The 57,370-nt window shown below is 39.6% G+C and overlaps 1 protein-coding gene and 3 long non-coding RNA genes across 5 annotated transcripts; 1 reads left to right on the top strand and 3 right to left on the bottom strand.

The window, feature by feature from the left end:
- The first annotated feature begins 4,985 nt into the window (after positions 1 to 4,985).
- On the top strand, positions 4,986 to 5,989 carry LOC121602032. 2 transcript variants are annotated; one of them, XR_006006255.1, is made up of 3 exons: positions 5,091 to 5,273; positions 5,338 to 5,744; positions 5,810 to 5,989. It is a non-coding gene; the product is annotated as an uncharacterized LOC121602032 (long non-coding RNA). The 2 variants fall into 2 exon arrangements; XR_006006254.1 differs by having other exon boundaries at positions 4,986 to 5,744.
- Positions 5,990 to 6,088: 99 nt separating this feature from the next.
- Positions 6,089 to 7,579, bottom strand: LOC121602033. The gene is made up of 2 exons (XR_006006256.1): positions 6,609 to 7,579; positions 6,089 to 6,545 (listed from the first exon to the last, which is right to left on the bottom strand). It is a non-coding gene; the product is annotated as an uncharacterized LOC121602033 (long non-coding RNA).
- A 5,472-nt stretch (positions 7,580 to 13,051) lies between these two features.
- On the bottom strand, positions 13,052 to 26,218 carry LOC121602035. Its single transcript, XM_041930808.1, has 3 exons — positions 25,726 to 26,218; positions 25,466 to 25,653; positions 13,052 to 13,134 (listed from the first exon to the last, which is right to left on the bottom strand). Exons 1-3 carry the CDS (start codon positions 25,992 to 25,994, stop codon positions 13,052 to 13,054), a joined length of 540 nt encoding a protein of 179 aa, XP_041786742.1. The 5' UTR covers positions 25,995 to 26,218.
- A 22,374-nt stretch (positions 26,219 to 48,592) lies between these two features.
- On the bottom strand, positions 48,593 to 49,849 carry LOC121602034. Its single transcript, XR_006006257.1, has 2 exons — positions 49,236 to 49,849; positions 48,593 to 49,157 (listed from the first exon to the last, which is right to left on the bottom strand). It is a non-coding gene; the product is annotated as an uncharacterized LOC121602034 (long non-coding RNA).
- Positions 49,850 to 57,370: the final 7,521 nt, after the last annotated feature.

Genomic DNA, 57,370 nt, shown 5'->3' with positions numbered 1-57,370 from the left:
TAAATCCGCCCAGCATGACCGACACAAACATCGAAACCTATTTTCATGTCGCTGGAATTTTGGTTTGCGGCATCGGGGATCAGCTCAGCATACGATGTGCGCCGATATAATATCGTGATGGCTCAGGTGCCCACCCCAATAAGCTGACGGAACTACGCTCGATCTATCGATGGCACTCGGCATACGATAAGTACAAATACATCAGAAGAGAGTTGATAGCGCAATTTTGCCGATAGCCAGCAGCCCCGTCTTCAACGTGTCCTCTCGGACATGCCGCTAGGAGACATGAACCTAGTCGTTTTTATTTAACGAGATGAAGCGCAGTAGCGGGCGGATGCATTGAGTGAGGAAGTGCTGCTTGATTTGTGGGCGCTCGATTGCCGCCACATGCTCAAGTAGCGGTGATCGCTTCTCGAGGAGAATGCTGCGGATAAAACGACCATCGCCGACGCCATCGTTGATTCGATGGGACTACGAAAAATCGACGCCATTGACCACATGCAAAATTTCGCGATGGCGCCTTCCCACATTAGGAACAGGAAAAAGTGTTGACCCTATACAGGAACTGCATCGTGAAATCGCCGAATTATCTAAACGGCTCGAAGAGTTTTGCCCAACCGAAGAAATGAACGAGGACGATCGCTTTTCCCGTTCTCGTCGTAGCGATGGGAACGATAACCGTAGCTTAAGGGAGCCTTCTACCGGACCGTGTTGGTATCATCGCACGTTCGGCAACGACGCCCGGAGATGTCGAAAACCGTGTACGACCGGTGCACGATTGCATCTAACCAGCAATGAAGACACTCTGCTGATGCTATGGGGAAACCCGGCGAACATTCCTCCACAGTCACAATCTTTCGCTAAAAATTACGGACTCTCCACCAGCTGCATGCAGTTTTTTAATCGACACGGGTGCCGATGTGTCCGTAGTGCCGCGAGGATGCATTCAGCAAAAGTGAAGCCAACCTCTCTACAAACTGTTCGCCGCAAATGGGACACCAATTAAAGTTTATGGAGAAGTTCTACTAAAGGTCAATCTTGGCCTCCGACGAGATTTTTTGTGGAGTTTCCTGATCGCCGACGTCACATCAGGAATAATTGGTGCCGATTTTTTACGAAATTTCGATTTATTAATCGATTTAAAGAGAAATCGCCTCATCGACAACACCACCCATCTCGAGTCTAACGGATCGCTTGCCAAATCCAGTAAGTACTCCATTAAAACGTTTAATTCAGTGTCACCATACGCAGATTTACTGGCTCAGTTCCCGACGATCACCCGTCTCACCCCCGGGGACGATCAGCCAATCGACGATCTGTCATCGAATCGAAACTACAGGACAACCGGTATACGCTCGACCAAGACGCCTGCCTCCCGACAAACTAGAAGCAGCTCGAACTGAATTCGAACACCTGATGAAACTCGGCATATGCCGACCCTCAAGCAGTAACTGGGCCAGCCCTCTTCATATGGTAAAAAAGGCGGATGGGTCCTGGCGACCATGCGGGGACTACCGTGCCCTAAACGCCCAGACGGTTCCAGATCGATACCCTCTGCCCTACCTTCAGGACTTCACGACCATTTTGCAAGGTAAAACTATATTTTCCAAAGTTGACTTGCAGAAGGCGTTTCACCAGGTTCCCATCCATCCTGACGACGTACCTAAAACGGCCATCACGACACCTTTTGGCCTCTTTGAGTTCTCCTTTATGACGTTTGGATTAAGGAACGCAGCTCAAACCTTCCAACGCCTGATTCACGAGGTCGTTCGGGACTTGATTTCATCTTTCCGTATATCGACGATCTGTTCATCGCTTCGTCTTCGCCTGATGAGCATCGGGAGCATTTACGCATGCTGTTTGAGAGGCTGAAGCAACACAACTTGGCAATAAATGTAGCCAAATGCGAATTCGGGCGTGACACACTCGATTTTTTGGGACATTCTGTCTCCGCTGAGGGGATCCGTCCGCTTTTGGAGCGCGTTGAGGCCGTCAAGAATTTCAAAAGCCCAGTACAGTTAAAGATTTGAAAAGTTTCTTGGCCATGATCATTTTTATCGGCGGTTCGTCCCAAACGCGATCCAGGTGCAGATTCCTCTGCTGACGATGATTCCCGGCAATAAGCGAAACGATCGTACGCCGCTGACTTGGACCGATGAGACGATGGCCGCATTTAACCGTTGCAAGCAACAGCTAGCCGAAGCAGTTTTGCTAGCTCACCCCGCCAAATCAGCCGAACTATCTCTCTGGGTCGACGCTTCAGATATCGCTGCAGGCGCGGTATTGCACCAAATTGTAGATGGAAACGCACAACCGCTAGGATTTTTTTCGAAAAAATTCGACAAGGCTCAGCTTCGCTACAGCACGTATGATCGCGAGCTTACAGCGATTTTCCTGGCTGTGCGGCATTTCAAGTTCATGCTAGAAGGACGAAATTGCCACATCTACACGGATCACAAGCCGATCATCTTCGCCTTTCATCAAAAGCTCGACAAAGCTTCCGATCGCCAAGCTCGTCAATTGGACTTCATCGGACAGATAACGACGGACATAAGGCATATAGTGGGCAAGGAGAACATCGTTGCTGATTTGCTCTCCCGCATCGCTGCCATACAAACTGTGCCTACACTCGATTACGATGCCCTTGCTGATGACCAAAAAATCGACGAGGAAATCCAGGACATTCAGCAAGGTAAATTAAAATTGTCATTGAATCTAAAGTCTTTTTCGATTCCAGGCAGTAAGAAACAACTGCTATGTGATTGTTCAGGCGATCGCATTCGACCCTTCGTTACGAGACGTTTTCGTAACACAGCGCTGCAGGCAACACATCATCTTTCTCACCCTGGCACTCGTGCAACGGCCACAATGATGACGGAGAGATTTGTATGGCCCAACATTCGCAAGGAAAGCATCGCTTTTGCTAGAAGCTGCCTACAGTGCCAACGATCGAAAGTCACTCGCCACACGCAATCGCCTGTGTCTCGGTACTCCGCACCCGACAGTCGATTTGCGCACATCAATATAGACATCGTGGGGCCTTTTCCTCCGAGTAGAGGAAACCGTTATTGCCTGACAATCATCGACAGATTCACTCGGTGGCCGGAAGCATTCCCCATTCCAGACATGACCGCGACAACAATCGCCGACGCTCTTGTTTCCGGGTGGATATCCAGATTTGGCGTTCCTGCATGCATAACGTCCGATCAAGGGCGCCAGTTCGAATCATCGCTGTTTTCCGAACTAGCTCGGTTGCTCGGATCCAGCCATTTCCGGACTACTGCGTACCATCCCCAATCGAATGGTATCATCGAACGATGGCATAGGACACTTAAATCAGCAATCCTCTGTCACGATGCCGACCACTGGAGCGAGCATTTACCGATCATATTGCTCGGTTTGCGGACAGTGTACAAGGAGGACATTAAAGCTTCACCTGCTGAGTTGGTATACGGAACGACCCTCCGAATTCCATCGGAGTTTTTTGTTGACGTATCGCAAAGCACGAATGAAGCTGAATTTGTCACAAAACTACGAAGGGCTATGCGTGATCTTCGCCCCCAGGAAACCGCGCGACACGGAAATCGAAGTGTATTCATGCATCAAGACCTGCAAACGTGCAGGAACGTATTTGTGCGTAACGATTCAATTCGACCATCGTTATCACTTCCGTACGAAGGACCGTTCGAGGTGATGAACCGAACCGACAAGTTTTTTAAACTGAACATCCGTGGGCGCACAACTAACGTTTCGATAGATCGTCTTAAACCCGCTTACGCGCTGGAAGAACAGCAAACGCCAATTATTACGAAACACGCTGCCACAACTCCTACTATTACTCCTTCGGCTAAAGTCACGCGCTCGGGTCGACAAGTTATAACCCCTTCTCGTTACCGTTAACTTGTCTAGGAGGGGAGTACTGTGGCAACCTTGCGTATTACTGCAACGCACTGTAAAGTGCCGAAAGTTTTTAACCTTTGTAAGGTTCCGTACACACCTTTACGCTCCCGTGTCTATTGCGAAACTAATACGCGTTCCTCTATTAACACTAACACTACAAACTTATACTACCTACGCTATGTAAGGATCATTACACTACTACCACGAAATCTTCCAGTTGAATTTGTAGAGAATAAAATTAAGTTAGTCTTATCTCGCAACCTATGTCGATCACATCTCTTTCCCCGTTAATATTCAACAAATCGAAAGAACGCGCTAAATCACACACGATTTCTGGAGCAAACCAACACATCCTCCCCCTCCAATTGTTTGCCACAGACTGACGTGTGTGTGAGCAGCAATGTTCTTGAAGCAGTGAGCAACGGTAAAGCACACACAACCCAAGCTCCCGACCACGCTGGTTTTCGCTGGTCTTTTCGGGGATAATTCGTTAACGAATTATCCCCGAAAAGACCAACGAAATACAGATCATTTTCGGGGATAGTGAACACACGTGAAAGATGAACCCATGCAAAAAAGAGCTAAAAATAGAAATGAACATTCGGATTCACTCCCTCCACTCATGATCATGCTTCATCCTTGATGCTACCAACCACATCGCTAGTTCTACTTCGAATCACTTTGCCAGTTGCGCCACCATATTATTATTCATTATCGTGCTATTTACTGGTTTGTTTGTATGAAGGGGTACTGATACTAAAAGAATTAAAAGAAATAAATAAAACAATAAAAATAACAGATTAACTATTAAACACGCATTTCTAGCAATGAGTAAATGAGTTTGAAGTTATTGGAGCTGGATGTTTTAAAAATTAAATAAAACTTTAAATCATAAAAAAAAACAATAAAAATGGAATTGAACTCAGGTCGACCATGGTACTAACATTACACCATTAACATTTGACCATAACTAGTTCATGAACATGAATTGTTATCTATCACTTTTAAACCCTTCAAATATAGTACAATGAACAAAGAGATGTGTAAAAGTTCATCGATGCGTGTGAGAGAGTAGGGCTGATGAATAGAAAGAGATGGCATGAGTTTGTGTTCATTATCCCCGAAAAATTTCGCTTGGGAAGAACAAGGTTATTAGACTCTATACAGGTTACGACAGAGCGTTTGAGAGGGTCACCATTATGGATACCTTGTTTACAACTTTTCTGTCAAAATAGATGCCGACCAGCTGTTGCTTGGCACGAGCAACATAAATAAGTTTACAGAAGACGAAATTACTGCTACAATTATTCTTCATGCTAACTAGTTATATCATTTATAGAATATGACTTCTATGTTGGATTGGTTAATGCTAAGTCAATTTTGCTTACATGCCCTGAATATCGTCGGATTGTTTCATCAGTTTCAATTGTTCTACAGGTTTGGTATTGCTGTCCTAGCTTCAGTGGACGAGAGTTCATGCCGTCCAGCAGCAACAGTGTCCAAACTGGGTTATTGTGCTGTCCCAGATGCTGCCCCTCGTATGAGAAGTGGCCAGATCCCATGTCGCTTCGCGCATAACAGCTCGTCCTTTATTCGGATTGGAACGGACACGGAACAATTCAGTGAAAGAGTATCGATGTGATGACACCCTTTTGACGATGTTGGTCAGGGAACCAGTGATGATGTGGTGCAAAAAATGCTACCGGCATCACTTTCGTTCCGCTATTGCACTTGACCCGAACTAGGACCGCGACGGCGCAGACGAACTTGCGGCAGCGGTGATGATGCGTATCCCTCCTTCGAAATTGCGGTGCTGAGATGATGATAAGGTAGAAGCTTGTGTGGTATGTCCTTACTAAAACACTGCTTAAGCTACACCCAAGGTGACATGCATTATCGTCCCCCACAGGAATAAGGCTGCAGCCAAAACGGAATGAATATTTGTTTTCTTTGAACTGGAACGGCAACAGTGGCAGCATAGACGATCGTCTCGAACATGACGACTGCAACGAACCGACATGGAACCGCGGACAATAACTTAAATAACAACTATGCATAAGCACAAATATACTTATAGTTTATTTCCTAATTATAATTGTTACAACAGGACCGTTCAACATTTACTCCCCGGCTCAGCCACTACTCTTCCTTCACAAGTGCTCTTCTCGGTGACCCTCATATTCATCTCTTTCTCCTTCTCTTTATCATATAATTTGTATGAAAAGTGAAATAATGTGGATAGGGTTTATCTGCCTCTATCAAACATGAAAAATATTATGACGTCATAAATGTCAATACTGCAATCACATCGTGTGTTAGCTTCCACGAGAAGATATATTCGTTTTTTGATTAGGCTAGCATGCAATGCTGTCTCTATTGAACCGTTAGTTCGGAGCCGTTGATTCGTCGACGGCTCTGGAACAGTGGACTCGCAGCCGGCTCCGCAGTTGTTGGAATGGAGCCGTGAGTGCAGAGCTGTTAGTCCGGAACCGGTTGCGGAGCCCTTGGAGCGGAGCCGGCTACGGAGCCGTCGGAGCGTAGCTGGCTCCGGACCCGTTAGTCCGGAGCCGTTGGTGCGCTCCGAAACGCCCATCACTAGATCACAGGACTGTTCTTGGACGGAAAGAATCTCGTGTGATGAAATTCTACGAGAAATTAAAAAATAAAATTATTTCTTTTTCATTTCACTAAAACATGAATCAAATTACCACGTGCTGTTAGAGACTGGTTTGATGTTAATCTACGGTTAGAAACGTGTCGTTCGATATGATTTTTTTTTATGTCCAGCCGCTGCATACATTTTCCGTCCAGCATATGCTCACTATCTGGCTACTTCATCCGCTTCTTTATCGGCTCTCCCTTATTGCTTATACACACATGATTTTGCAGCAAACTTAAGTTAATGTCCTGAGATCGTTTTCCGACGTAACGATTTTTCAACTCGTACATGTTGGGTCTTAATACGATAACACACGAATATTCATAGCGGAATCCCTTCTCCACTTTCTACATAAGTCCAGTAGAAAGTACATAATTAAAATTAGATTTACAATAATTGAACAATTCAACCTAAAACATCGTACTATTGCACGATTGCAATCCAGTTGCAATCAGTCGAATTGTAAACAAACCAGTCCAATTGTAAACAAACCATTCCAATTTGTCTGTCAAAATTTTTTCATTCATTTTTTTATTAGAAATCGGCCAAAACAGGCTTTTGTCATAACCTGTATAGAGTCTAATAACCTTGGGTTTGCGTATGTTTTTTTTCTTTGCCGTTTCGCACTTTCAAGCGGGATCACCATGTGTGCGTGTTTTTTTGGTTTTTCAAAGAGAAAAAACCACTTTGACAAATACCAAGGGGAGAGGGGAGGGTGTGTATGTACAAGAGAATGTGCTTATGAAAATAAATGTGAGAAATAAAAGAAAATATGTTAAACGCATTTCTAACTGTGTCTGGACTCATTGCAATCCGAAAGAAAGCGAGGGAGGTTCATAAAATGTAGTACACATGCATGCAACATTTATCGCGCAGCCGCGACGTTTCTTGCATTCAGCCCGATCGGAGCTTCTAAGAGATTCTTTTAACCTTCATTTCTATAACCACCTACCCGGGTATGTTTAGCTTATTCTTTTTTATGATAATTTTTTATTGGATTATCGAATCGATCCAAAAAAATTAGAATACCTAGAGAAACATGTTTTAAAAAAGTGGTAAAAAATTCAGATTTTTTTAATTTTTTTAAATGTGCTTTAATATTCTTCTAAAGCCACATAGATTGAAATGATTGCCCCGACAGTCGGGAAGACATGGCGGTGTATTAGTGTCAGTTCATCTAATTGCTATGCAATCAATTTATGTAACTAAAAGCCATACTTCATAAATTTATAACATAAAAAGAAGTATTGTTATTATAGCTGCATAGAATAAGTTAAATACGACATTTTTTTTACCAATAAAAATACGAATTCCCTTCTAAAATGTATTACCTACCCGGGTAGGTGGTCATAAAGATGAGGGTGTATTTTTGGTCAGAGAAACGAAGGTTAATCGGCGCCCAGATAGAGCCCGATGAGACCGACATCGTATGGATTTTCGTACCAGGGTTGGTACCGGGGAAAACTCTACTTCACTGACCGATTGAAATTTCATTTTGTTGGATTAATTAAAGTAGAACACGCATCGTTATTAGTACAGAAAAGACATATGTATTCGGTTTAATTGAAATGATTTCTAGCTGTTGTTTGTTATGTGTATCCAGACCAACCAATGTACATTTGTGCTAGATTGTCTATGTCTGTTGCCTCCTTAATCAAGTGGTTTACTTGCCCTTCAATGGATAGTGGATTATGTGACAATTTACCATTAACTTTTACATAGCCTTTTAGTCTTTCTTCAATGTTTAACACATTGTGCATGGCTTGGGGATCGGTTCGTTCTAAATAGCTATCCCTTTCGCTTGATTCCCCTTGAGCAAACGTCATCTTGCTCCACGACACCATGGGATCGTAAACAAAAGGCTTCAATACAGACATGAATGTTGATGCATGGGTTTGAAGAATTCGTAAAACAATTTCACAGCATCGCCGATAAAGCCCTTCCACTCCGAGAGGTCCCATTGCATCTACCATATTATGAGTCAAGCGAAATGGCACTAACTCTGGAACTGTGAATGTTTCTCCTCGATTAAACAAGCAATTAAAATCTACGTGCACAGTATCTCCGTTAGTAGAATCAAACAGAATATTTTCGCCATGGCGATCTCCAAGCCCTAATATGTAACCAACCATCGAAATAACTGCAGTAGTTTTTATGTACGACGAACGAGCTTGAAACCAATTATGGGGATTTGGAAAACAATCTCGAAACCATTCACTAAATAACGGTGGATGCCGCGGAACAAGAATAGTTTCAAAGGCGTGCCGTTTCTTTGCAAGCGGTTCTGTGCGCTCATAATTAAAGTTTCTCAATTCTTTCGCCGTCATTCCCAGTCCACGCTGTTTGTAATACGTGCATACGATACCGCGAAATGTGTTCAGATTTGATATCCACTCAATAATACCACACTCTTCATTTAAAGGTAGAACAGCATATGTGCGTATGTGTAACCTTCGGAATTTTGCATCTGGATCTTGTGATAAATATTGCTTAACAACTGCATTAAACTCCATCAAACGGAAATCTTTTCGCAGATCATCTTTAGGTTTCATCATCATTGTATAAAGCTTGCCGTTATGGCCTCGGAGTGAAATTTTCCTAGGTTTTTGCAAAGAATGCAACACTGTCACTTCTTCGGAAATTCCAGCAATATATATAGCATTTGTAGGGTATGGTTGAAAATTCATCCCTGTATTTTTATTCAGCACTAGTTGTATGCATCTTTCAATGGGAATCAAAATATTTGAAAAGTTTTTATCAGCCAGCAGTTTTGGTAAAGCTTTCACTAAGATAGAAACTGTAACATTTGCCTGTTTTGAATGTCTGATGCCTCCTGGATTTCCCGGAATTTCTTTGTTGGTAAGCTCGATAAGACGTTCAGCCAATCCATTAAAGTCTTTTATCAACTTTTGCATGTTCTCTACTTGCAGCAACTGACGATCGTTAAATATTTCTACACATCGCCGTACCCGGATGGTATAAGATGATTTATATACGCTCAGAATCATCCATAGAGTTTGCTGAGGATAATAGAGGAGCAATTTGACAATTATGGCTTTCAATATTATGAACGTTTCTTGGGAAGGATGAGCAACTCTACTTATTAATTGGGAAAAAGCAGTAAAGAAAAAATACGGCGATAATGTATCTTTGAACTTGCTTGCCAATTTATTCATTGACTGTGCGATTTTTCGCGCCATATTCAAGGAAGTACTAATGCCTTCACTTGATTTTGGTATCGTCTTTGCAGTAGAGTCAAGCCAGATACTTAATACGCGTGGCATCGATTGATAAATATAGTTTGATCCATACATCATTGATTTGCCATAACACTTCATTACTTCAAATAGCATTTCCCAGCAATTTGCTGAATTTTGCTCGACTGCTGGACACGAGCTATACAATTTGTCGACGTATTGTGCAAGTTGTACTAATGCTACTTCACTTTCCGGGTTCATATCTACTGCCTCTTTGAAATAACGTCGATTGAGTGTTGCTGATATATTAGACGCCTCAGCATTGTATGTAGCAATAAGACGCTTACCTTCTGCTTGTATGAAACGAATCTCTTTGGGTGTTGTTTTTATATGATTATTACCAACCGAAGAAACAGGGACATCGCCCAATATTTCATTCACTCCTCTTTCAAGAACCTTTAATGCCCCTGTTATATCTCGTCGATCCCAAAGCAATTTGGCATTTTTTATGAAAAGATCAGGAGGACGATAGCTTTCTGCATGTAAAATATACAATAATGCCTGCTGGTACATATTTGCTCGCGATGCTAACTCTGTACTTTTCATCCAAAGTTGTCCGATCGTTTGATCAACCAAATGACGCAGACGATTAACATTTTGGTCGTCGTCGATTTTTTCCCAATTTATTTCGTCTATCGTGCGCCTCATTTCCTTCAGAAGTATGCGCCTCAAGCTAAGGATTGGTTCTATTGTGGCAGCATTCGGTTGTAATACTTCTAGCCTAGCTTTCATATTTGCAACAAGCTTCTGAAGGTCAACAATTACAGTGGATGCTGTAATAAGTTCGTCGTTACGTTGACCTTTTTGTAGAGTGCGCAGAGTGTGCATTATATGTCCACATTTAGCAAACTCTTGGATGATGTGTAATTTTAACACCTGATCATAACGGTTTTCGTATGTACCCAGCTGTTCATCTAACGAACGAGAACTAGAACGTTCACTACAGCTACCCTGAAACACATACCTTCGGGCTCGTTGTATTTCTGAACAAAATCGTGCATAATCCGGTTGTCGAAACTCAATAATAAGTGAACCACAAATAACTCCCCAGTGACGTGATTCACCATCGATGGCTCCACTCAATTGATCAGCTCGCCTTTGAAGTAGCAATTCTTCGAGTTCTTCGAATCTTCCTAGTCGGTACAGCGGTTCTGCCTGTATATCCAGTAGAGGTTTATGTAGGGCCGTATCATGAAATCGAACCAGTAAACTTTCTGCAAGTAGTAATGCTGTTTCCGGTTGATCAAGCCGTAGATAACACTCGATCATACTGTTTAAAAAATTAAGACTTGGATATTGTTCTTGGATATTAGTAAGTTGTAATAACCTCTCGTAACACGCCACAGCTTCTTGCAATCGACCTGTAGCATTATGATATAGAATTAACTCGTGTAAGGTTGATTCTGTTGCTTTCAAAGCCATAACACCTTCCACCGAGTCTGTATCTCCGAGGTATGAATAAAGTTCACACAAGAATGATAACTTTTTTTGTAGTTTTATACTTTTATCTTCGCCATTCAAACTGTGTTCTACGTATTGTAATGCTCTAGCATATTCATGACATTTAAAATTTACTTGCGCCAATAGATTGCTATCAAAGTTGTTTAGGAATGTACTAACCACAGCAAAATTATGCTGATAATTATGAAGATCTTTATCTTTTGATGTAACATCCTTGAGGTACTGTCTTTTCCATCGTTCGAGGAAATCAAATAACCCAAACGCATATTTAGCGCATTGCAAAGCCAGCTCTTTGCCACATGTATCATGCCGCTCCTGAGTCATGCATACAATCAATCTATTTGCAGATGTATATTCTATATCTACTTTGTCATTTGCTCGGTTCGCAGCAGGAATCGTGGTAAAACTTTCGCAATATGCAATGGCTCCGTTGAAAACGGCATGAAGTTCTTCTACAATAAATTGTATTTTATCATTCCCTTCGCAAAGTAGTAATGAATGTAATAGTATGTAAGGTAACATCAACATAAGAGTTCCTCTATCACATCGCAAGCTTGGCTTAAAAGCTCGTAGAAGGTTACGAGTTGAATTAACAGTTATATATTCAATCATTTGGCACGCCCATTGGTAACACCATTCGTGACTTGATCCAACATTGTTAAATACCGGATGTGCAACTGCTGTCTGCGATGCTCTTGAAACTGTAGTATAACATGATGTTAGTAACGGTTCCATTATTGGTCGCAAGCGTTCTGGGATGGTTTCCCATATTTCTCGTTTTTTATCTGCTTTTGGAGAGACACCTCGTTCGTTTAATATTTCCTGTATGGCAAGTGAAAAACTATCGACAAACTTTGAATCTTTTTGCCTTTGGTATGCTCGGCATAGTTCTCGCAAGGCGATAATGGCAAAACAGTCGGAATGAATGCTCAATGCGAAACCTACACCGGTCGGAGCATAATTAGGTGGCAAATGACTGGGTGCCAAAGCTCCTAGCTCTCCAAGACACTCTGCTGCTCGTTGTTGAAGTATTACATCTTGTTCACTAAGTCCACGTGTCAGCGTTTCTACCATTGTAGCTATTATGGTAAGGCTTATGCTTTGGTGTTGCCCCAAAATAGCTTCATTTAGCTCTGCCCGGCCATGTTCACAAAGTCTACATAAGTAGGAGAATGCGTATGCTCGTACTTTTAAATTTTCATGATTGCTATGTCGAATAAGTTCTTCAAGGCGGGTAACAAATTGGTCGCTTCCTATTTCATCGTGGTGTTTTGGAATACGCGATGCCACTATTTTTTTAATATTTTCTGCTACATTAGTATCTTCTATAAAAAACAGATCACAGAGACTATTCCCAAGTAGACTATTGTTCTCTATGACCAGGTATCGAAATATGTATCCAATATCTTCGTTGTATGTATCAATTAATGGCTCCAACGTAACGAATATTGTACTTAAAAGTGAACCTAATTGTCGCACATCTACCGTGCATACAAAAATACGCCACGTATTAACGCAATGTTTTGCTAAAGCCGATCCTTCTGGAAGAGCTAATGCTGTTCGGAGCACAGCAATGACTTTGAACCGAAATGGTGTTATGTGTTCCCCACCAAGCAACCGAATAATGTCACCCAGACTAAGCAGCGCTAATCGCTTGAGAAACTTCTCTCCGTCTGGATTAACAAGTGTTGCTTCTAAATTTGCTAGTACTCCTAAAAACCTTTCAGCAATATATTCCGCGATTCGAGTTGTTGATACCTCGTCATTATCACTATCATTGGAAAGTAAACTGCGAAATGCGTGCATTACACACTCTGGGTTGATGTGGTAGTAAATTAAAACTTCCGATACTGTTCTCTGCAATGAAAAGCGATAATGGAAGAAAAAACATTAGCATTTTAGTTAACTTCTGCTCAAGATTTTGGTAAGAAAAAAGGCCAAGGCTATGTTAAATGTCCTAGATACTCATTGAAACAATAGGGTGAAGAATAATGCCAAAAAATGCATCTAATTTTTACATCTATTCAAAAATCCAATTGTTGCACAGTTACACAAATTCAAAATTCTATTATTGCACTCTTTATTATCCATTATTGAACACTTTCCAACACACTGAAATAAACAAACAAAAAAAAAATAACAGTCTAGAAATAGATATTTTTTTATGAAACAGTATTTTGGAAAATGCATAACGCTGTTTCATTACATGCTTGTCCTTGATTAAAGCTGGAATTTGCAAAATTAGTAGTAAACTGCACCTGTTGCCGAATGCTAATTGTAAACAAAACGGTGTAAACGTTCAAAAATAGGAGGCTTTGGGCTGTGCAATACAGGGTTTCGAATAATATCATGGACTACTCAGCGGTCGACAAACTTGTTAGGGAAAGGGCCAAATTTACTAAATGATTGAGAGTCGCGGGCCAGGAGAATTAATCACTTTTTTTATTATTTTTGCACATACATTGTTACGCTATAAAATGTTATAAGAATAACTTACTTATCCGACACTACACCCGCTTTGCGGTCTTGGCTTGTCTCAGAAGTATGGGTGGTGGGAGCTCGGAATTAGACCCTACCCTGTGCAGATTCCGTGTTCGGAATCAATTCCGAAGCCGATTCCGATGCTGGAATGGATTCTGATTTTGAAACCGATTCCGGAATCGGAATCAGCTCCGGAATCGAAAACGGCTCCGAGATAGGAATCGCAATTTGCTACGGCAACGGAATCAGAATTGACTCCAGAATTGGAATTAGCTCCGGAATGAGAATCAGTTCTTGGATTGAAATAAGAAGTTCCAGAAGCGAAATCACTCCGAGAATCACCATGAGAATGGATTATTTGCGGCTGTCAATACGTAGAATCATTGGATCCAAACGACTATTCTTATTGAGATACCGGAACAGACTCCAATTTCGAAGCCAATTCCGGTTCGGGTGTCGATTCCGATTCCGGAACTGATTCCGGAAGCGATTATGATTACGGAGCCGATTCCAAAAACTGATGCGGGACCTACTATCTGGAATCGAATCCAGAAAACTTCATTTTTCCCATCACAAGACTTAACTGGGGCTATATCGTCCGTTTCCATGCGTAGAACATGGAACAGATTTGGACAGTGTCCATGTTTCAGAGGCGTATGTGAGTACCAATACTATATTGGTTCTATGTAATCCCAGCTTTATCTGTCGCGACAGGTTCTTTAAAGTGAACTGATTTCTCAGGCTGTAGAATGACCGGTTGGCAGCCAGCATCCTTGCGCGAAACTCGACCTCCATGTTATAATCGTTAATGACCCGAGATATCTTTTCTAAGACGACTTAGAAAATGCGTTCACCTAGCTTTACGTCACGTCTACGTTATTGGTTAATGATATTAATGATATCATTATGAGCTTATAGTACAGTTTTTCTGTGAGTATATCATCCAAGCAAGGTTCAAATTTCTATTATTTAAAAACTGTTATTAAATCGTACAGATTTTCAGTTACGGATCGACAACATAGTGCGCAAAATTGTTTAAAAGGGCAAAACAACAGAGCAAGAGCAATATCGTTTCTTGAAGAACCTCTCCTCCAATGCTGCAAAAAATATTGAGGATATCTAGGGAAGATATAAAAGCCTTAACGACTGAACAAATATTAAAACAAACGTACATTCAGTAACTACTACAAGCTTTACGAACAAGCAATGCAATGTCAGACAAATTGATAACTGATTCCTTTTTCAAAAGCTCCTTGACAATCTTTGTCCTCTTGAAAAGCAAGAGTGGGTAATAGTCGTACTTGTAAATATAACAATCCGTTTTTTAAATATTCGTTCCTATTTTCATATGGAAGCAATGTTAGTGTTACTGTTGCGGGCGCCAGCAACGCCGCACGACATTTGTTCTCTGGGTTGTCGTGACCGTGCGATCAAACCATACTGGTCCTGGAACCAATCATGAACCCATACTGGATCTCGAAGCAATTATGAACCCATACTGGTCCTAAAACCACTCATGAACCCATACTGGTCCTGAAACCGCTCATGAACCCATACGGGCACTGCGAACGATCATGAACCCATATGGGCCATGCAACCGATCATGAACCCATACGGGCCCTGGAACCAATCATGAATCCGGAGCTTAGCATGAAGCTTTACGGACCGTGGAACCGATCATGAACCAAAACTGGTCCTGTTACCGATCATTCATCCTAAACGGCCCTGACACCAATCATTAACCCATACGGGTCTTGGAACCGATAATCAACCCATACGAGTCCTGGGACCGATAATGAACCCATACGGGTCCTGGATCCGATCATGAACCCTTACCTGCCCTGTAACCTATCATGGACCCGTACTGGTCCTGGAACCGGTCATGAGCCCATATTGGTCTCGGAACCGATCATAAACCCATACGGGTCCTGAAACCTATAATGAGCCCATACGGGCCCTGTAACCTTTCATCAACCCATACAGGTCCTGAAACCAACTATGAACCCATACTGGTCCTCGAACCGATCATGAACCCATACTGATTCTGGAACCGACAATGAACCCATACCGGCCTTGGAACCAATCATGTACCCATACGGGCCCTGGAGCCAATCATGAATCTATACCGGTACTGGAGCTTAGCATGAAGCTTTACGGGCCGTGGAACCGATCATGAACCAATATCTGCCGTGGAACCAATAATGAACCCATACCGGTCCTAACCGTTCCTAATCGGTCGGAACCTATCACGAACCTAAACCGGTCATTGAACTGAAAGATAGCCCATAAAGAACCTGGAACTGATACCGCGACCCGCTAAACACATACTGGTTCTGGAACCTTTCACGAACCTAAACCGGTCATGGAACTGAAAGTAAACCCATAATGAACCTGGAACTGATATTGAACACATACCAGACCTGAAATCGATCATGATTTCATGCTGATCCAGAAATAGCTTCCGATTTCTTTCATTTAGGGGAATATTTCCAGGAACAGTTCCGGATATGGATTCGGAACAATACTTGGACCTGGTTCAGGTATGGAACGGATAAAATTCCAGTTCCAGCCAACAAAGCACCGTAAATGTACACCGTAGGAATTAGCGTAGAAATTTAGTAGAATTTGTATTCGACCATGTTGATTAGTCCATCAATCCATGTTACTTACAGGGTTTACCAGCATAATAAACAACTGTCCACTTGTTTATAACAATAGTCGTTTTAAATAGACACCGCTGTCTACCACTTGCTCACACGTCAGATGGTGTAAGCTACTCTGTTTAAAAGGGCAGGTATGGAATAAATTCAATAACACAATTTTCGCCTTCGATTAGCAACTGTCAGATTTGGCACAGTTTGTTTTGTTGGGAATTTTTTTTGCAAAAACCAAACATTTTCAAACACGTTTCTTTTATTCAAGCAATATGCAGTATAAACCATACATTTCAATAAATCAAAACATTAATTTTGTTAATTATACAACAACCACAAAACAATACGGCCTTTTTGGACCGTTACTCCTGAATAAAAAAAAAAAACAACCACAAGAAACCGTGCCGAATCCGACCGTTGTGCAATCGAAGGCGAAAATTGTGTAATTAAATTGGACAGAGTAGCTTACACCATCTGACGTGTGAGCAAGTGGTGGACAGTGGTGTCTATTCAAAACGACTATTGTTATAAACAAGTGGACAGTTGTTTATTATGCTGGTAAACCCTGTAAATCGAATTTGGTAGCGTATGAAATGTCATTCTAAGATGTTCAGTAATTTGTATTCGAATTAAAGTTATACGAATTTGAAAAAGAAGATATGTCTGATTTTGAAATCTTTTAGGTTATCTTTTCGCGGGCCGGATTAATGATGCGGCGGCCGCATTTGACCCGTGGGCCGTTTTTGTCGACCGCTGAAAAACTTCATCCGCTCGATGGAATGTTTCAAAAGGTTATGGGAGCCGGCTCCGGAGCCGTCGGAGCGCAGCCTGCTCCGAAGCTGTCGGAGCAGAGCCGGCTCCCCTCCTCCCCTAGTGTAATAAACTTTAATGTTGGAAGAACCCCCCCCCTCCCCCAAAATACATAACAGATGAACCCCACCCCCCTTCAAAAGCTTAGTTTATTGAAAAAAAATAGATTTTCTTTTTTTTATTCATTTTTAATTTTTAAATGAAACAAAAAAAAGAATAGTTGTTGCATGCAGCAATCAAATTCAAAAAGATTCTGATAATCGGATCCTCGGCACGGTTTCCAATGTTCTTGCATCACCATCATCATAAGCGTTTTTCGTCCAGCCATCTTCCTGATCCTCCATAAATATGTCTTTCTTTTCGGAAATGTTTCTTTGGCTGTAGATGTTGTATCATCATCAAATTGATCATTATATTCCACATATTATGTGATGTTTAAATTATTACGCATGTCCTACAAATTAGGAACAAAAATTATTACCAGTGGTCAATTCTGACAAAAAAATGGCTGAATGTATCAACTACATCTACCATTTATTTGAAATGGATTGGGATTGAAAGGAATTGGATTGGTATAACACCCGTTTACAGCGTTACAGTTATTTCTCGGGCCATTTGCTTGCAATAGCGTGTCGTCTCTTGCGAATCGCTTGCTACTATCATCAAATCAATCGAATGGCACGCACACTATTGTCGTCACAGTAATGGGATACAACGTTATTGCGACGATCCCGAGTTAAGTTTTTACGTCTGTCCTTCTGGGGTAGCAAAATGACGGTCTATTCGGGTGAGTAGTACATAAAAAGTAGCGAGATCTTTTTTTAGGCCGGCATAACCGCGAAGGTTGTTAAGTCACGAAGAAGAATCCTCGTTTCAATTGTCAATTCCAATCATTCTCTCAATCAAATTCTTTCATTCTCTCGTTTCTCCCAAAACAAACTCAGCTCTCTCTTTTTTCCATTCCACACATTCGATCTTTATTTTTACCTCTTTACTCGCACATACATGTTTACATACTCACACAAATCACACTGCCCGCGCAAAACCCGTGCGGGATACACACGTACCCGTCATCTGCGTGGTCTTCAACGACTGGTGTGCACGCTTTAAAAATTATTCCTGTCTGCCTCCCTTCGTTGCTCCTACGTCAGTACTAACACACTTAAAAATATATCACGACCTCGGTTAAAAAAACTGCCGAAATCCTTAAATCCGTTAAATAAATATTTGAACCGAAACTCGGCAACACAACATGCCGAGAACATACGTTAACACAGCTGTACCGAGCTCATCCGTCAAAATAACCGAGATTTCAGCTTTACTATTTGGATTGAGAAAACACGCAGCCTCGGCTCAACACGGACTCTCTAAGGGACATTACTGTCCAACAGGAATTCAAAGCCGCTTTAGACGAGTCTCTACTACCAGAAAACAGATATGAAACTACGAGCGAGAGGTGGAACGCTCTAAAAACAAAAATAATAAACTGTGCAAGAAATATACTCCCACCACGTCGTGGCAACACCAAATCTGGCTGGTTCGACGATGAATGCGGACAAGTGACCGAACGTAAGAATACTGCATACCGAGCAATGCAGCAACGGCATAGAACGCGGGCATGCGCAGAGGAATATTCACGGCTCAGACGCGAAGAGAAACGAGTTCACCGCTCTAAGAAGCATGCTTTGGAAGAGCAAAACATGCGGGAACTCGAGCAAACCAGAGAGGCGTACGGACCGACACGAAAGTTTTACCAAGCGATAGCAGGTCACCGAAACAACGTGGTACCTAAGGTAACCTGCTGTCGCAACAAGGATGGAGATCTGGTTAGTAACCAGCCAGAGGTCCTCTCGCGGTGGGCTCAGTACTTTGATGAATTACTCAACGACCAGTTAAACGAACAGCTAGAAGCGCCACTAGCAGATAGTGTCATGCTACTGCCACCTAGCATAGAAGAAACACGAAAGCCTATCCGTCGGCTGAAAAATAACAAGGCACCCGGAACCGACGGAATTGCAGCTGAACTGGTCAAGAATGGAGGTGCACGACTAGAAAACGAGATTCATCAAATTGTTACTGAGGTGTGGGATAGCGAATCGATGCCTTGTGATTGGAATCTCGGCATCATCTACCCCGTATACAAGAAGGGAGACAGGTTGGACTGCAACAACTACAGGGGTATTACGGTGTTGAATACCGCCTATAAAATATTCTCCCTGATCCTTCAGGATCGCCTTGTCCCGCACGTCGAAGAGATAGTAGGAAACTATCAAAGAGGATTCCGAAACGGAAAATCAACCACTGATCAGATCTTCACCATGCGGCAGATCTTGGAGAAGATGGCTGAATACAAAAACGACACATACCATCTCTTCATAGACTTCAAAGCCGCATACGATAGCATAGCCAGGGTAAAACTGTACGACGCTATGAGCTCATTTGGAATCCCGGCCAAACTGATAAGGCTAGTTAGAATGACTATGACCAACGTCACATGCCAGGTGAGGGTGGATGGAAAACTCTCAGGACCTTTTGCTACCACCAAGGGTCTGCGCCAGGGGGACGGGCTTGCCTGTCTCCTATTCAACTTGGCGCTAGAGAGGGCCATCCGCGACTCGAGGGTGGAGACTACGGGAACCATCTTCTATAAGTCAACCCAGATCCTGGCATACGCTGACGATATAGACATCATTGGTCTGCGGCTCTCCTATGTAGCAGAAGCCTACCAAGGGATTGAGCAGGCGGCAGAGAGCCTCGGATTGCAGATAAACGAGGCAAAGACCAAACTGATGGTGGCAACATCAGCGGACCTACCAATAAATAATCCGAATCTACGTAGGCGTGACGTACAGATAGGTGAACGCACTTTTGAAGTCGTCCCACAATTCACCTATCTTGGGTCAAAGGTCAGCAACGACAACAGCATGGAAGCTGAGTTGCGCGCAAGGATGCTGGCTGCCAACCGGTCATTCTACAGCCTGAAAAAGCAGTTTACCTCAAAGAACCTGTCGCGACGGACGAAGCTGGGACTATATAGTACCTATATAGTACCAGTACTCACATACGCCTCTGAGACATGGACACTGTCCAAATCTGACGAAACCCTCTTAGCCGCGTTCGAGAGGAAGATGCTCAGAAGGATACTTGGCCCCGTATGTGTGGAAGGACAATGGAGGAGCCGCTATAATGACGAGCTATACGAGATGTACGGCGACCTCACTGTCGTACAGCGTATAAAGCTCGCCAGGCTCCGGTGGGCTGGCCATGTTATACGCATGGAAACGGACGACCCAGCCCGTAAAGTCTTTTTAGGCCGTCCACAAGGACAGAGGAGGCGTGGTAGGCCCAAATTGAGGTGGCAAGATGGCGTGGAGGCGTCCGCCATTAAGGCCGGGATAACGGACTGGCAGACGAAGGCGCGAGACCGTGAGCGGTTTCGGACACTCCTGAGGCAGGCCAAGACCGCAAAGCGGTTGTAGTGCCGGATAAGTAAGTAAGTATTTGGATTAGCCAAGGCTCGGTATTCTATCTGTTATTTTCCATTCTGTTAATCTCGTGCTATTGAAACGAAAACCTTTCGGAGTGATGTTGTGTTGTAAAATTAAAAGTGTAAAAAAATAAGTGAAAATGAGTCTCTCAGCGTGAAAAAACCCGAGCATCAGTAGCGTGCGATCTAGCACGGGTATGGAGCGGGGTTGGGGCTAGGAAACTCCATCAGCTCACGCAGCCGGTGCTCTTCAGAGCGTCGCTCGGAGCAGTCCCCCTATTCAAGGATCAGATGTGGAAGCTAATCTGATTGGTTCAACCTTTGCCAGACCGTTCAGACTTCCAGGATTCATTTCCGGTCACCTACATGAGGTTAGCATCAACACTCGATCACTTGAAACCCAAACAGGATTCACTCAGACTTGTTTCACTCTGTCCGCTTTACAGAACCGTGCCTGTACCAGTACCCGCTCCCTGCCCGGCTCATTTTTCTGTACCTGTGCCACATCCAAACGCTGTGCCAAATCCGGCGGTTGAACCGGCGCCTGTCCCTACGCTTCCCATCACACCAGAACTCTCATAAGAATAGGGTGACTTCCTGCCGTCCTGCTACAGTAAGGGGCACGATCGTGGCAACATGCTGCAGAAGTATCCCACTTGATACGCAAAAAAAACCACTAAAATAAAAATAAAATGTTTATATATTTAGCCGAAATCTCGATTTGCTCTAACCGAAAATCTCGGTTAAACGTAAACATCAAAACAAAATGTCATTAACCGAGATATCGGCAACAGAAATTTAACCGAGATCTTTGTTGAGATCTCAGTTGTCCAGATCTCGGCAAAAATTAAAAAAGAAGAAAATTTAAGAGTGTATATCATAATTAGTACAGGTTCCCGAGACACGCGGACCTTCACAGGGTTTCCCACGATTTATTGGTCAGTTCCCATAATTTTTTGGGCTCGTCTCACGATTTATTCATCGTATCGTAAGATTTTTGGTTCGTTCCCCTAATTTATTGGTATCGCCCGATTGGATATCAATACAATTGTACCACAAAACTCTGAGAACCAACCACAAATTGAGGGAAACCAGCCAATAAATAGTGGGAAATCCTGTATTTGATATCAAATAAAATAATTTATTTAGTGATTATAACTTCTCATTAAATGCCTCATTCATTACACGAACACTTGCTGTATTTTGACTGAAAACCGCGTGATTCGACTTTCGAAATTAGATACGTGGTTTCTCTCAACCCCCATTAATAGCGTTTCTCGAGTTAACCATCCTATGTGTATGTGACACACCACTATATTCACTAATAGCTATAGCCATGCACCATATTCATATAAGATAAGCCGTACACTCATACATACAAGGTAAGGTTAGTCGAATAGTTAGTCCCTAGAATCGAATCGCTATCAAATCGCAATCGCAAAGGAATCTTTTTGGGATTCAAATCCTATAAACGGGATCGAATCTATCTAGGGATTGAATTTTCAAATCTTCCGAATCCTGAATCTCTCAACACTATGTGACACAGCCAAGTCGTAAGAAAAAAAATGACCAATACAGAAGAGCGAGGCAGAGCGAAAATTTTTCTTAATGTTAGAATGAGAAAAATGATTAATACACATAATAATTGCGCGATAATGCCGATTGGGTTCGTCCAATCGATGTTTCCGCAACATTTTCATAGACCCAGACCTTATGTGACAAAAGTTTGACCTCCCCCCCCCCCTCTCCCATGTAACAATCGTAATGTCTGACGATTTTTTTACTTTTAACTTAAATCAACTTTTTGTTTGTTTGATTTCAATCAAAATATACGGCCCTAAAAGAGGTTCATAAGACGAAATAAATGTTATTTTGTGATGCACAATTCTTAGATACGAAATCTTAGTTTTGATCGAAAAAAGTCGAAAATTTTTAATTTGTGTTTGAAAAAACAAAAAAATGCTCTTAAAATAAATGAAATATTGGAATATGCGGCACAATTGCTCAATATTTAAGGAAAATGCTGACTTAAACATCAATCTTGATATTTAATAAATATTTGGAAAAACAACAATTTATACGCAGTGTGCAAAACTCTGCAAAAATAGGCATATTACTCTACTTAGAATATGATAATAGTAAATAATGCCACCAATAGTTCAAAATGTATTTAAACTTTACATTAATATAAATTAGATATAAAAGAAATCATACATATCTCACCTTGATGTCAGAATGAAGCAAATGAAAAAAACTATTACCAGTAATTCTCATGATGTACTCGATACATTTGTTGGTTACTTCAACAGATTCGCTGATAAACAAGTATGTATAGATTGTCAGGAAAGACGTGGATAATAGTGCCACCAAATCTTTTCGCACGATAACAGCTATTTCTCGTAGAAGATACTCGCATTTTGAAGATCGAAGACACCAAGGCAACAGCATTGCCATCATTGTTTTATAATGCTTTCCAACGAAATCCACTGGATCTCTACTTTCAAATGTGTAACTCACTATGCTTATCGACTGGTGCAGTGTAATTCCTGCCAATATATAATTGCTAACGGCAATGCTCATCATTAGCTTAATAATGTCGTGACGATACCAGGAAAGAACTTTGTTAGGACTAATGTCTTGTCGTGCACACATTTCTGTGATGACAATCGATGCTTCATGAGTGACGTGAGATTCGGGATGCATCAGTAAATAAATCATAATACGCACACAATGAAATAGTGTTTCCTTGACGTCTATAAATTTCCAACGCAATGCTATACGGGAATTGGCATTTCCAAATTCTGCAACCATTCGTACTACGATTATTTGTTCGGCATATGTTGTTTTCGTCATGATGGACACCCTTGATGCCGACAATAACTGTTCCATCATACTGGTTATCAAATTTTCATATCGTCCCGGTTCATTGACTAAGCATGCTGATAGAATTTGCAAAATAGCATAAACGTGTTCAGTAAGTTGTTGACCAACCTTAGCTGTATTATTTCCAAATAATCGTATCCAGCAGGATTCTATTTCTCCATCGATCATAAACAGGGCAAGTGTTTCAAAGCGCAGGGCAGGAAATTGGTCATAGCTAGCAACGTTGTCTCTTCATTCGTGTGCGATATTTTCAACAAAAAGGCCCGCAAATGGGATTCTATGTTAATAGACTTGCCTTCTGCCATTAACTTTTCAGAGGATGTTTGTATGTAGTAATCTTCCAAATGCGTTGTAGAGACCGTTCGGTTATTACATTCCCGGCAATGAAAACTACGTTTTGTTTCCGAAATCTGGAATACACGAAAACTGGCTATGCAATTCGAACGAAGGCAGCAGAACAAACAGAACACTCCAACTATATCAGCCAGTGCTGCATCACCCTTATTGGTTGACAGCAGTGGCACAAAGACGTTTTCAAACAAATCAAATAAATTGATTTTTGATGACAATATCAACTGTTGGAAAGAGTGTACGAGTGTTTGTTTAATAGCGTAGCCATGTTCGGTATTAGCAATGAAAGTTAACAGCGACGTTAACTTTTTTGTTATACAGCAGCTTACTACTTCGGAGTGCAGATTGTTAGTTCTTAATTTGCAAAATTGTTCTAATACGTGTTGACAAAGTTCATTATCCATTTGCGTATCCCAGGAATATCGTTGGTTCATATCACCATTAAAGTTGTTCGCCTCAAAAGGCGCAAACAGAATTTGGAAGAGATTGCGCTGCTGATTTTGATTCAGAAGCAAACAATCGTTAATAAGAATGACACTGACGACCGCGTTTATTAAATCCATTTGCCTTGAGCCGAACAATTCAACCAGTGACGGTACTTCGAGGAGCTCTAATTTCGATTCGAAAAAAACGAATTGTTGATTTTTTAATTCAGTATCTTCTTCGCTGCAAAATGGCATCTGCGCATGTAATTTAAAATCTATATTGTTTGCCATATTTAAGGCGCGTTTTAGTAACTTGCTGTTTTCGTCTATGTTTACTAGAAATATGGCCCAAACTGTGCTCTCCAAGTGCACTGATATTTTAATCGGCTGTTTTTTACTGACTGAATTGTATCGCGCATTATTTATCTGTTTGACAATTTGAGTTACTAAATGATCATCAAGCTTCATACTTGCTCCAAACCAGTTGATGGATTCGGGAACATAACCAGTATGCAATGGTTCAAGTTTCAGCTTCTGCAATAGTGCCATTAATGTGTGCTTCAATTTATCTTGGTGTCGATTTTCGAGATTCTTTACTTTCTGTTCTGGTAGCAAACTTGTACATAGTAGCTCTGTTAATATTTTATCAAGCCATATTCTTGGAACTACTGGCCAAGACTGATGTGCACTCTGATGTGTACTAAATAGTTCCGTTGATGTATCCACAAAATGGTCTACTTCTCGCCGATTCAAATGCATCGCTGAATGCCACGTATTATATCCCATTAGCGAAACAACAAGTAGATTTATCATGTTGAGCATATTATATAACGGATAACTGCCACTACGCGCCTGGACAACATGTTTGAAATAGTTTTGGAAAAAAATAATAGAAATTGTTTTCTCCTCAATGTTGCCAACTGATAGTGTTCTCAGAACTGTGCAGATTGTTTCTTTTACAACTTGGATGGATTCGTCATCTTGTTGATTTGTCAGCATTGAAATGGCTTCGCTTAAGGTATGAAGGCAATGCAAACGAATCAAACGGCAACGTGCCATGGAATTAATTTCAATTTTTTCGCAAATATACTGCTTGCCTTGTGCTGTGACGTTCTGAAATGCATCATAAAAAGTAGTAATTGCTTCCGGGCACCCTTTTTTAAAATCATTCATCTGGTTCAATAGCTTAATAAACTCTCTAAGTGTATCGAGAGCCAGCCATCGTTGTTTTATGTAAGAAGCTTTGATAATTTCCTTTTGTAAACTGGTATAACTTTCTGAAATGCTGCAAGAGTGAACAAGGAAAACAAAAATTAACTCTGTAGAGCGATAAAAATACTTAACATTTCTATTTTACCTTTCATAAGTTTCCAATGATGCTATTCTGAGAATTTGATACATAAGCCAGTAATTAGAGCATCTGCACCGATGTCTTTCTTCGTCATTTAATAATGTTTTCGGAAAAAGACCAGGATCATCGTATGTAATATCGGTACGGATCATGCTCAGAATCTTTTCAAGATGCGGTTCATGATCGTGCAATATGTCCGCAAAAGTAATAATCAATGTTTTCCACATACTTTCCGTGTCTTCTATAGTATTTAGCTTTTCATGCATTATTTTCATGATAACTCGAACCGATAGGTACGGAATAATCCTCACAAAGATTTACTTTACCAACAACCGTTGAACAGGACAAACCGGCTACAAATGAATATTGAATTGGAACAGTAGAAGGTAATCGAAGCTTACAACTTTTTTTTTATGTAGCAACCATGATGACATTATGTTATCCAGCACTAAATAGTCTGTTCCCGAGTTAGGCTGCGCTCTGGCACCAATCGAACCCGACATCCGACTCGAACAAACCCATATAATCATATGGAGGTGCACTGTCAGACACAAACAAACAAACACGACAAACATGTCAAATCCCATACATTTTTCATGTTCGATGTCGTGTTCGATTGGTGCTAGAGCGCCGGGTAAGGCGGCGCTCTAGCAGCAATCGAACACGACATCCCACACGAACAAACCCATATAATCATATGGTGGTGCACTGTCACCGTCCAAATAGACATAGAGCGACAACGTCGCGCGCGACGAAAAATAGCTCAAAATTTCACTCGGTGTAGATCAAAGTAGCTCATTTGACTCAGTCAACCAACTTGTTTTTTATTTGAAAAATAGGTTAAAATGTGTTCAAATCTATTTTTTTGCGTTTGGCATTAATCTGGCTTGTAAACAAAGTAGATAATTCGATTATTTCGGATGAAGCAAAATTGTCGCGCGCGACGAGTAACTCTGTTTGCAAAAATGAGCTACTTTTTGTCGCGCGCGACGTTGTCGCTGTATGTCTATTTGGACGGTCAGACAGAAAAGAAACAAACAAGACAAACATGTCAAATCCCATACATTTTTCATGTTCGATGTCGTGTTCCACAAACCAATTGCATCTTGAAGGAACCACAGGTGCCATTTTGAGCAGACCGTTTACAAGGACAGTGAACCCAAAAGCACAAAAGATAGAAACACGTGGAGTGATGTTTTGTGAATTGGACGAAATAAATCGAAGAAATAAGTGAAAAAGGACACTAAGCATACGAATTACCGAAACGATGGGGGTCAACGACCCCGGAGGGGGAATTTCCCTCTTAAATTATTATAGTGGATTAGGAGTAGATTTCCAAATAGGATCCGCAGAGGAACCTAGAATAGAAAGAATAGTTGGAGAAAACAATGCTAGAGAAAACAATGCTTGTCAGAATAGCTGATAGTTCGAGAAAACAATGCTAATATTACGAGAATAAGAGGAGGAAAACTACCAGTGAGAGTGAACTCAAGCAAAATTGCGGAAAAACTTAAACGTCTAAAAAATAGGGGTGGGAGAAAACGAAACAAAAATTGTAGTGAAAGAACATCCCACACTAAATACGCGCAAAGGTGTAATAAGGTGCCCGGACATCGAATTCCTCACCGAAAACGAAATCATGGAAGGCCTCACCGAGGACAAAGTGACGGAAGTAATAATACCAAAAAGAAAAGGTAATAATAAAGTAATAAACACACGCACGGCAGTAATTACTTTCAATACGACCAAGCTGCCTAGAAAAATAGATTTCGGCTGGTATCCGTTAAAAGTAGAGTTATACATACCGAAGCTAATGCGATGTGGAACATGTCTAAAAATAGGACACACCAAAAAAGTGTGTAGACGATCAAACCCTACCCGCAAATTTCCGTTAAATGCCTTCTAATCGCCTTGTAATCGCCGGCGAATTGAAGGCGATCAGCAGTGCATTTAGCAGTAATTAAATGCCTTTGAAATATGTCAATGAAAAATTTCGCTTTTAATTTGAAATTTGAAATTGCAACTGTCAAAAGAAAACCTTACAAGCGTCTTCAGCACTGCACTGTTGTAGTGTTCCCAGATATGAGCGTGAGATTCGATAGCACGATTTACGTGTTATGTTCTCTTGCGTTAAGCTCTGAGCTATTTCACTTTATTAAAGATGGTCTACATTATTCGGTTGTTAAAGACCAACTCATTGAAAGGTGATAATATATCAAACTCATTTCGATAACTAAAATAAAAGGAAAAATGAGATACATATTTCTCCCATCCTGATAATGAACGGTGAACAAAGTGTAATTATTATGTTTTTTTAAAAAGGTATTATTTTAATTTCGCTTCACATAAATTTTGTTTAAAGTAATTATAGTAAGAAAAAAATAATTTAAAAAGAAATAAACGCAGAAAAAGATCATAAAAATCAGGATTTGAACACACGCTTTCTCGGTTCGGAACTAAAAGCGTTATCACTGCTCTATTTGGCAGTTACATTGGTACAGGTGCAAATTCAGTATATAAACAAGCTAAGATGGCGGCAAGCTATCTGTTCTCCTTGAATCAAAAAGTTGAAAGATTTCGAAGAGAACCCGTTACAGCCGTGAAAGTTTCGGTTGAAATCTTTATTCGCCTTCTAAGGCGACTAAGGCCTTAAATGCCTTCTGAATGCCTTCAAAGCCGTTTAATGCTGGTAGGGAAACTATGCGCCAAATGTAGTGAGAATGTACACGTTGAGGAGTGCAAGAACCTGAAATGCGTATCTTGTGGAGGAGAGCACCATACACTTGACAAACAATGTCCAGTGTTTGTGGATGAGATGGAGATACAAAAAATAAAAACAGTGAACAAAATAACATACGGAGAGGCAAGAAAAATACGCAGATCACAATGCCAGAGTATGCCAGAATATTCACTAACGGACAAACATACGCTCAAAAAACAAAAATATCAGATAACACACAAAATAGAAGTAAACAGGGAGTATTAAAAAAACATATTCAAAAAAAAATGATTCAAAACACAACATATACAGAAAATAACAAAAATAATAAAAATATCCCAAGCGCCACAGATTAAGCTTAAACGACTGGAAAATTGAATATCCATAGGAAAAAAATGAAAGCTTCACAGCTTCATTGGTTTGATCAATAGATGGCGGTATTACAACTCATCATTATATTGCTATCCTTTTCTTGCAATGTGTTTCGACAAGTTTCATCTTATAATGACCTATATAGCCTTCTAACTTTCTGAGCAAAAATCTATATGAATGGTCGTGTGGTCAGATACGTGGGTATCAACACCAACGACCATTACTCAAATCTCACTTGCTTCAGTACTGGTGGTTTCCGTTGGAGTTTAGTATTTAAACAATCGTATCGCCGTTCTAGTTCTAGCGATGCATAACTTCAATGCGAAACCATACAACAGTACAGAGGAAATGAGAAAGCTCTCCTCCAAGCAATGAAGCTCAACTGGTTGGGGTATCCCACCAACAGAGAGCGCCACCAGCTTTTTCGCTATTTTTAGAATGCATGAGTCGTTTGCCGTCTGCTAAACGAAGTCTTTCTATATTCCGTTTAGGTAGAGAATTTGAGGCGTTTAGAAGCCGTTTAGTGGTCGTTTAGTGGATTTGTGGCACTTGGGATAACAGAAAACAAAACACAAGCAAACTCACAAAAAGAAAATAACACAACAGAAGAAACAGAAATCACTAACAATACAGAAAAAACCATTCACATCAGTGAAACTAGACTATCAATGAACACGCCTATAGACGTGGCACAACTAGATTTAGAACAAATTTTAATGCAAAATGAAAACGGTGAACTAATGCCACTGCAACATGGCAAAAACAATAGAAAAAAAGATTCAATAAATGTAAAAAGAGCGAACAAAAAAAATAATATGATAGCCCTTTTCTCCATAAAAAAAGCAATATTAAAAAAAATATAAAAAAAACTAAAATTAATCAATTTAATGAATAACTTAAATATCTTACAAGCAAACGTACAAAGCTATAGAAAAAAACAAAGAGAAAATAGAACACATAATAAAAATGGAGAAAACCAATATAGCATGCATCCAAGAAACATGCAGAAAAGAACAAGATAACACAAAAATAACATGATATAATATTATTACAGAAAACAGAGAAGATGGATATGGCGGAAGCGCAACCCTACCAGCATTAAACGGCTTTGAAGGCACTCAGAAGGCATTTAAGGCCTTAGTCGCCTAAGAAGGCGAATTAAGATTTCAACCGAAACTTTCAAAGCTGTAACGGGTTCTTTTCGAAATATTTCAACTTTTTGATTCAACAAGAACAGATAGCTTGCCGCCATCTTCGCTTGTATATATACTGGTTTTGCACCCTTACTAATGTAACTGCCAAATAGAGCAGTGACAACGCTTTTGGTTCCGAAACGAGAAAGCGTGGGTTCAAATCCTGATTTTTTATGATCTTTTTTCTGTGCTTATTTCTTTTTATATTAATATTTTCTTGCTATAATGAATATAAACAAACTTTTTGTGAAGCAAAATGAAAATAATACCTTTTTAAAAAACATAATAATTACTCTATCTTCACCCATCATTATCAGGATGCGAGAAATATGCATCTCATTTCTCATTTTATTAGATTTATCGAAATGAGTTTGATATATTAACACCTTTCAACGGGCTGGTCTTTACCCAAGTAGCCTTAAGAAACTCTATTTGATTATTAACAGTTTTTTAAAGCCTTTAAAAATCAAATAGAGTTTCTTAAGAGAATATGACATTTGCCAGCGTTACATCATAACGACGTATTCCGTTACACTCGTTTTTTTTCGATTCGGGTTACTATAACACACAGTGTTTTTCAAATTTTATGTACACCATTTCAATTTATTCAATATTCGGAAAATCATTTTTCATTCTTATTTATGTAATAATGCGTATTTATTTTTACACCAAACTATTTTTTTATTAACTGTTTGAAAACTATGTGTTTTCTTTTATTCCTCTATTTGAAGCTGCGGTGATAATAAAAAAAGAATTTAAAAATAAAAAATTAATATTTCATATTTTCAAATAATACATGTGAAGAGTTTGATAAAGGGTATGAAATATTTGCAAATGAGAAATTTTTTCATAAAAATGTATATTTTCTTGGGCAAAATAATATGCTCTTGATGACGATAATTTTTGAGACATACTGTACATGGTCACGTACATGGCGCCTCCATTTCTTATGTCAAAAAGTTCGTCAAGCTTCGTGTGTGTAGCTTGTGTGTAGATGGCAACAAAACCAAGCGTCTGCGACAACTTTTATCAGCTATTGTTTAATTTGTGTGTCATCATGATTTTATAACAGGTCAGTGTATCGATATTACCATTATCTTCACATGAGCTACATAAGTTTTATATTCCGCAGCATATTTGATTTGGATAGCGTTTGGACATCATGCTTTTCGTACACGGCTGCAGCTGACCTCCATGCTGATATAATGGAAGAAACCCATGGAATGAAAGAAACTTATGTGATACAGTGACAATATGCAGTGACAAAACGATGAAATGTCGAATAAAAGTATTTGTGGTGAATTTATGCATTTATTCCATGAAATATTAACACCTTCTGTTGTAACTTAACGAAGATCTAGCAAATGCATATAGAATGAGACAGAGCAATACAGCCATCTCTGTCGATTTGTTCGTTGAGTTTGATATTTTTCGTTAAAAATACCGGCGAAATTTGAATTTTTAACGAAGCCAGGAAAGCGTTACGCAGTGTTTTAAGCCCTGAAATTACTGCTGTATGGAAAGCTAAAAGTAATACTTTTAGGCATACTTTTAACGGTTTCTTAACAGAATTGTGCTACTTGGGTAACAACCGAATAATGCAGACCATCATTAATAAAGTGAAATAGCTCAGAGCTTAACGCAAGAGAACATAACACGTAAATCGTGCTATCGAATCTCACGCTCGTATCTGACAACACTACAACAGTGCAGTGTTGAAGACACTTGTAAGGTTTTCTTTTGACAGTTGCAATTTCAAATTTCAAATTGAAAGCGAAATTTTTCATTGACATATTTCAAAGGCATTTAATTACTGCTAAATGCACTGCTGATCGCCTTCAATTCGCCGGCGATTACAAGGCGATTAGAAGGCATTTAACGGAAATTTGCGGGTAGGGTACAAGACATAACAGAAGTAACACAACAAATCAACTCAATATTCAACAGAAGAACAGTTATAATGGGAGATTTTAACTGTCACCATACATTTTGGGGAGACAAAAAATCGATAATAAAGGAACTAAATTGATAGAAGAATTTGATTATTCAATATTTTAAATTAAAAAAAATGAAAAAAAACACATGCATATCAGAAGATCCAAACAAGAGAGACACTTCAATTGATTTAACCATAATCACACAAGATTTATTTACTAGGATCGAAAAAAATATAATAGAACAATATATAGGAAGCAGCAAACACAGGATAATAAAAGCATGCATAAAAGAAAAGACTAAGAAACAACAAAGAACACAACTGAATAAGGGAAAAGTAATTAAAAACTGGCAAATCCTTAAAATAGATAAGATATCAACAATTAACCAAATAACAAAAAAATAGAAACAATAATTAAACAACATATAACTAAGGTTAATTATGAGCCTAAGTCGTGGTGGAATAAAGATATTAAAACGGCACTAAAAAACAGAAATACAGCAAGAAAAATATACAACAATACCAAAAATATAAAAGATGCTATAGAGTACAAAATAATGAAGCAATACTAAAAAGAAAAATAAAATTGAGTAAAAAAGAATTCTACAAAAACTCAATAGATAAAATAAACAAAAACACCACGACAAAGGAACTATCCCAAATAGCCAGCTGGTACTTTATAGCTGATTTAGGGCTGTTTAACGAAAAAACGTTCCGATGTCGTACTTTGTGGCTGATTAAGAGATAGACGGTACTTTGCGGAACTTTGGAGCTTTTTAACAGGCACATGGTACTCTTTGGCACTTTGCGGCTGATTAGCACTATGTGTAGGGTTCATGGTGGAACTTGAAGGCTTGTTAAGAAAGGGTACTGAACTTGGTGGAACTTTATAGCTTTTTAATGCATGACATCGGTTCAAGGTGGCTCTTGTCAAAGTGTCAAAGACGGACGCCGGCAATAATCTCATTGCTGCTGCACAAGTTAGATTCGTTATTTGAAGAATGAATATTGAGTGAAGTGATTGTGAATTATCAGTAATTGTTTAAAATTTTGTGTTATTCATCAATACAAAGGATTTAAAAATATACATATGTGTTTAAACGAAACAAATCTTGTTGTTTATTTCATCAATGACGCTTGCTTGAAAATAAAACACAAAGAAAAATAATCCCTGGCATCGTGGCATAAGGAAGCTGCTTAGGCGCTGTTTGAAAGACCCACATAGAACTTTGATGCTGTTTACCCTACCAGCATTAAACGGCTTTGAAGGCATTCAGAAGGCATTTAAGGCCTTAGTCGCCTTAGAAGGCGAATTAAGATTTCAACCGAAACGTTCAAGGCTGTAACGGGTTCTTTTCAAATATTTCAACTTTTCGATTCAACAAGAACAGATAGCTTGCCGCCATCTTCGCTTGTATATATACTGGTTTGCACCCTCACTAATGTAACTGCCAAATAGAGCAGTGATAACGCTTTTGGTTCCGAACCGAGAAAGCGTGTGTTCAAATCCTGATTTTTTATGATCTTTTTTCTGTGCTTATTTCTTTTATATTAATATTTTCTTGCTATAATGAATATAAACAAATTTTTTGTGAAGCAAAATGAAAATAATACCTTTTTAAAAAACATAATAATTTCTCTATCTTCACCCATCATTATCAGGATGCGAGAAATATGCATCTCATTTCTCATTTTATTAGATTTATCGAAATGAGTTTGATATATTAACACCTTTCAACGGGCTGGTCTTTAACAACCGAATAATGCAGACCATCATTAATAAAGTGAAATAGCTCAGAGCTTAACGCAAGAGAACATAACACGTAAATCGTGCTATCGAATCTCACGCTCGTATCTGACAACACTACAACAGTGCAGTGTTGAAGACACTTGTAAGGTTTTCTTTTGACAGTTGCAATTTCAAATTTCAAATTGAAAGCGAAATTTTTCATTGACATATTTCAAAGGCATTTAATTACTGCTAAATGCACTGCTGATCGCCTTCAATTCGCCGGCGATTACAAGGCGATTAGAAGGCATTTAACGGAAATTTGCGGGTAGGGTACAAGACATAACAGAAGTAACACAACAAATCAACTCAATATTCAACAGAAGAACAGTTATAATGGGAGATTTTAACTGTCACCATACATTTTGGGGAGACAAAAAAATCGATAATAAAGGAACTAAATTGATAGAAGAATTTGATTATTCAATATTTTAAATTAAAAAAAATGAAAAAAAACACATGCATATCAGAAGATCCAAACAAGAGAGACACTTCAATTGATTTAACCATAATCACACAAGATTTATTTACTAGGATCGAAAAAAATATAATAGAACAATATATAGGAAGCAGCAAACACAGGATAATAAAAGCATGCATAAAAGAAAAGACTAAGAAACAACAAAGAACACAACTGAATAAGGGAAAAGTAATTAAAAACTGGCAAATCCTTAAAATAGATAAGATATCAACAATTAACCAAATAACAAAAAAATAGAAACAATAATTAAACAACATATAACTAAGGTTAATTATGAGCCTAAGTCGTGGTGGAATAAAGATATTAAAACGGCACTAAAAAACAGAAATACAGCAAGAAAAATATACAACAATACCAAAAATATAAAAGATGCTATAGAGTACAAAATAATGAAGCAATACTAAAAAGAAAAATAAAATTGAGTAAAAAAGAATTCTACAAAAACTCAATAGATAAAATAAACAAAAACACCACGACAAAGGAACTATCCCAAATAGCCAGCTGGTACTTTATAGCTGATTTAGGGCTGTTTAACGAAAAAACGTTCCGATGTCGTACTTTGTGGCTGATTAAGAGATAGACGGTACTTTGCGGAACTTTGGAGCTTTTTAACAGGCACATGGTACTCTTTGGCACTTTGCGGCTGATTAGCACTATGTGTAGGGTTCATGGTGGAACTTGAAGGCTTGTTAAGAAAGGGTACTGAACTTGGTGGAACTTTATAGCTTTTTAATGCATGACATCGGTTCAAGGTGGCTCTTGTCAAAGTGTCAAAGACGGACGCCGGCAATAATCTCATTGCTGCTGCACAAGTTAGATTCGTTATTTGAAGAATGAATATTGAGTGAAGTGATTGTGAATTATCAGTAAATTGTTTAAAATTTTGTGTTATTCATCAATACAAAGGATTTAAAAATATACATATGTGTTTAAACGAAACAAATCTTGTTGTTTATTTCATCAATGACGCTTGCTTGAAAATAAAACACAAAGAAAAATAATCCCTGGCATCGTGGCATAAGGAAGCTGCTTAGGCGCTGTTTGAAAGACCCACATAGAACTTTGATGCTGTTTACCCTACCAGCATTAAACGGCTTTGAAGGCATTCAGAAGGCATTTAAGGCCTTAGTCGCCTTAGAAGGCGAATTAAGATTTCAACCGAAACGTTCAAGGCTGTAACGGGTTCTTTTCAAAATATTTCAACTTTTCGATTCAACAAGAACAGATAGCTTGCCGCCATCTTCGCTTGTATATATACTGGTTTTGCACCCTCACTAATGTAACTGCCAAATAGAGCAGTGATAACGCTTTTGGTTCCGAACCGAGAAAGCGTGTGTTCAAATCCTGATTTTTTATGATCTTTTTTCTGTGCTTATTTCTTTTTATATTAATATTTTCTTGCTATAATGAATATAAACAAATTTTTTGTGAAGCAAAATGAAAATAATACCTTTTTAAAAAACATAATAATTTCTCTATCTTCACCCATCATTATCAGGATGCGAGAAATATGCATCTCATTTCTCATTTTATTAGATTTATCGAAATGAGTTTGATATATTAACACCTTTCAACGGGTTGGTCTTTAACAACCGAATAATGCAGACCATCATTAATAAAGTGAAATAGCTCAGAGCTTAACGCAAGAGAACATAACACGTAAATCGTGCTATCGAATCTCACGCTCATATTCGGGAACACTACAACAGTGCAGTGTTGAAGACACTTGTAAGGTTTTCTTTTGACAGTTGCAATTTCAAATTTCAAATTAAAAGCGAAATTTTTCATTGACATATTTCAAAGGCATTTAATTACTGCTAAATGCACTGCTGATCGCCTTCAATTCGCCGGCGATTACAAGGCGATTAGAAGGCATTTAACGGAAATTTGCGGGTAGGGTATCTACTGCAAAAGGCGAATTAGATCAGCGATCTTTAGCGTGCCAAAATGAGCTGCTTAAGCAATTATGGCTATTTGGGATGGAGGCTAGTTAAAAAGTTAGATGGTAAGGAAGAAATTTTAAGAGAAGAAAATATAATCCATACCCTACCCGCAAATTTCCGTTAAATGCCTTCTAATCGTCTTGTAATCGCCGGCGAATTGAAGGCGATCAGCAGTGCATTTAGCAGTAATTAAATGCCTTTGAAATATGTCAATGAAAAATTTCGCTTTTAATTTGAAATTTGAAATTGCAACTGTCAAAAGAAAACCTTACAAGTGTCTTCAACACTGCACTGTTGTAGTGTTCCCGAATATGAGCGTGAGATTCGATAGCACGATTTACGTGTTATGTTCTCTTGCGTTAAGCTCTGAGCTATTTCATTTTATTAATGATGGTCTGCATTATTCGGTTGTTAAAGACCAGCCCGTTGAAAGGTGTTAATCCCAAGCGCCACAGATTAAGCTTAAACGACTGGAAAATTGAATATCCATAGAAAAAAAATGAAAGCTCCACAGCTTCATTGGTTTGATCAATAGATGGCGTATTACAACTCATCATTATATTGCTATCCTTTTCTTGCAATGTGTTTCGACAAGTTGCATTTTATTATGACCTATATAGCCTTCTAACTTTCTGAGCAAAAATCTATATAAATGGTCGTGTGGTTAGATACGAGGGTATCAACACCAATGACCATTGCTCAAATCTCACTTGCTTCAGTGCTGGTGGTTTCCGTTGGAGTTTAGTATTTAAACAATCGTATCGCCGTTCTAGTTCTAGCGATGCATAACTTCAATGCGAAACCATACAACAGTACAGAGGAAATGAGAAAGCTCTCCTCCAAGCGATGAAGCTCAACTGGTTGGGGTATCCCACCAACAGATAGCGCCACCAGCTTTTTTGCTATTTTTAGAATGCATGAGTCGTTTGGCGTCTGCTAAACGAAGTCTTTCTATATTCCGTTTAGGTAGAGAACTTGAGTCGTTTAGAAGCCGTTTAGTGGTCGTTTAGTGGATTTGTGGCACTTGGGATATATCAAACTCATTTCGATAAATCTAATAAAATGAGAAATGAGATGCATATTTCTCCCATCCTGATAATGATGGGTGAAGATAGAGAAATTATTATGTTTTTTAAAAAGGTATTATTTTCATTTTGCTTCACAAAAAGTTTGTTTATATTCATTATAGCAAGAAAATATTAATATAAAAAGAAATAAGCACAGAAAAAAGATCATAAAAAATCAGGATTTGAACACACGCTTTCTCGGTTCGGAACCAAAAGCGTTGTCACTGCTCTATTTGGCAGGTACATTAGTAAGGGTGCAAAACCAGTATATATACAAGCGAAGATGGCGGCAAGCTATCTGTTCTTGTTGAATCAAAAAGTTGAAATATTTCGAAAAGAACCCGTTACAGCCTTGAAAGTTTCGGTTGAAATCTTAATTCGCCTTCTAAGGCGACTAAGGCCTTAAATGCCTTCTGAATGCCTTCAAAGCCGTTTAATGCTGGTAGGGACATGATTTAAGCAAACGTGCGTGTGATTTGTTGCACATTTATTTCTTATTCAGCTAGCGGACGCAAGTGGAAACAACATTTTGAATTGAATCCATACAAAAGAGGATTCTGGATTTGTTTATTACGGTGCGCGTATGGTGCTGCACCTGTTCGTCCAGAATCTGGTGGCTTGTTGGTTTGGAGTAGTTATCATGACGCCGGTTGACCGGCAATGCCTTGGAATGGGTTCGGATCGGTAAGTTCATGTTTTGGTCGAGTGCATTCCGTGTATTTGTCTCGTCACAGCGGTAGCCCGGCAGCAACAAAGTCAAGACAAACTCTTACCCGGGTGTGGACTGCTATGCTAAATTCTTTTTATTATTATTATTATTATTGGAGTAATAGCCAACGCGATCATGCCGGCCTTTTCAGGACTTGAGTACCACGTAGCCGGAGCCGGTGACTAATCCCTTGCTACGGCGGACGGTTCATACGCGATTAGAACTCACGACGGGCATGCAGATGTGCGGAATGATGGCGGTGCCGCGGGCCCGCTCCTATCCAGTGTGCAACCTGCATACTGCCACACTGTCTCCTGCCCGGTGCATACGCAGCAGACAGGGGGAAGGATGCACATCCACAGTAAAAAAAAAAAACCCGTCATGAACCAGCGGTGGATCTAACGGTAGGCGGTCTAGGCGGTCACCGAAGTTCTCTAGTCTGTAGTATGCCGTATGTCTACAAGTGGACAGAGTGTTAGCGACAAGGCCCCCCGGAAAGATGGTCATTGGGGCTCCGTGGCAGGATAACCATTTGCACCCCCCCCCCCCCCCCCCCCCATGGCGACAACAATTTTAGGGCCTGTGACCGATGATCGTAGGGGTCCTATGGCCACCCCCTCCCTCTCCCGCCGGCAATATAAGTATACTGTTCTATTTCCCAACAGCTGTGTGCCAGTACCCCCTCCTCCCTGTCATCAGTTACCATTTAGAGGCGCCTCAACTCGTCTTTCCGCCTAGGGACCCCGTTTCCCGTAATCCGCCACTATCATGCACACCTTCCTTTCTTTGACCGATGGATCATAACATTCCGGAAGAAATTACATTTGGCGACAGTTTTGCATACATACGCACACTCACAACCATGCGCAGGATGCTTAGCATATCTATGTAATCCACAACAAACGAAATCAACAGCTTAGTGTTATGCTTAATGTTTAGCACGTTCATTTCCATGGCAGGCCCCAGGGACTGCCAGTGGACTTTCCAGTATGCCGGTTTCACAATCAGCTTGCGTTCTTGATGCTGGTGGAACGGAAAGTTGATGAAAATCAGCGCCGGGCTGAACGTGTCAATGCGAATTAGGGTTCTGCGCGTGAGCTGGCGTTTCCTTGGTCATTTTTACATTGCAGCAATTGAACTTATTGCGCTTTTTTGGTTTGATTTGTGAAAATACAACTTCATCGCCGCAATGTTTGTTAACGGCATTCTTGGCGCCACAACAGCTCGCGAGCATTGACCACACGCGAGAAAGAGATGGCGCTATGGAGGGAAAAAGCACGGACGACGGCTGACAGCGATTGGCCGTCTGATGCACCAACACATCCAAACCTTCGGCAGCGCGCTCAGGCGAGGGGTATGAGGCGGAGCCAGGGACGGGCAGCTCGACGAGCTGCTCGACAAATTTGCCGTTGGAGGGAAAAAGATGGCATGATAAAATTCTCCGAACGGCATGATTTCTTCCGTCGCTTGGCGCAGCGGGTAGCTTAAACTCCTTGTGAACAGCTCGATTTAACCCATTGCCTCATACAAACGCTTGAAAACATGGATGTGTGAGTGAACAACGATGCGTTGAAGCTTTGATTTAAACATAAACGTCAGAACTTCGGTAGAAGCCGGACGAACAAGAAGCTTGCAGTTTCGTCTCCGGTATTCAACAACCAAAACACTGAGTAAGAAGAAAACGATCTATCCAGGAGTATCAGAATAGCGGAGAAACGCAGGGAAAGTAACAAAACAACGTGAAAAGGTATTTTATAATAAACTTTGATTGATACGAATTGAAGATTACGCATGTTTTGTTTTGTTCCGGTAGCTTGTGCACAACGTGATGACAATTCTCTAAAGGCACCAGAAAAAACGCTTCACTCTGACGTTTCAACTGTTATTATAAGCTTAAACTCTGCAATATCGCTTGCTCTTTAAGCCAGTTTTAAGCCTGCACCAAGGACCGTAAAGATATCAGGTCAAGTTATAAGCCCGTTTTGACAGCTAGGTGGAAGAAGAATCAACGAAGAAAACTGACAGTTAGTTTTCCGCGTTTGGCGAACGCTTCAAGTTCTCGAAGGAAAATTTCCATTTTAAATCACGGGCTGTGTTCTAATAAATTAAAATATTCACCCAAATTGATCTCCACCAAATATTGATCATGCAAAACGTAAACAATCCATCAATACATATACAAGCGGAAAACCATCTGTCAAAATCGGAGCCCAGGGGGGGGATCGCCAAAAGCGCTAAAACTACACCTCATTACCGTAGCAATAGACAATGCGCAATCTCAGATTGCGCATATATTTATCTGTCAAACGGGTCGGTTTGATATATTTATCTGTCAAAAAAAATTAATATATCTCGGACATATAATCTTGAAAATTAATGCGCAATCTTGGCGCAATCTGAAATTGTATGGAAATGACGTTTATAGCTCAGGGTTGGCTAAGCGAAATGACATATGTTTTGATAAAACGAATATATGCGCAATCTGAGATTGCGCATCGTCTATTGCTACGGTTATACATTCCACCTTGGCCTGCACTTTAAGCTTCCAGCAACTCGAAAAACGCTAACAATCTGCTCGAAAATGTCACTTGGGTACCCAAGTTCAGCCTACGAACTTCAAACGGAAAGGGCCCCTTTAGCTTTCAGGCTAGAATAATCTAGACTGAAAATTGCAGGCTAGTTTTGTGTGTGGTTTTGTTTGGAGAGTTTACATGATTTCAGCCTCCAACTGTCAAACTCTATACAAAAAACAAACTAGAATCGTGAAGGCCTCCAAATTTGGAAAACCGCGTATCTCCGAATCCGCGTAAATGAGGTACCGTGTATCTCGGGGACCGCCTGTATTCCCCTACATTAGTCGTTTCAAATGTATTCAAGGTATTACCCACTCTCAAAGTGGAATGTATAATGAGATCTAGTTATAGCGCTTTTGGCGATCCCCCCCTGGGCTCCGATTTTGACAGATGGTTTTCCGCTTGTATATGTATTGATGGATTGTTTACGTTTTGCATGGTCAATATTTGGTGGAGATTTGGGTACCCTGCAATTTTCAGTCTAGATTATTCTAGCCACAAAGCTAGAATTAGATTCGAGTACCTGCTCGAAAACACGGTTTTGTTTACATTTATCCCAAGGTGCATTAAAGAAATCAGGTGATCGAATCTGGAATCAAAGTGTATGTAGTCCAGGTGGTCTCATAGCATTTTTTATAACCAAATTTGAATATCACTTTTTGACAGAACGAGTGAAAACTTTTGCTCCAACGAGCTTTTTGGAGGCTTGAAGAATACTCAAAACACTCTTAAAATCTTCATTGAGAAGCAGAAGCGATAAAAATCAGTCTTCTAAATTCATACGCCTTGGGATAAGCCCACCTGTATATTATACTCGCTTAGATAGCTGCTCGAAAACTGCTATACAATGCACACAGCTGACAGGCTGAAATTTCAGCCTACGAGCTTCAAACGGAAAGGGCCCCTTTGCTAGTTCTTAGAGCAAATTGTATTGATTTGACACATCCATTGTGAAATACCAAATAATTTCCGTATTGAACGAATGTAAAATACTATTTAAAAAGGTTTAAAATTGTTCAATTCAGTAGAAACATATCATATAATAATTTGGTGGCGAAAACCACTTCCTACTTGCAAAATTGCACGAAAATTAGTGATGTTTTGGCTGGAAATCACGAGATTCGACTTACGCGGAAATTCAAGATACGCGGTCGTTTTCGGTCCTCATTAACCGTCAAGTTGGCAACCGGCATACCCGGGTATTCCACACGTTTTGATGCAAAAAATTAACTTGTTAAAAATTTAAAATTAAAAAATTAAATCGTCTTGTTTGTTGGTTAGTGTCTGACAGTACACCTCCGTATGGGTTTGTTTGAGTCGGATGTCGTGTTCGATTGGTGCCAGAGCGCAGCCTGACAGTGCACCACCATATAATTATATGCAAGGTGGAATGTATAATGAGGTGTAGTTTTAGCGCTTTTGGCGATCCCCCCCCTGGGCTCCGATTTTGACAGATGGTTTTCCGCTTGTATATGTATTGATCAAGGACCGTAAAGATATCAGGTCAAGTTATAAGCCCGTTTTGACAGCTAGGTGGAAGAAGAATCAACGAAGAAAACTGACAGTTAGTTTTCCGCGTTTGGCGAACGCTTCAAGTTCTCGAAGGAAAATTTCCATTTTAAATCACGGGCTGTGTTCTAATAAATTAAAATATTCACCCAAATTGATCTCCACCAAATATTGACCATGCAAAACGTAAACAATCCATCAATACATATACAAGCGGAAAACCATCTGTCAAAATCGGAGCCCAGGGGGGGGATCGCCAAAAGCGCTAAAACTACACCTCATTATACATTCCACCTTGAACTTGACCTGATATCTTTACGGTCCTTGATTATATGGGTTTGTTCGTGTCGGATGTCGTGTGCGATTGCTGCTAGAGCGCCGCCTTGCGCAGAAATTTTGTTGTGTAAAATCAGTGTTACACCTCAGTGAAACGCGTTACTTGCTTGGTCAAGAATAGAGTCGCTAGTTTCAATTTATTGTACTATCATCAAAATGGAAACGGAAATTGTACAATCTGTTGCTGCATTACCTAATGTAAATGCTTCAAATAAATTGATCCCTAATAAACGTCCCATTTGTGTCATTGTTCTTGGCATGGCTGGTTCGGGTAAAACAACTTTTGTAAAGAAGTTAGCTCAATATCGCCATGCAAATGGCGCATTACCCTACTTAATTAATTTAGATCCTGCGTGCCACGAAACTCCTTATCCAGTAAACGTTGGTATGTTTTATATAACCAGAATAGTTATTATAATTGAGCATAGTGAAATTAACCCATTCACAGTTAAGTCCGAGCAGAATAATGTTCTTTTCTCCCTTATTCTACCTTCTTCGCTTTGAACGTTGTACTCTATTTGCTTGCGAGAGTGTGACACAACGTGTGAACATATTTTGTTGTTCTTATTGTTAAAAATTTTGCCGTATCATTTGGTAAGCTTTACCATTTCCCTGGTTCCCCGGGAAACAAGCACTTTATGCTTACATTTTTTATGGCATGCATAGCCCTGCTGCCCTGGAAGGGTAGTTGAATGTAAACAAACTAGAAAGTATAAAGTAAAAACATTTCAAAACATGGTTTCAACGCAAATTAATTTTGGATTTTAATACTTTGGAGACGTGTTTTGAAATGTTCTTATTTTTGAGTGTGTATATTTTATTTATTTTGTTTGGTGTTTTGTTAATTTGATTCCTATCAACCGTCTTGTGTACGACCAAAAAACTTTACGTAATCGTACAACCGCCTACCCGGGTAGGCCATACATTTTGTATGGAACAATGATGTTTTTCGTGATTAAAAGAGTACATATTTTGAAATTCTTGTAAGATTTGAATGAAAACTTTCTTAAAGGTTCATAATTTTTTTTATTCAGGAGTAACGCTTAAATTAAAGGTTCATAATAATGTTTTATAACATATCGTAGTGAAATTAAAATTTTAAAAATCCTGTCATGATTTTTTTCAATCAAAAATATGTTCTAACTCCACCACCATAACTGGCCAGGCCGCATGTTTTAAGTGGATGATTAGTCTTTTTCTAAGCTTTACTTACGTTTCTTTCAAAAGTTATATACATTTTTCAATTGTTTTGCTTGTTGCATTAAAATATATGTTGACGATCTATAAAATATGCTCATCATGTTTTATTAAAAACCGCACCCATGGCTCCGAAGCTGACTCCACTCCAGCTGCTCCGGAGCCGTTACAGATTACCCCAAAAAAATCATTTTCAATAAAGTTTCAATCGGGAAGATCCATAATTAGCTGAGTATATAATGTTGAAAGGATTCTATAAAAAAAATCGATCAGTGGACATTGTTCAACAATCACACAATCACATCGGGTATTAGCTTCGGGTACATCGGGTACACTTGCGAGAAGATAGATTAGTTTTTTAGGCTATCATACAATATTAGGCTCTATTGAAACGTTAGTCCAGACCCGTTGGTTCGGAGCCTTTGATTCGTCGCTGGCTTCGGGGCTGTTGGTACGGAGCCGGCTTCGGAGCTGTTGGTGCGGATTCGGCTCCGGAGCTGTTGATGTGGATCGGGCTCTGGAGCCGTGGGTGCAGAGCCGACATCGGATCCATTGGTGCGCTCCAAAACACCCATCCCTATTCGGCAGTAACACTATGACTAAAGTATGAATGTGTGTATTAACTTTCAGCCAATTTTATTTCGTTTGCTTGTAGTGGTTGGTATCATTTTAAAAGAAATGGTTTCAGCGTTAACCGTAGAGTTGGCAACCAGATTTACACACGTAAGTTGGCAACCGGCATACCCGGGTACAGGTGTCCCCCGAGATACGACTGTATTTGGGACCGAAAAAAAGTCCCAACGCAAGGCGTAAGTCGAAAAAGTCGTATGTCGAATATCTGTCAATGTAAAGTTTATAACCGAAGTTGCAGAGTCGAAATCTATTATATCGTATTTTTTATTCGAAATAATGTTCGATAATGTATAAATTTTACACAAAAAGTCGTTTACACAATATAGATATTCAATATCGGGTAGTTGTGGAATCTTTGGAAATTTGTGTGTAACGGTTATCAGCTCAGAAATTCAAAAATATACATCAATTTCTGCTCGATGACAACTTTTCACTGTCAAAATCAAAATCGTCGTATCTGCGAATCGTCGTAACTCGAGGGGGTCGTAACTCGGGGGACGCCTGTATTCCACTCGTTTTGATGCAAAAAATTAACGAGATTCATAGGTAAACAATGCTTTCTATATTTTAATGCTGTAAGCAAGTAATACCGACCATACATTCTCTTCTATTTCATTTATTCATTAAGTTTTTTCATTTTTTGATAAAAATAACGGTCAAATTGAAATTTGGTATCGCTTGAATTTGACTCAAAAATACGCACAATACGAAAAGAGGAAGATGAGAAACGTCATTCTCCATACAAAATGTATGGAATACCCGGGTATGCTGGTTGCCAACTTACGTGGTAAAGTTAAAAAAAATCAAAATAAAATACTTACAGGCTGTTTAAAATTACAACTTATGCACCAAAAAATCATAAATTAAAAGTTGGGAGGCTACGGAAAATTTCAGGTCAATAAAAGCAATGAATCAAAAGTTATTGCAGTTCGAAGTTGAAAAAAATACCCGGGTATCCGGTTGCCAACTTAAAGGTTAATTTCAAAATATTGTTACACTGTAATATAACATTTGTAAGAAAGGGAAAAGACATAAGCATCCTCTCAAAACATGCGGCAAGGCCGGTTGGGGTGTTGATGTTACAGCACATTTTTGATTAAAAAAAATATTGATGGGAGTTTTAAAATTATAATTTTCAGCGTATGTTATAAAACATTATTGTTTACAATTTTCATTCAAATCCGACAAGTAATTCAAAAGATATACGCTTTTAACCACGAAAAACATAATTCTTCCATACAAAATGTATGGCCTACCCGGGTAGGCGGTTGTATATGTGAAGGATATATAAACTTAAATAATGTAAAAAAATATTTAAACATATATGATATTTTTTATTTTTTGCACATGAGTATAAAACATCTTTTCCGAGGCATTTTTAAAATTTGAAGTCGATACGATTTTTTAATCCAAAGTTATTTTGGAATAAAGATGCGAAACTTACCCGGGTAGGCGGTTGTACACATGACGGTTAAACATATCGCCTTACATTGTACCATACGTAACGGCCGTGCTACATTGATCCTACTCGCCAGTGCATTTTTTGTGAACCCGTACGCGGGTATTTTTTTGAGAAATACAGTCAACTCGCTCTGATTTGAGAGGCGATGGTACTGTCGAATAACAGGGATTTTCAAATTATTGAGGTTGAAAGTGAACGAAAAGTCCATACAAACTAGAAAGAGACAGAACGTTTAGTATGCAGCCGTGATTGTTGCTATAGGAATCTTTGAACACGATTTGCAGATTGGAGCATACATCATTCAATATACATGGCAACACCATACACAAATAAGAGGGGCAAAGATTTCAGAGGTTTTTCAAATTAGAGGAACAAAATGTTCTGAAAATGAAGGGAATGTAAAATGTTCAAATAAGAGGGGTTTTGCAAATTGGAGAGGGTTCACTATGCTTGCACAACATATTCACCTATCAAATACAAAGCTTTTCCCATCCAGTTTAAGGTAAAAAAATGGAAAAATAACATACATAGTAGCCGTAGTATTTTCTGAATCGACCCCAAATTGTTTGGCAAATTGCTTCGGTCAGTCGCCGCCAGGTGCGCTAGTGAAAATCGAAATACAGGCGGTCCCCGAGATACACGGTTAATGGGGACCGAAAACGGCCGCAAAAAACCGCGTATCCAAGGTGGAATGTATAATGAGATCTAGTTATAGCGCTTTTTGCGGGGGGGATCGCAAAAAGGCTCCGATTTTGACAGATGGTTTTCCGCTTGTATATGTATTGATGGATTGTTTACGTTTTGCATGGTCAATATTTGGTGGAGATCAATTTGGATGAATATTTTAGTTTATTAGAACACAGCTCGTGATTTAAAATGGAAATTTTCCTTCGAGAACTTGAAGCGTTCGCCAAACGCGGAAAACTAACTGTCAATTTTCTTCGTCGATTCTTCTTCCACCTAGCTGTCAAAACGGGCTTATAACTTGACCTGATATCTTTACGGTCCTTGCGCGTATCTCGAATTTCCGCGTAAGTCGAATCTCGTGATTTCTAGCCAAAATATCACTAATTTTCGTGTAAATTTGCAACTAGGGGGTGGTTTTAGCCACTTAATCAATTATTTGAAATGATTCTGAATGAAATAACAGTTTCAAACCTTTTGAAATAGTTTTTAACATCCGATCACAACAGAAATTATTTGGCATTTTACAATAGATGTGTCAAATCAGTACAATTTGCTCAAAAAACTGTCAAATTTAGGAAACCGTGTATCTCTGAATCCGCGTATAAGAGGTACCGTGTATCTCGGGGACCGCCTGTACAGTAGGTGACCGCTAACTGGAGTGCTTTTTAACTGGAGGTTCGCTAACTGGAGTGATTGTCAGTTAATGAACACTTAAACGTCAAAACACGAAACATCCGGAATCTCATGACGAGAAATTTGTTGCAAATGTGCATTTTTCAAACGAATTTAGGGTCTTTTGCTTACGTTTGCTATTAATGTATGTTATTACACTAATTACTATACTTTATATCAACATAAATGAATAAAAAGTTTGGTATGTTTATTCCAGTCAACGCCAATCAAAACAATCAATCCATAGAAACGTCATTCCAGTTAGTGAACATTGTTCGTTCACTGGAGCTTGTTTACCGCTCAGTTAGCGGTCATCTACTGTAACACTGGCGAGTACGGACTTAGTTCGTCTCCAACACGGGCTAGTCTTGACATTGAATTATAGTCCTTCTCTTAGTTAGGCCCGTGTCTCTGCTCCATCGGATGCGATTTTATCGGAAGGCCTGTCAAAATTTTATATGAGATTTGACAGATAACGTCGGACGTGCGATTTCGTCGTACGACGGAATCAATTTTTTTTTTATTTCGTCGGACGCCGCATCCGATGTTATCTGTCAAACTATATGTGTGGTGTTTTGAAGGAACAATCTTAACTTAATACTCGGATTTTCGCGTATGTCGTGTAGGTTTTACAGCCAATATATACTTGATAAAAATGATTTTTTATAAATTTTAGTTTATTTATTCTATTTATTACGTATTTCATGTAATTGGTATAGAAAACTGGGTTATTTTTGTTTTTAGTGTTTTAATACTTTTGAAAATAATTTTTCATTTCATACTTCGTAGAGAAAATTGTACTGATTTGACATCAGAACTGTCAAAAATACAAATTCGCGTAACTCGGGGAAAGACTGTAGCTGCAGCGCTTTATTTCGAGCGATCTCTCCATTTTGTTAACCTTCGTTTCTAGGGCCAAAAATACACCCTCATCTTAATGACCACCTACCCGGGTAGGTAATATATTTTATAAGGGAATTTGTATTTTTATTGGTAAAAAAATGTCTTATTTAACTTATTCTATGCAGCTATAATAACAATACTTCTTTTTATTTCATATATTTATGATTTAAGCCGGTCTTGTAGTACAGTCGTCAACTCGTACGACTTAACAACATGCCCGTCATGGGTTCAAGCCCCAAATGGATCGTGCCGCCATACGTAGGACTGACTATCCTACTATGGGGGGATCAATAAGTCACTGAAAGCCAAACCCACAAGTGGTGCAGGCAGGCCTTGACCGGCAACGGTTGTTGAGCCAAAAGAAGAAGAAGAAGAATATTTATGATGTATGGTTTTTAGTTACGTAAATTAAATGCACAGCAATTATTTCAACTGACACTAACAGACCTCTATATCTTCCCGACTCTCGGGGCAATCATTTCAACCTATGCGACTTTAGAAGAATATTAGGAGCTAGAAAACTTTTGGAATAGATTCTATAAATATAACTACATGCACTACTATACCTATCACTACAAAATTAAAAACTAACCGAAACCAAAATCTTTTATTACATGTATTACCTACCCGTGTAGGTGGTTATAGAAGTAAGGGATAAAAGTTGATTTTACTTTTTAAAACACATTTAAAAATTTTACACAAATTCTGAATTATTTACCCCTATTTTAAAATATGTTTCTCTAGTCATTCTAATGTTTTTGGATCGATTCGATAATCCAATAAAAAAAAAGCAAAACATACCCGGGTAGGTGATTATAGAAATGAAGGTTAACCGTAGTGTCTATGACCAAATAAATACACGTTGTACTACGACCGCCTACCCGTGTAGGGCCATATATTTTTTATGGGAGATTGTTGTTTCGCGGATTCAAAAGCTTAAGGCCGGGGGGCATTGCCTGTACTCGCTAGTGTAATTTTTATTTTCACTAATAATTTATGTGTCAAAATTATTCATACTTGGTGTCTCATCAAGTTTTGATCAGGCTAATTGTACGCCGGTTTAAATATTGATAAACGTCAATAAATTGTAACAAAGAAGGCCGTTAATTGTTGTTGTTGGATAAATCGTCATTTTTACAAAGCGCTGGGCAATATTTTTCCCCATCTTCCAACCTCTATCCATCATTGGGTAAAATTGGAGTTTAAGGGATTGTAGCTTATAATATACAGGGCGTTCGGGATAATTTTGACTGTCACCTACGGAGAAAGAAAACAAAATTTATGGCAAAATTAATCATCGGGGATTTGTTGTTTGTTTTAGAAATAGTAGCTTACCATGTATTTTATTCAAAATATCCGCCCTCGGCTTCTATTACGGCCTCTACCCGTCTTCGGAACCAGGAACAAGCCCTGGCGACAGTGTTGCAGGGTAGGGCCGCGAAATCGGACCTGATTTTCGCCATTGGTGTTGCTGGAGGTTCTGTTGGTGTCCTGTTCCACCGCTCACCACACGAAATAATCCATTGGATTAAGATCCGGGGAGCTGGGAGGCCACACATTCGGCGCGTGTCAGGCCCCACGCGATGCTTCAGCCAATCGAGCAGCTTCTTAGCGTTCCCCAACCAACGCTCGCGGCCCTTCTCTGTCATCACGCGCGCCTGGATGTCAGCCAGGAAAGCGTCGGTCCGCACGCAATCCCGCCGTTGAGAATGTAGCGTTCGTGCTGCCACTGCTTTGTCGTCGTCGCTGTTTTCTCCCAGCTCACTCCGGATCGCCTTCACCGTGTTCAGCGAACACTGCACGCACTGCATGATGTTGCGCTTGTTGCGTCCAGCGCGGATCATCATGATGCATGTGATCCGCTTCCTCAATGTATTCTTTTTTGGCATTTTTTTTATCACGGGATTTTTTCGCTGCTTGTTCCGTACACTTTTAGCTGTCGAATGACGTATTGCTTGTTTTCCTATGCCAACTCGATCACGAGTTATAAACAAAAATGTAACTGTCAAAATTATCCCAAACTGCCCCGTATATTCTATACAGCAATTATCCGCAGTACGCGATACTCGATATACGCGAATTCGCAGTACGCGATTCTTCTAAATTTGACAGCTCCATGTGTTTTTTGCAAATATTTTAATTTTTTGAAATATGTTATGCTCTTTTTGAATTTCTTCAATGTTCCTAATGCATTTTTCATTAAATTTGTGCAAAAGACAAAAAACTTTAATGCAAAACTCTGTGGCGATATTTTTCAACCCTCGAACCGGTAGTGTAAACTATTTTTCCATAGGAATCCGCTATACGCCAAAACTCGAGATACGCTATTGCGCTCGGTCCCGTACGATAGCGTATATCGGATAATGACTGTACAACATTTTAAAACAAAACTTGTCATACATTTATGTTGTTAACTTTCGAATAAGGTGTAGTATTTTTTTAATCAATTTGTTCTTCGGTTTGCCGAACAACGACACACGACGTCCACGGGCCTGCCCATTCCCGAATGCAGAGCCGATAGCATACAATTATATCTTTACCATTAACGTAAGAAGGACAGGCTTATTCCACGAACGTACCCGAAAGATATGCATGCTTCACTCATCAGAATGTAAAGGACAAGACAAAGGAGACACATAAATGTTTCCTCACTGCTACACATGTCCTCTAGATGCGTTATCTATGCGTCTCGCTTGGTATCACAGCGACATACGGCAGGTAAGCAGTACGACTGCTGCTATCTCATACGAACACATGTTTAACGAACACAATTATTGGGTTCGACTCGGTAAACGACGGGTGGACGCTGGAACTCAAGGACGCAGATTTTTTCGTGATTTTGTATGACTTCGGCTGTTTTAGACCTTATGTGTGGACGCTCGCATTAGGTACCACGCAAATGGAAAATTAGTCCTGTGCTACGGGAGGCACTCCATATTAGGTTTGAAACCACGGTGGGTATGTTCTTAGGTCGTGCGAGTTGATGATTCAATCACATAAACATCATGGGTTCAAACCTAGAGTGGACCGTTCTCTCGTAGCAACGACTGATCCAAGTGCCAAAGATTAAGCTTAACACTAGAACCGCCGATGGGACTTTTTGTCCCATCGCACTCGAAAAAGGTGTGTTATTCCGCTTGCCGCCGTGACAAACCATTGAAGTTTTCTAACTTTTATTTATTTTGAACGATCTTTTGAATGCACTCATAAAAAATATTGTATCCCATATGGCTATTAAAAAAAATCATTTTTATCCTACAACCGCCATGTGGGACATTTTTGTCCCATAGGCAAAATAACAGGTTGGCTGATAAGTCCCCGGTCTGACACATAGATGGCGCCGATAGTATTAAATGCATATTATTTTTATATAGTACCAACCTTCAAATGATTCGTGTCAAAATTTGACGTCTGTATGTCAATTAGTTTGTGAGACAGAGCGTTTTTTGTCAAGCAACTTTTGTTATTGTGAAAAAAATGGAAAAAAGACAACGCACCGTGCCACAAGTCATTGAGAACGATGGCAAAAATTCATGAATTGGGCTTCGAATTGCTTCCCCACCCACCGTATTCTCCAGATCTGGCCCCCAGCGACTTTTTCTTGTTCTCAGACCTCAAAAGGATGCTCGCAGGGAAAAAAATTTGGCTGCAATGAAGAGGTGGTCGCCAATACTGAGGCCTATTTTGAGGCAAACCCGAAGGAATACTACCAACATGGTATAAAAAATTGGAAGGTCGTTATAATCGTTCTATCGCTCTTGAAGGGAACTATGTTGAATAATAAAAACGAATTTTGACAAAAAATGTGTTTTTCTTTGTTAGACCGGGGACTTATCAGCCAACCTGTTAGGTAGTAGTTGTTGGAAGGGAGAAATAGCAGGACACTTGCGCAGTCGTATTTAAGTGTGTGTTTATTGTATGAGACACATTGGCGGAATGAATCGCTTACATGTATATACAGTGTTGGTGAAATGTTTCCCTGCCCAAGTGACAATTCGCATATGCGTTATATTTGAGGGGTAGCAAATTTCATACTTTCAACAGTAGTGGCTGGTATATCTGCTGTCAACGAGTGACGAATGTGCTTCTGCAAGTTTGGCAGCACTGGGTAAAAAGTATGCGTAGACAGTACTCCGTGAAAAGTGGTAGTAGAAGATAGCCTGTTCATTCATTTTTTAATATTCTGGATTTGGCGGGAATCATTGGGACCTATCGCCAACGACGTTAACCACCAGTCGAAAAATATATCGACCAATATAATAACAAACATGACGATAAATTTATTGGTCGATATAGCCAAACCGGTAGTTAATTTTTATCGGCTGGTTGGCAATAGGCGCCAATGATTGGGGTTTGTGCAAAGAACTTACAACAGAAAAGATATCTAGACGCGATTTTCTTTTCCAGCTAGGCAAAGAACTTTCATGTTTCATGTGAGCCAGGTTATGATGAAACAAAGATGTGTTTTAGATGCTTGAAATAATTAATCTAGGTATACCTTTTGTTTTCAAAAACAGCCTCTTCTTTTGACCATTTAGAGCTGTGTTGACATCGAATTTTTGTAATGTTTCTAAAGCGAGTCATAGACGTTTGCCTATACCCAAACAACTTTGAACATTAGACTTGTTTCATTATCATAAAAACCCTACTTATCAGTTGATTGTTTGAGCTATAAACCTAGATTTACTGTTGTTCAACCCTGTAAGCCAGCGGTCGGCAAAGTCCGGCCCGCGGGCCAAATGCGGCCCGCCGCAACATTCAATCCGGCCCGCGAAAGGTTTTGACTGATTTTGAAAGATGTGAAGAAACTATTCCTATAAAAAATACTGAATATCTTTTAGAATATCATTTTATACCATCGTACTCTTTCAACTTTAATTTAAATACTATGGAATGACGGATCGATCGGTATGTTCTAACTCGAAGAAAAAATGCCTTTTTTTGGCTGGCTGTGAAAAAAAATAGAAGAGATAATTTCTTAATACGTAAAAAATTTGAAAGGTAATTTTTTAAGCATCCTTGGACAAATAAATCTAAGACTTTGGGAGTTGCCTTTCATCAGTTATCCGGAATTTTCGCCATTATGGACGAAGACATGTCTGTAGGCATCCTAAGTTTTCGCGACAAAGTTTTGTTAGAGTAGAGCTTTTGCATCATGTTGGTCCAGAAAAATTCGATGGAACACATGTGACGGATGTTGTACCAGTTTGTGGACTAGGGTGTCATGTCGAAATTCTACCGAAATTCACATAATATGAACGCATTGACTTTTGGCGTCATTGTTTGCCATTGCGAAGTCAGTGGACGTATTTTCTGCTTCCTGATATGTGTGTTAATTTTCCCATATTATTTCACTGTAGCATCGATCTCCCTCCTCTGCTAACGCAGTAATGTAGCCACTGCCTTTGTCTTCATTTTTAGCTTTTTTGGAGCCTCAAAAATAAACCTGGGCTCTCCTGCGATGCTTTGATTGTTGACTAATAGTGCCAAGATGTTGGTGATCAATACGCAGAAATGTTCTTATGCGACGTCAGACTTCTGTACGCAGTCCATTTAAGACGCTACGGGGTGTCATTCGTTGATCGCGCACGCTTATAAGTTGGTTGGTTCACTTTTTTGGTCATCATGTTTAGAGTTCGACTGACAGAGGTGTCAAGGTAAGGTGACTGATGAGGTTTTCTGTTGTCTCATGGGCTATTGATAAGTTAATTGATCTGACGTGGCATGACATCTGACTTGTCCATAAAGCATTTTTATAATTACTGAATCTATGTTTGCTTCGATAATTTATCAGCCTTTCAGACGTTTGTATTATCCCCGGAATATATACAATATTTTTTGAGGTGTGGGAGGATAGGGTCTTCAAGAAGCGTTATTGATCCCATTTTGTTAGTTTTTGACTGATCACATTTTTAGTCATCTATTGTCGATTCTCAAATGTTCAAAGATTAGAATTAGTTTTTAAAGTAGGTATCATTAATTTTGCCGGTCTCATGGTACAGTCGTCAACTTGTACGACTTAACAACATGCCCGTCATGGGTTGAAGCCCTAAATAGACCGTGCCGCCATACGTAGGACTGACTATCCTGCTATGGGGGGAAATCAATAAGTCACTGAAAGCCAACCCCACAAGTGGGTTGGCAGGCCTTGACCGGCATCGGTTGTTGAGCCAAACAAGAAGAAGATCATTAATTTTGTAGCATACTTGGATGATATATTACAGAAAAACAACAATTGTACCTAAAATGGTTCTAAAAGATTAAAATATAATAATTTAAGCGCAAAAAAAACCGCGTTCACCTGGCCCGCGGTACTTGATCATCTACTAAAGTTGGCCCTTTGCCTCAAAAGTTTGCCGACCGATGCTGTAAGCAATAGTTATCTGTAACATAATTATCATTAGGAGTTTATCACTAGAAGCTCTGTAATGTTATATTATTCTACAGAAAACTGGCTGTTGCGGCTCCCGGTAAACGACTTACGGAATTTTTAGAACTTTTAACTTTATTTTATAGCGCTAGGTTTAAAAACACGTCCGACTGGTATGGCGTTCACCGATCAAGAGAGCGATCAAATTCGCCCGGATAATCGTGCTTCCTGTTCCTCCCTTCAGCTAACGACCTGCTACTTCACGCGTTTACAATCGCAAGCCGAGTTCGTTCGAGCTATCCTAACAGGCTTTGATATCTTTGGTATGCGGTTCATATGATCACAATTCGATTTTTCATTTTCGTTCATAAAGCTTCATTATACCTAATTACAATGTTTATTAATTATCTATCCACAAGAAACCCTTAGGTAATAATAAACATGTCTAAATATTTACACATAACTAATGGGACAAAATTCTCCCATCTGGCGGTTCTAATTAGGTTGGAAAGCCCGGCGGTTCTAGTGTTAAACGACTGGAAAATAGAATATCCATAGGAAAAAAATTAAAGCTCCATAGCTTCACTGGGTTGTTCAATAGATGGCGTATTATAACTCATCATTGTATTGCAGCCCTTTTCTTAAATGTGCTTCGACAAGTTTCATCTACTAATGACGTATATAGCCTTATAACTTTCCGAGCAAAAATATATATGAATGGTCGTGGTCGTGTGGTCAGATACGTGGGTATCAACCCCAATGACCATTACATTGGAGTTTAGTATTTCACTATTTCGCTATTCCACTAATAGAAGGCGCCATCAGCTTTTTGCTATTTTTAGAATGCATGAGTCGTTTGTCGCCTGCTTAACGAAGTATTTTTATACTCTGTTTACGGTTGAGAGCTTAAGTCGCTTAGAATTACTTTAGTTGTCGTTTAGTGGATTTGTGGTAATTGGTTTGCTATCCGACTGCGTGGTACTGAATAAGCCTCGAAAGCCTATGTATGCAGACATGCCGCATAGGATGTTACGCCAAATAAAAGACAAAGAAGAAGAATTAAATAAAGTAATAATTTTATTACAGGTGACCCCCGAGATACGACTGTATTTGGGATCGTAAAAATGTTAAAAGTAGATCGAAATGGTCGTATGTCGTATATCTGTGAATATAAATTTTATTACCGAAGTTGAAAAGTCGATACCAATTTTAATGTGATCATAGAGGGCTATGAAATGAGTGAAAATGAGCGTCGCGACGAATGTTCCCGGGAACGAACGAGTTCCCCGATACGGCCAAATATCTTTCAGGCCAAGACCGCAAAGTAGTTGTAGTGCCGGGTAACCAATTTTAATATCTTTGATGTCCTTAACTTTTTAATGTCCTGGACCTTTTATTTGAAATGTATTGTGTATTACATTTTTCAGGAGTAGAATAGTTTTACTCATTCAAAAATATTACTTAGCTTTGTTTGAAATGAAACGGAGTGATTATTGCTCTTAAAGATATTACACTATATTGAGTGGATACTTTCAAGATATTCATATACAAAGTGAGCAATTGAAAAAAGCGTAACCATGGCAGGTTAACTAGAACCTGCATTCCGCGTTCCATTATTTTTCTCTAGATTGGCAGGTTCGTTACGTTCTACATTTTTTTTATTATTATTATTATTATTTATTTAATCTTCAACGGGCCGTATGGCCTTATTAAGATGTAACAGTTCAATTGAGAAAAAAAATACATAGCAAAAATTAGATTTACATCGCAATTCACTGCGGCCACGGCAAAAGCCGGAGACGTTCCTTGAAGCACGGAGTTGAGATGTCGAAGTCGAAGCAATCCGAGACAGTGTTGAAGACCGCCGACATGCGGAACATAGGGTCAGACCGACCAGCACTGGAACGGGGTTGAGCGAGCCGTAGAGTTTCTCTAGACCTAATTTTCGGAGCTATTCCCATCAATAGTTCGATCCTTTCCAATACCTTAGGCTCCATGCAATAACGTAAATTGGATAAAATGTATCTAATTTAATTTGAACCCTTGGTAACGGCAACATTTATTCGATGGTCACATTTGTTAATATTTTTGGTCGAGATGTTCCTGCAATAAATAAACGAGAAACAAATTTATTTGTTTCTGTTGCTACAAAAATGTTTCAGCAACTTGAGTTAGACGATTTAGACCTCCATAACCTTTGCCTAATTAGAAATTCCCAGTTTAGTGGGCGTTTTGGAGCGTACCAATGGCTCCGGACTAACGGTTCAATGAAGACGGTATTACGATAACCTAAAAAAAAAAACAAATCTATCTTCTCGCGAGTGCGGAAGCTAAAACTCGGTGTGATGTTCTTATTGACGTGCATGACTTGCATCCTTTAGAGTTAATTCAAAGGGCTATTTAGACGTTCGACTCTCCAAATAATTGATGTGCGGTGTCGACAAAATATTTTAGAATTATCGAACGTTATGATTCCGAACACTAAAGGCCCAGTTATTCAATCGAATTTCACTTCTTTAAGTATTTCACTAAAACTTCTGTCTTCTTTTTTATATTGGCGTAACGTCATACGTGGACATGCCGGCCTATACAGACTTTCAACACAGTCGTTACTACGGGGAATCGGTCCATTCTAGGCTTAAACTCAGGACGGGCATGTTGTTAGTCGTACGAGTTGACAACTGCACCAGTGGACCGCCCTATAAACTTCAGTAACCAAGTAAGAGCCGTGGATGCCTGGAGCTGAGTGGAGCTGATATCTATGTAGTCTTCCTTAACATGTGAAGTTCCATGACATATTCCCTATTTAAAACATTACTGTGCATTTTTCCCTGTAGACTTTGAACATTTAAATGGAGATTTTGAATTTCTAATGTACTTTCTAACTCGTCCTGTGGAATAGTGGTCAACTCGCAAAACCGACTATCCGACTGGTTGGTACTGAATAAGTCTCTAAAACTTGTATAGTCGCATGTCCACGTTGGAACATTTCGCAAAATGGATTGAAGCGTTAAGAAAAACTATCTTATTGTGTGTTTGGACCACAAAGGTGTGGGTTTTGCTTTGAGTATGCTGTTTTTGTGCAATATACAACATGCTC

This window comes from Anopheles merus, unplaced genomic scaffold (assembly GCF_017562075.2).
Source record: "Anopheles merus strain MAF unplaced genomic scaffold, AmerM5.1 LNR4000271, whole genome shotgun sequence".
Classification (NCBI taxonomy): Eukaryota; Metazoa; Arthropoda; class Insecta; order Diptera; family Culicidae; genus Anopheles; species Anopheles merus.
The sequence above is the reverse complement of the archived record's forward strand: the minus strand, read 5'-3'. Positions and strand labels throughout refer to the sequence as shown.

Coding starts and splice junctions, on each gene's coding strand:
- LOC121602035 (XM_041930808.1), bottom strand. CDS start 25,994: ATGAAAATAATGCATGAAAAGCTAAATACTATAGAAGACACGGAAAGT. Junction 25,654..25,725: donor TCATTGGAAACTTATGAAAG/GTAAAATAGAAA, acceptor TCACTCTTGCAG/CATTTCAGAAAGTTATACCA. Junction 13,135..25,465: donor TCAGAACGTCACAGCACAAG/GCAAGCAGTATA, acceptor TTTTCATTGCAG/AGAACAGTATCGGAAGTTTT.